This window comes from the organism of the source record quoted next, unplaced genomic scaffold (assembly GCF_019419815.1).
Source record: "Pyrus x bretschneideri cultivar Hongxiangsu unplaced genomic scaffold, Pyrus_bretschneideri_v1 Contig30, whole genome shotgun sequence".
Taxonomy (NCBI): domain Eukaryota; kingdom Viridiplantae; phylum Streptophyta; class Magnoliopsida; order Rosales; family Rosaceae; genus Pyrus; species Pyrus x bretschneideri.
Genome location: NW_025999613.1, coordinates 2439279 through 2511367, shown reverse-complemented (window position 1 = coordinate 2511367; position 72089 = coordinate 2439279). Strand labels below are relative to the sequence as shown.

General features: G+C 35.8%; 3 protein-coding genes and 2 pseudogenes across 3 annotated transcripts; 1 reads left to right on the top strand and 4 right to left on the bottom strand.

Annotated features, from left to right (window-relative positions):
* Positions 1-15384: 15384 nt before the first annotated feature.
* Positions 15385-20846, bottom strand: LOC125479940. The gene is made up of 6 exons (XM_048590102.1): positions 20640-20846; positions 20436-20507; positions 18327-18433; positions 16616-17764; positions 16130-16546; positions 15385-16038 (listed from the first exon to the last, which is right to left on the bottom strand). The coding sequence occupies exons 1-6, from the start codon at positions 20844-20846 to the stop codon at positions 15438-15440; spliced, it is 2553 nt and encodes an 850-aa protein (XP_048446059.1). The 3' UTR covers positions 15385-15437.
* A 10741-nt stretch (positions 20847-31587) lies between these two features.
* LOC103964574 lies at positions 31588-46081 on the bottom strand (annotated as a pseudogene).
* On the top strand, positions 39174-39284 carry LOC125479998 (annotated as a pseudogene).
* Positions 46082-48764: 2683 nt separating the features above from the next.
* On the bottom strand, positions 48765-50623 carry LOC103964567 (LIM domain-containing protein WLIM2b-like). The gene is made up of 5 exons (XM_048590174.1): positions 50312-50623; positions 49810-49909; positions 49675-49697; positions 49483-49572; positions 48765-49361 (listed from the first exon to the last, which is right to left on the bottom strand). The coding sequence occupies exons 1-5, from the start codon at positions 50444-50446 to the stop codon at positions 49041-49043; spliced, it is 669 nt and encodes a 222-aa protein (XP_048446131.1). The 5' UTR covers positions 50447-50623; the 3' UTR covers positions 48765-49040.
* An 8377-nt stretch (positions 50624-59000) lies between these two features.
* LOC103964575 (remorin 1.4-like) lies at positions 59001-62746 on the bottom strand. The gene is made up of 5 exons (XM_009377523.3): positions 62153-62746; positions 61010-61033; positions 60810-60879; positions 60569-60650; positions 59001-59272 (listed from the first exon to the last, which is right to left on the bottom strand). Exons 1-5 carry the CDS (start codon positions 62211-62213, stop codon positions 59072-59074), a joined length of 438 nt encoding a protein of 145 aa, XP_009375798.2. The 5' UTR covers positions 62214-62746; the 3' UTR covers positions 59001-59071.
* Positions 62747-72089: the final 9343 nt, after the last annotated feature.

Sequence of the window (72089 nt, the reverse complement as noted above, 5' to 3'; positions counted from 1 at the left end):
ACGATAATTGAGCTATATGAATGGCCGTTTCAAATTTGTTTGAACCATGGGAATGTGTAGATTAAATTTTGGTTGTAATTTGATATGATCAATTGTTGTAAAAGAGCATAAGCTCTTCTTTACTTTAAAGTAATTTGATTTGATCAATTGTTGTAAAAGAGCATAAGCTCTTATTTACTTTGAAGTACTCCTTTCTTGTTTTATTCGATATACATGAAATTGGAGTAGTTGGGTCCAACGCCCAATAATACAACACTCCTTAATGTGATTAAACGCGTAACTAAAATCAATCACCATCCCTAGACCGAGATTCAACACAAGGCTCGTGTTGGATCTAATCAAAGGTTCATAGTCATCCTAAGGCCCTAAGGCAACTATATAGTCCATCAATGAATGCAAATCTTATGTTAGTAGTACCATATAGTCTTGCTTTAAAAACCGTTTTAAAAGCATAGTGGGAGTATTATATACTACTAAATCAATCATATGGACCAATAGTTGTAATAGGACCAAAATGTTTTAATTGGATTAAAATGTATGTTTATATGTGATGAGACCTAAAAACCCTCAACCAAATCAATATTAAGTTGATAAGTGAGAGATGCTTTGAATATCTCTTCGTGGCCTTCCACCGTGGTAGGCTCCAATCGTTTGTGACTTGTACACCGGCTTCACCCTATCATGGGGGAGTACAAAGTGCATGCTTACACTCAGGATGAATCTATACGCATATGATGAGGTGAGTGTAGACAATGAGGATGGCCAATATCATATCATTGTGAGGCTATTCTTGAACCCCTTCATGAACTAAGCATGGTGGGAATAACTTAACTAAGTGCAATGGCGCCGATATCATATCATTGTGAGGCAACATTCTCTAGAGGCCAAATAAGATGGGTACTTGCAAGAGATGCAAATGAGTAAGCGTACTCTCTCATTATTATTAATGCTAGCCGATATCGTATCATCGTGAGGTGGGCTTGGTAATAGTGAGCCTCCCATACCCTACTAAGAGTTTCCTCCAAAACTCTCGAATTCCGATGAGGGATATGGAATTTGCCAAAAATAGTGGGTGGTGCTATTTTGATTTAAAGACCCGGATCAAATAGCTTAAAATCAATCAATTTATATTCGTTATGTATTTGTTTACCAATATATTTGCAAACGCTATCCAAAACTTGACAAAGAAAAACCGAACGCTTTGTTTTCCGAACTTGGTACCACAATCCCATAGATTGTCTTGAATGGATTGTAAAAGTACCTAAGTAGTCTCATCCTCACAATCTTCCTATTGATAATGTATCAATGGAAGAACATGTTAGATAAGTCTACCATGAAGAGGACAATGCAAACTCTAGTGCTTGTCTCTTTGTTACACGAACAAGGAACTTGAGAAGTAAGCACAAGGGCATGGACACTTTATGTGCCATGATTCTTCACTTACAAATTGTTGTATGAAGAAATGAGAGTTGCCTTGAACAACTCTTGAAAGTTTGTTATTATGTTTAGAACATAATGGTTGGTTGACAAAAATAGTCCATTTATATGGACTTATGATGATTTTGAATCATTGAGTGTTGAAGTGTTAAACCACTTAACGAGACGGAAACTAGGCAAGGACTTCACCTTTGTGTCCCTATCCTAATGGTTCACTAAGTTTATTGTAAACTATATAGTGAACAATAACTGCACGCTCTCCAAATCGTTTGATGTGTATAACACATTTGAAATAAGTTTCAAGAGAGATAGTGGGAGTTTAGGGACCATGACTATTGTAATCAAAAGGGAAGTCAAATGAAGAAGGCAAAATAACTCCAAGGGAACAAACTTTCTTTATGAAAGGATGGACATTGGAAGGGGTATTTGCAAGAAATGTCTTGCAAGTGTCAAGAACACACCTTTCGAAGGTGTTGAAAAATGTTCTTGAATAATTCAAAACAGTTGGTTCTTCTACTTGAATACATGATTCTGTATTAGCAACTATGTTTTACAATTGTTGTAAAAGTGTGCTAATAAGAAGTAGAAGATTAATGAGAAAAGAGAAAGTACTTCACATTCCAAACGTGAATCGAATATAGATCTCTGCGAAAGTGGATTGTACTTACTTCCTCATATGAACTACCAAAGAAATTGGAAAAACCAAAGATTGTCTTTACGTCCCAATTTTAAAGGAACATAATTCCGTCACAGTTGTAGAGATGGATAAATGTTTTGTTTGACAAAACATTGTTCTTTATGATTAGATTATGGTAATCTAATTAATTGTCTCTGTAGTAGAGATGATGTGGTAGTGTTAACTGTTTAAGAATATAACGATGCTTAAAACCCAAAAGGTTGCAAGGTAGTGACTAATCCCAACTGAGTTGTGATACCTCTAAAACATAAGTTACGAGTTGGTCATAGATAGATGCTTTGGATCGTTAGATCCGGATCCAATACCTTCTTGTTAAAATTGTATAGAGGCGAAATGTTCGAATCTTTATTCTTTTGGAAAGAAGAAAGAATCACAAAGTTGTTGAGGTTAATTCACTTAGATGTTAGTGGCACTTGTCCACAACATAATACTACTCATGTTGTATGACATTCACCGAAGATCACTCTTGGTTGGACTATAGTTTATTTTGAATAAACACAAGTCCGAATACTTTGCAAAAGGTTTCAAAGAATTCAAGAAATGTAAGTAGATGAGTAAGACGTCTAAAGTATTTACCTCCTTAGATTTGATCTAAGGAAAAAGTAACACTTTAGATTAATTTCCTTGAAAAATATCAAGGAAAGTAGCATCGTAAGATAATGAATTTCTCAATTAGGAGAAGAATGAACATAAATAAGATTTAGTTCGTTGGACATTATCAATTACCCATATATATATGATATATACTTCTAAGACATGTTAGTTGTAGAGATCCATCCATCATGGATCTTAGCAAGCTAGTGGGAGCTATAAGCGTCTTATGAGAAAAGATCAATTGTTTGATTTCTCATAAAGATGTAAATGAATCTTTTGTTTACTAGGTTTACAAAAGATTAGTGGGAGTTGATCATATTCCTAAATTTGAATATATATACATGATATATATTAATTTTGAAAATGAAAGGAATTCTTCATCATTAAAGTTATGACTTTAAACATTCTATAATGATAGAATGTATATGGGAGACATAGTCTATATACATGGGATGGAAATCTATAATGATAGATTTCAAGATATAATTGGATTATATCAATCCCTAAAATAGACAATGAGATGCTAGGCAGTTTCTCATATGATGATAAACTTCAATTAGAATGACAATTCTAGTGAGACTAGGAAGTTGTTCTTCTCAACGGGAATGTACCCTTTGACTCCCAAAGAAATAATGCGTAAATAGAATCCTTTATGCATACGCAGAAAGGTGATTTATGTATTACATATTGTATGAAAACATTGATATAAGTTGTACCTAGAACGGTACAAGATGATATCAGTGCAAGCCCAGGATCAGAACCATGGCAACTGTCAAGTGAATCCTTAGGTATTTAAGAAATACTAAGGATGGATTCCTCAAGAATGAGGAAGAATTAGAGTAACGTAATGGAAGCGTAAATGTATTAGATTATGAATCTAATCCATCATAGAATATCTCTTCATTATGAATGAAGTGATAATGAGATATCTCTTTATTATGACTAAAGAGATATTTGGGTGGAAACGTTAAAAGTAAATGACTTTAATGTGTTCCATCATGTATGCAAAATATATTGCCATATAGAAGCTTATAACATTGTTGTTTGGATGGGAAAGTTCATTCATGAACTCTCCATTCGGTTCCAACCAGAAAGTGTATGACACTAATGGAGCGATAGCTCAAGCCAGGGAATCAAGGTCTCATCAAAGTCCGAACTCAAATGAGAGACTGAACCACATGATTGAGAATCATGTATAATGGTGACATCGTTATTCTCAAGGTTGCTTCTATGGATAACATATAGATATCCATTGTTTAGGCCTACTACTCAGCCATTTATGAAATGAATTACAGAAGAGGTATCATCAATGATGACTAAGCTGATTGGCTCTAGTGCAAGTGGGAGATTGTTGGAAATGTGCCCTAAAACCAATCATATGATGATACTTTACGGACATTTCAAACTAATGTAGTTTAAATGTAAAGGGCAAAGATTATTGTTTGAGCCGTCTCATATAAATGTTATATGCTTAAACGATAAGTCCAAGGAATATGTGATTGGAAGAATGCGATCTAAAGAAGTTAGATTCATGAGACCATTCTTTCGTTGACACATCCTAAACGTTCCTGATCATAGGATTGTCAATTGGGCGTTGACAGTCCGTTAAGATCAGTACGTGCTATGTCTTCTCTCAGGGAGAGTGACTAGTCTCGAGTCATTGGTGTGTGTGACATCAAGACAAGTACGTAGGTGCTCAATAGAGAATGAGTTCACTGAACACAATCAACGAAGAGTTCTCATATTCATGTCACATGAGAACTCATGGTTGGGATAATGCAAATTAGTCTTTTGACCTGAGGCATCACAGTTGTCTTGTGGTTAGGTCCTTAATCTTTGATTATGTCAAAGTCACTCCATCAGGAGGGTGTCCATGGCATCGTTGGTGTTAAGCCACTTAACCATGGAGGCAAGTGAATGCGCAACAAGGGATCTCTAACCTTCAAACTGTTTGAGGGAGAATACTCTATGATATGATTAAGAATCTTTGGCCAAAGTATGAATGAGATTTAGGAATGTGTTCCAAATCACATTCAAGGTAATCATATAAGCACAAGACTCACATTGGATAGTAGACATGAATAAACTATCAAACCAAACAATGTGGTCAAGAGTATTGTATTAGAGAAAGACCGTATTGCATTTGTAATCCTAAAACTGAATAGGTTCTCCACCTCTTCTGATTAGCTTGGGTAACCATGACATGCTGCTAGGCGTCAACCATGGTTTGTGGAAGCCCTAAAAGTGTATTATCACTAAGGGGAGAATTGAAAGTAAGTTTCAATTCACAATCGATTTGAAAGAGTTTGAATCGCCCACTGCCTCGATAAAAGGAACCTAATGGATCGTACACCGTGTAAGGTAGAGATTGAAGATTCAACGGAGATGAGTAAGAATAATTAAATGGTTTAATTATTTATGGCAAGGATTAATTAATATGATTATTAATCAAACGAATAAGTTCGTTGAAGACCTCGGGATAGTTTTGGACCTTAAGGCCCAATGGGCTTCGAACGTCAAGTCCATTGACTTAAGTTGTATGACAACTTAATGAATAATGATTCACAAAGGCCCAAATAGCCCAATGAATACCCTAAGGCCAGCCATTTAGAGAAAGAGTGGGTTTTGGACTTATTTACAAGTTTGCCACTCAAATGAATTAAGGTATAAGTGTGACTTAATAGCCAAAATTCATTAAGGGTTGTTTTTGGGGAAATTGGAGAAACACAAACTCTCCTTTCTCTCTAGAAATGGCCGGCCACCTTGAGGAAAACATCTAGCAATCTTACTTCCTCAAGGTCACTCATTTCTTCTACAATATGCCTTGGTGTGGAGACTTAGAGGTTCTCAATTTTGGGAACTTGGAGAAACCTTTTCATCCATCCAAATCCATGGATCTAAGATGCAAGGAATGAAGGCCCTCTCTTTGGGTGATTAGCCTTTGCTTATGCGAAGAGGAATCTACAAAGGTATTGATTTCTCAACTCACTTTGTTTTGAGTTGAGTCTTGGTTCACCTATCTACTAGGCTTTGAAGTTCATGGGTTAAGTTTTGTTTTTGAGTGCATATAAACATGATTCCGCCTTTTAATTGTTAATTGCATGTTGTTGATGTTGCTCAAATGAACTTGTTTTTCACAAATCTTCCTTCAGTCTTTACAACGGACCTATCCATTTTGATTGTTTTCCAGATCTCACAATAAGTCTTTCAGATCCACATGTTTTAAAAGCTCTTACTCTTAATATCAAAACCTCCGGGTACCAAGTCCTGGAAGGAACACAACCTTTGGCACTTATTTTTAGAATTTATTACAAAGTCACTGGCACAAACATGAATTTTCAAGCTTTGAACAAAAGTCCTCATGACCACACTCTTTTGATCCAAACAACCCAAGAAGGCGCAAACATAAGAGTACCAAGAACCATTAGGTGGTCAGACATCAGTTTCCCTTCAGATTCGTGTTTAATTAATGAAAGTAAGCCGGTTTCGGTCCAAAACAGTCTTGTTAATCTTGACAACATTGAACAATATTTTGACGGCACTGTAAAAATCAATTTTGATAGACCAGCAAGAAAATCTTGTGAATCAGTACATTCACATAAATCTTTTACTCCAAGTAGACAGTCTTTTTTTGGATCCACGTCAACCGATAGACTGGGTCGAGATCAAGATTTAATCAAATCTTTAGTGAACAAAAAGTTAAAAGAGCAGGAAGCTGCACAACAAGTTTTAATCAATGATTTGCTCAAATTAAAGTCTGTCGACACTTCTTCACAAGTTGCACATCCTGTTTATCATCCTCCAAACCAAGAAGAACCCACTTCTCCAACTGCTTCTGATTTTGAAACAACATCGGTGAATCACCAATTACTTGTTTTAAACAAACCACATAAAATCCGATGGAGGAAGCTTAAAGCTGACATCGCTTCTGAGGAAAACATCCCCAGAAGAAATATTTTTCGAAAAAAGTATTGTGATGAAGAAAAGCTAGCCATTTATGCTGAATGGAAAGCTTTTGTAGAACAATACCAATTTGAAATATCTTTCTTTGATTTTATTGAAAAACATTATGAAACCAAAAATAAAGTTACGGTTGTTACCAAAGAAAATTGGGTTAAGGAAGACAAAACTTTGGTTTCCTCTAGTCATCCTCCCAAAGAAACTATTTTAATTTCCACTGGTAATACCAACATTCCCGCAACCCCTTTCAAAATTCCAAAAGAGGATTCTGGTTTTAAACCTGTCATCGAGCAGAATAATTTTACAAACCAAAGTCTTCACACTATTGGAAAACAGTTAGATAAAATTGAAACAAAAATTGACAAATTGTCTCAACCAAAATCTTCTCAAAAAGAAAAACCTTTAGTAAATTTTACTGATACTTCTTCAAGTTCCACTGCTTTAAAATCTATGTCTACTTTACAAAAAATTGATCATATGCTCACTGAGCTCAAAAAAGAGAAAGTTGTCACTGTTTTGCAAAACAATGATGTTTCTGTTGAAGAAGAAAACACATATGGCCCAGATTCTTCTCAGGACACGGAAACTAGTTCTGCTATCCAAAATATTGAAAATGCTTTTCAAAACATTGATCTTCAGCCAACTTTTGATTTAAAACGCATTCATACTCATCCTGTCAACCCTACTTCTCTTACAAAAAACTGGTATCCCAGGTCAACTCCCCCTGATCTTCAGTTTGAAGAAAGAAATATCCAAAATCAATTTTCAGTCTCTGTTGACAAACTCTATGAATGGAATATAGATGGATTGTCAGAACAAGAACTTTTGAACAAACTTCAACACATGTCCATGGTTGCTAATAGCTACATTTCAAATCACAATTTTACACAAACACAAATCGTTGATCTTCTCGTCACTGGTTTCACTGGAATGCTTCATTCTTGGTGGGAGAAGCACTTAACTTCTCAGTCCAGAGATGAAATATGTTTTGCGGTAAAAAAAGATGAGGAAGGACTTCCCATCTTTGATGAAACGATAGGACAAGGAATACCCGACGGAGTAAATACTTTACTTTATACGATTATAGAACACTTCATAGGAACACCCAGCAACGTCACTACTCGTATTCACGACCAACTGAGTAATTTAAGGTGTCCAACCTTAAGTGATTTCAGATGGTATAAAGATGTTTTCATATCTAGAGTTATGCTTAGAGAAGATAGTAATCAACCCTTTTGGAAAGAAAAATTTATCAATGGTTTACCAAATCCTTTTGCTCACAAAATCCGAAATGTTTTAGTAAATGAAGAAGGTGTCATACCTTATCATACCCTTACTTATGGTAACATAGTTAATATTATACAAAAGGAAGGATTGAAAATGTGTATTGACATGAAGATTTCAAAACAAGTTAATAAGGATAAATCTATTGCTAAATACGAACTTGGAACATTTTGTGAACAATATGGTTTACCTCCGATTGCTCCTTCGAATAAAAAGAAAAGAGCCCAACAAACCAGCAGATTTTCTAAATATCAATCCAGATTTTATAAAAACAAAAATTTTTCCAACAAACCTTTTCAAACAAATAAATTTTATGAAAAACCATCTCCAAACAAAAAACCTTTTCGAAAGCCTAAAAAGGATTTTCAAAATAAAAAGGGAAAATGCTACAAATGTGGCAAATTTGGTCATTATGCAAATGAATGTAGAGTTAAAAAGGTTATTAACCAACTAAAAATCTCTGAAGAGGAGAAGGTTCAACTTATTCAGGCTTTAGAAATTAGAAATACCGACTCTAGTCAATCTGATAAAAATCCCGATTTTTCCGTTTCTGACTCTAGCAATTCTAGCGAAGTCTCCTCGCCAAACATTAAGTTTGGATGCATGGACATTTGTTGTAATAAAATTTCAGTGCTTAATAAGCAAGAAGAACTGAGGACCGACGATTAAGAAATGCAGATAGAATATAAGGATGTATGAATCAGAAATAGATCAAATAAATGCTAATGTTCTCTGTTTTTATATGCTTTACTTCCGCACTCTGAATTCTATGGACGGCTTTGCCGCCTGCTGCTGTTAGTTCCGCCCCATTTGGTATCAGAGCCAAGTGGTTGGTAATTGCATTAGCATTTATTTGATCTATTTCTGATTCATACATCCTTATATTCTATCTGCATTTCTTAATCGTTGGTCCTCAATTCTATATATATATATATATAGATATAGATATAGATATAAATATATAGATGAACCCTTCTTTACAAGTATCTAGTTTTACTATAGCAAATAAGTCTCTATATATATATATATATTATAAACTGATGAACAAAACCCTATTAACAATAAAAGAAACAAGAACATTGAATACTTATTGTAGCTTTGCTAGTGATGGCAATGGGCGGAAGTGCTGAGCGCCATGCCATTAAATATTAAATCAGAGATTCCCCATCCCAAGTCCCAACCCCCAATTGGGAGCGGAGAACGGGAGCCCGTTTCCCACTCCCGCCCCATTACAAAAAGTTGAAATTAAAACATTTTCTTCAACTAGAGTAATTAGAAAAAACAATACATATCAAAAGAATCATAATAGTAAAACCTAATAGTAAATCCAAAGATAAAAAGTTCGCTAATATTTGAAGTCCACAAAATAGAGGAAATATAACATATTCCAATTAAAAAAAAAAAAAGATAAACGATTTAAATTAGGTAAAGTAACAACACATGTCACCAGTATATGGTTATAAAATTTCTATGACAAGAATCATTGTCGTCATGTAAAAAAAAAAAATTAATGTACACTCCGAGGCGAGTTTGGGTCGAAACCGTCCCCATCCCCTTTTTTTATCCTTGATTAGCATATGGACACACGCAAAATGTGTATGCAATTGTTTTATTTCTATTTTTAAAATGGAAGGAGATAGGAAGGGAGTGAGAGACAGTGAGGGAGACAAGAGAGAAGGGAGAGAGCTTTATATTTTTATCTTTTAATTAGAGATATGTTGTCACTCAGTACTACGGTCTGGTGGTATTCCTCTTCACTTGAAAGTGAGAGGTCTTAGGTTCAAATCTCGTGGATGGCGAATTCGATACCAAATTAGGCTGTCCATTGGGCTTAGCCGAACTCTCCCTCTCCTTAGTGTAAAAATATTGATGTACTAAAAAAAAAAATAGAGATATGTTAAAATCACATGCATGTGAGGTTTTGAAAAAAAAAAAAAAAAAAAAGAAACAAAATTTTGGCTATGTGAAATTACGTTACTACCCATATTTCTTATTTAGATTCCTTTTTAAGTAAAGGGTAATTTAAGTGTTTTAAATTCAAAACATTTCCAAAATAAATAAAAAATTAGAATAAGTTTGTACCCATTAGCTTTTTAAAAAATGTTTTCAATTTTTTAATCCTATATGTTCTCATTCATGTAATTTTCCAAATTTTTAATCTTAAAATGTACCCATTCTTAAATATACCCATTTTATTTTATGTAAAATATATCATTTTTTATATAAAATCTATTCAATTTTTTTCTAATCCATTTTTAAACTTATATGGGTACATTCTTGTTCTTTGTTTTGAAAATGTATCCATGTCAAGTTTTATTAAAGAAACTTACTAATGTTATTAAGCCTAATATCTATTATTTTTTATGTGTGGTTTTGAAGAATGTACCCATGTTTTGGTACAATAATTTTTTTTGTTAATCTTGATGAATGTACCCATGTGTATATATATAGGAAACCTTTAGCAGAAGGGATCCCCTTTTTTTTTATAAAAATGGGGATTAGTTGTGGGGTCCATACCATATTGAACTTTAACGATATGAGACGTCTATTTTTCAAGTTGTAACTCATAGATCATTCTTGCAAAATATTAGCTAAATCAGAAATATTTAAGACATCTAATTGTGTTCAAAGAAATGAACGAATATACTTTGTTATATAAGAAACAATGAAATTTGATCTTGATAATTAAATAGGCAAATGGTTTCGAATTGAATTGACTTTTTGCTAGAATGATCTATGAATGGAGACTAACAAAATAGACGATTCGGATCGTTGAAATTCAATGTGGAGTGGACCCCACACCTAATCTCCATTATTTTCATAAAATGGGGATCCCTTTGCATAAAGGGCTTGATACACACACACACACACACACACACACACACTAGTATAATTTATATTTTAATATTTTTAACCCACAAATTATGAATTTTATTTAAAATCTCATTAATATAAACAACTTTAAGTTTCAATTTTTAATTTAAAAATATATAGTAACATAAATAGAAATAAATTATCACATTAATTTCAAGAACTTCGATCAAAAGTTGAAAACCAACGAGATAATAGTTAAAGAATATTATAATAGATAAGGACTGCATTCAAAGTCTCCTTAGAAAGAGCGGCAACACCTTGATCTCGATGCGCAGGAGTAGAGAGGGTTAGAGAAAAACGAACGCTCGACTAACTTATACCAGCGTATAAGAGAGGATAACTAAGCGGGTGTAGGGTGTATTAAAATTGTGGTGCCGGATTGTATTATCTGATGGCTATTTTACACATTATGCACCAAACAACTAGATTCATATTATTAATTATATCCGGTCACTTATATAAGCTGCCAAACAAGACCATAGTCACAGTTATAAAATTTCTATGACAAGAATTATTGTCATCATGTAAAAAAAATAATTAATGTACACTCCGAGGCGAGTTTCGGTCGAAAGTTAAAGTAACATCCCCATTCCACCAGTATATGGTTATAAAAATTTCTATGACAAGAATCATTGTCGTCATGTAAAAAAATAATGAATGTACACTCCGAGGCGAGTTTGGGTCGAAATCTTTTCAATTCTTTTCTAATCCATTTTTAAATTTATATGAGTACATTCTTTTTCTTTGATTTAAGAATGTATCCATGTCAAGTTTTATCAAAGAAATTTACTAATGTTATTAAGCCTAATGTCTATTATTTTTTATGTGTGGTTTTGAAGAATGCACCCATGTTGTGGTACAATAATTTTTTTGTTAATTTTGATGAATTGTTTATATATACACACACAATAGTAACATAAATATCAGTTAAAGAATATTAATAGATAAACAACTATAAGTTTCAATTTTTAATTTTAAAAAATATAATAACATAAATAGAAATAAATTATTACATAATTTCAAGAACTTCGATCAAAAATTGAAAACCAATAAAATATCAGTTAAAGAATATTAATAGATAAGAATCACATCCAAAGTCTCGAAAAATTGTAATCCTTACGCTTTGCTCAAAGAGCTAGGTTCAATGAACCTAGCCAAGATATACATCAATTGACGTTACTTATCTATTTAAATCGTGTCACTCAAATAGTTGGTGTAGTTGCCGTTGCCGGGTGTGAGTCAGCGAGACCCCTTGACATGCACTAATCTTGCATTGCCTGAAACTGACAATTCCATCTAAGACCGTCTTCCCTCTTTTTAAATGCAGTTCTTGCCCTTCATATGACCAAACAACTTAGAGAAAGAGAGAGTGAGTTAGAGTTTTCGAGAGAGAAAACAGTTTGTATGGGGAGCGTTATTTGTTTATAATATTATTTGAATGTTAACTAAGAACAAAAACCGATCGATGTCATTTGACTAGAATTTGTAGAAATGGTCGGTATATGCGTAAACGAAAGTCGGAGCAACTGAGCTATGAGGATGAGCAGCTGGTTCAAGAAACAGCATCTCACAAACTGCGTATCTCGACTTAACTTCCTCCGTCTTCACGTCGGGTAAGCTATGGGTTTGTAATGGTCTAACAGCTTTTTCATAATATATATTAAATTGGGTTTTTTTCTCAAAGAATGATATATATATATATATATATATGTATATACACATTTTTTTTTTTTTGAGATAATAGAATTCATCACTCCTATCTCATAGTTTTTTCACTAAACATTTATTCTTTATTTTATTTTATTTTTAACAACGATATATTTTTTCAAACTTTGATTAAAATTTTGACACAGTAATTAATTTTTTATTTATTTAATTTACATTATTTATGCCTTTTTCTAGGGGTATTAATTATTACCGGTTTATTTTAGAGAGAAGCACAATTCCATTACCCTATCCTTGAAAAGGATGGAGGAGTATGGCTCCACTTGCAATTGGACGACATGGACTTTATGCAACTTTGGATTCTCCGGTTCACGTTTTCATGAGGTGAGTAGAACAGCATTCTCTCTCTCTCTCTCTCTCTCTCTCTCTCTAGGTTTATTTTTGAATCAGATACATTTCGGGTTGATTTTATGAATAATGCAGTAGATTTGATCAAGAGTTAAAAAAGTTCCTGTGAAATATCAGCCCTAAATGCTCCAGAATATACTATGTCCTTACGTGTAACGTATGACATACATTAGGGCTTTGAGTAAAACTTATTTTAATAGCTCGTTTGGATGTGTTTTTAAAATGACTGAAAGCGTTTTTGAAACCAATCATTAGTAAAAATGCAAGTAAATTTTAGAAAAGTATTTAAAGTGCTTCATGGAAGAAGCACATAACTGATGTTTATTACAGAAATCACCTGAAGTTCTTTTAAAACCAAAAACATTTTTTTTAAAAGCGCTTTTAGTCATTTTAAAAACATATCCAAACGAGCCAATCGTTAGCGAACTTAATGTGCTTTTTAAAAGTCATCAATATCTGGTTGAGCATTCATCTGCAGCTCAAGTACAATCCCCTTCGCATTTTTTGCCTGTTTAGCATGGTAAACCATTAGGTTAAGAGTTACTACGTCATCATTCATTTGTCATTCTTATTTATTATTTCAGCAATTTCAAACTCTAGAAACTCACTTGCAATATTGAAGACGCATATCCATTTTGAAGTGCTCATGAAGACTGGAACTAATCTTTATACTTTACGCCCGTAGGACTAGGATCTGCATACAATATTTTCTTCTTAAATTAGAAAAATTTCCTAGTCTAGTATCAGGTAAACGGAAACAACACATTTTTCTACTAAACCCCACTTTGTATGTAAAGTTGTCTTCTTTTGTCCAAGAAGTAAAAACATTGAACTCATCTTTGTAGTTGTAGGCGTCTTCGTTAACTCAAACTAGCTAACTACGTTCCCTGTCCATGTACCTCTTAATTCTAAACTAATTTGAATCTGAGTTATTTGTGACCTTAAATTTTCAGGTTTTGATGTATGTTTCTTTGGTTTGTAGATCCTGGAATGCAGCTTGCTGCAATCCAATCCATTGGAAAAAGCTTGACCTGACTCTGCTCAAGTTTAACTTCTTTAATGCTCCTCGAAGATTAACCATTTGGTTGCATGATGAATCGAGCAAAAGACTGAGAGGAATATTGAAGAGTGCTTTACGTTTCAGTTGTGGAAATTTATCTTCCTTGGTTTTCCATTTCGCTTTATTCATAAACGATGACCACTTGATAACGCCGAGAACCCCGGGCCTCAAACAACTTGTTCTACCAACCTGGAAGATGGGCAGGACTTGAGTCGTTGGCTGCTGCATGTCTTGATTTTCCTTTTCCAATCATGAAGCTGGTTGGAAACTACTTCAACAACATGCCTCAGCTTAAAGTTATATGCTCCTTTTTTAAGTTTAACGCAGTATGCGCAAGGGGCATTGTTGCCTACACCCCAAGGCTTAAGGAGCGCATCAAAGCTTTGATCTGTATATTGAGCGAAATGTAATATTTGGAAGTTGTAAATGTATCTCACTGCACCTTTCTAGAGGATTATGAGTATTCCGGCTACTCTTATATATGCGAACAACTTGGCGAGTCAATCATTGTGCAAGCCTCACAGCTCAAGGAGTTTCTTGTGTGTGCGGGGCAGCTGTGTGATAAGTGCAAGGGTAGAAATGGAATAGCCGCTGATAGATGCAAATTTGATTGCCTTTTGACGGACCAGTTGACAGAGAGAGTAAATGTCTGAGCTCTCTGCATCTGAGGGATAGAAAAATCATTTGCACATAGCCAGATTGTTGACTAGTCTGAATATTTTCTGTATGGCAGCGTTTTACCTATTGAACGTTCGATTCATAGGCTCTTCTCGTGTGCTATTCGTTGTTTCCTACTCTTCCCTATTCAGTTCTCCACCATTTTTGTGCTGTGTAGTGTTCTCACTTTCACTTCCATAAGTTTACCATCTCCAACTCTCCTGCTAGCATCTGCACACCATTCGGCATCTGCTGTGTCACAAGGTTTTCTAAATCAAGGATAATTAACAACCCATCACAGGAATTAATTTGATTTACATATTTCTATGAGGGCGATCTGCGATTATATTTATGATTACCAATTTTTGCTGCAGCAATTATTACTAATCTGAAGTAGCATCACTAAATTGAACATTCAAGCCATGTCGATCACTCAATTTGCTAATATTCGTTCATTAAATCTTGAATGTAGTGAGGTATTTGTTCCAATCTATGATGCATGGACACGGACACGGATACGGGGATACGACACGATACAACACGGCGATACGTGAAATTTCTAAAAATGAGGACACGATACGTCAAGGATACGGCAATTAAAAAAATAAATAAAAAATATATATATATATATACACACACACACATATCTAAAACATTATAAAATAAGCATGCAAATTTATTTCAATAAACTCTAAACATTTAGAAAGATAGTTCATCCAATAAGCAATTAGTCTTAATTAAAACTTGAAAAAGTAAAAAGATCATCCAAACGAAATTAAAATAAAAAATAAAAAAAAAGTCTCATTCAACTTCCACGTTCAGTATGTCTCCTCCAGTAATCAAAGTAGTCTCCAATGACGGTTCATCAAGTGAAAGGTTAGCAATATCAAGCATCCCGACACTTTCTTCACCCAAGTTTTCAAAGTCATCTCCTACAACATCCCACAATTGAGTAATACCTTCTTTGTAGGTTGAGCTATTCCTTGATAAAAGACGAAGATTATTATGCACAAATACCAAATCCTCCGCTCTTTGTGGTGTAATCTTGTTCCCTCTTAGAGAGTGAATAAAACTATAAGTGCTCCAATTTCTTTCACAACAAGAGGAGGAACAAGGTTGTCCAAGTAGCTTCAACGCTATGGATTGGAGACTAGGTGTAGAAGCTCCATGGACAATCCACCACATCACTGGTTCCAAATGAAACCTATCATTCATAGAATCAATAGCTCCAAAGTCATTCAAGCACATAGAGAAAGAGGCATACTCCACATGGATACTTCTTCTAATTTCCTCATTGGAAAAGTATCTCTCAAAGCACTTTTTCCTTTCAGTTGTAGGCTCAACATCTCGGTGTGGAGCAACCCGACTAGGTTCTTCTTGGAGCCATTCTGAACTATAATACCTAAAATAAAAGAAATAGCACTTTAAAAATATAATCATAAAGCTAAAGATTAATTTATAAGAGTTTATAAGGATATTAGCAAAATCATTACCTTGGATTTAATGAATGCGCCAAACAATGAAGTGGTGTGCTACTTTTAGTCCATCGCTCCAATAAAATGCGATACACCGCATCAAAAAAGCTGCTTTTTTCATGTAATGTCTTGCGCTCATTCCTGTAGATAGCAGCTTTCACCTTTTCAATCATAGTATCCCACCACTCATACACCAAGTGAAGACAAGGTTTATCTGTATCAGCCATTCTAATAACCTCATATATTGGAGCTGTAAAGAAAAGAATATAATCAATCTTCTCCCAAAAGTACTCATCCAATATTTTTTGCTTCACCAACACTGCTTTAACCAAATCATCTTCTTTGTACAAAGCCCAATTCGGGCTAATCACCATTTGTTGTAAACCTTCCTTTACTTCCTTAAATCTTCTAAGCATCACAAGTGTGGAAGCAAATCTGAAAAATTTTAAAATTAGGATAGCTCATAATTGAATAAGAAAAAAAAAAAAAGTGGAGAAAACAAACCTTGTTTCGGCAATGGAGAGCAACTTTAGTTTGCAATGTTCATTAAACATGGACAATCTCATGCTATGGTTCATAATAAAATTTTTTATGGACCAAACATCACTAGCAATAGTTGAAATCCAATTGCAGTCATCGTACGAAACATCTGTTTGTTTCGGAGAGCATATACTCTTCAAAGCAAGATTAAGAGTGTGAACAACACAGGGTGTCCAAAAGATATGGGGATAGTGAGCCTCAATAAGTAACCCAGCAGCTCTACAGACAGGAGCATTGTCAGTGATCACTTGAACAACATTTTCATGACCAATTTCTTTGATAGCTTCTGTGAGAAAGTTGGCAATACAATGCTTGTCTTTATATTCACCTTCACAATTAATTGCCCTCAAGAACATAGGCCCGCTTTCACAAGTTGCCATAATATTAATTAGTGGTCTCCTTTGTGCATCTGTCCACCCATCACTGCACAAACTTACACCTTTAGTGCTCCATGTGCGTTTGATTGGTTGGAGGCATTGTTCAATGTGACTCTTCTCTTGTTGCAGAAGAGTGGTTCTTAGTGCATTGTAACCTGGTGGAACATACCCTGGAAGTGTAGAAGCACGAACATATGAGTTTCGATAGTGCGGATTTCTTGCAAGGTTAAATGATAAGCCACCTGTATAAAACATCCTTGCAACCTCGGCATCACATTGATCTCGAGCTTCCTTGTTAAAAGCTTTACTGAGAGGCCCACTTGTTCCTTTTCTCTTCTTTGGATCAAGATTCACTTCAGGTAGATCATAACAGAAAGAACCAGTATTGGGCAAAGACACATTCTTAAGAGCAGAACTCTTCAGCTTATATTCACACTCTCGAATTAACTTTTTCATTTCTGCAAGATTTTCATTAGTAACCTTGCCGCAAGGCGCGATCCCGTTTCCAGCCATTTTTAACAAATGATACTTGACCCTAGGGTAGGATCCTTTATAAGTTTTCTGACAATAATTGCATTTAAATTCAGTATTTCCTCCTCCTTTATTTCCCACTTTTTCGAGCTTTTTGACATACTTCCACAACGGAATGTGATAATTTTCAACAATCTCATCCGGATTAGCATTATCATCCAGATTAGTATTATCATTCGCATGATTATCAGGATGATTCATTTTCCTAAATCAACAAACATATAAAGTTATAAACAGTAAGAGTTAATCCATCATAAAAGCATATACATAAAAAAACACATCATGAAAGCATATACATAAAATTATTATAATCTAAATATTCATACCACTACACAATAATATATTATAATATGCAAAATACAAGAATATTATAATAATACAAAAAGTTAAAAACAGAAAAGCAACAAGCTTCATCAGAAAAATATTATAATAATACAAAAATTTAAAAACAGAAAAGTAAACAGAAAAGCAACAAGCTTCATCAGAAGAATATTATAATAATACAAAAAGTTAAAAACAAAAAAGCAAACAGAAAAGCAACAAGCTTCATCAGAAGAATATTATAATAATACAAAAAATTACAAACAGAAAAGCAAAAAGCTTCATCAGATTCGAAGGGTAGCGGTATAGGTATTATAATATATTATTGTGGGTAGTGGTATTATAATATATTATTGTTTGGAAAAGCAAACGGCTTTACGTTTTATAATCAGTTAAAGCCTTAAAGGCTTAAAGCTTTTTGTTTCTTTCAAACTTTCAGTACTCACCTGGAGTTGCAGACAGAGAAGGAGACGACGGAGCACTTGTAGACGGAGCAGATGGAGACGACGGCGCAGTTGCAGATTAAGACGATGGAACGGTTGCAGATGACGGTCTGATTCGTGAAAGTCTCCCAACAAGAGTGATTTATGTTATGAGGTTTGAGAGGTAAATCTGAGTTTTATTTTATTTTTTCTAATTATCCTCCGATTTTAGAGTGATTTCAGTTAGCTAGCTTCGATCAATCACGATTCTACGCGGATTTATTGTGATTTTTTTTTTTTTCTGATTATCCTCCTATTTTAGTTTCAAACGTATCCGAAACGTAGGATACGGGTATCTGGACGATACGATACGCGTATCTTATCAGTCCTAAACGTATCTCTTCATTCCGATACGTATCGGGGCGCGTATCCACGCGTATCCTTTGCGTATCCGTATCCTCAGCGTGTCAGATACTGGATACGATGGATTTCTCCCGTGTCCATGCATCGTAGGTTCCAATCCTATACAGCAAACGAAGCTAGGAAACCGGACTGGCACTCTAGTAAAACAAAGGGAAGAATCACTTCTTCTTTTTCTCAATAGAAAACAGATATTTGTTGTGATTAATCCACTAAGAATCATATAAACAAGGAAACACTTGAAAAGGGCCTATCCACTTGCTGCTGCTTGAACTAGCTAGAATATTATCAGTTCTGTAGTTGAAAGTAATTTCCCTGGAAGAAGCTGCATAGCATGGTTTCATGACTCTACTTTCATCTCCACTAAAGAAACTAGCTAGTGCAAACACGAAATTTTTGCAATGAATAACACAAGAACACGTGTACAAAGTAAATTTGTATTAATAAATAGGGTAAATCTCAGTTTACTATTTTCAAATTTCATGGTTTTCAACATTTGGTACATAAAGTTTTTTTTTATTCCAAAGTCATACCTAAAATATTAATTTTGGGACAGTCTCATACATCAGTTAGTCTGGCTGTTAAGTCTTCCGTCAACTGATGACATGGCATTGACGTGAACAATGACTAGGCGCCATGTGTCAATAAGGGTCCCACGTGGATATTAAAAAAAAAATAAAAAATTACAAAATTACAAAATAAATAAATAAACCGTCCTCTTCCTCAAAACCCTGACCCTCCCTCCCTTCTCTCCAAGAGCACCCACCCAACCTCTGCACATCCATCCTTATTTTATTTTTTTTGTGATTAAAATTAATCGTCTAGGTGTTTGCAATCGAAGGTGGAGATGTTCAAAGAAGTGCACAACATAGTATGAGGGAGACCCAAAAACCGGTAGAAAAATCAGATCTAGAGAAAATCAAAGAGGAAGAGATTAAACTGATGACTAGGGATGGGCAACGGTTATGGCAGGCGGGTAATTGCGATTATTTACCTATAACCATTTTATGTTCATACCCACATAATCGTTTACTCGTTAGGTAATTGCATAAACGATTATACCCATAACCATAACCGTTTATAAACGGTAATCCATACCCATAACCGTGTACCCATTTAACCATAACCATAACCATTTACCTGTTTATCATTTTTTTACCTATTCACCCTTTTTTTCACCCGTCTACATGTTTTTTTTTTAACAACTTGAAAATTACAAAAGGAAAATTTGTCATAATTTTCGTTTTCTGACAATTAACACTGTTATAGGTACATTTTAGCATGCATTTCCCTATTTTAATCATTTAAGTCCTCATACAATTCCAATAATTGAAATAATAGTTTACGAACAATATTTTTCTGCTACACCCAAGCAAGTCTTTAATTATAATCCATATGATTACAAAGTAAAGCTTCTAAAAACAAAAAGTAGTCATTATCTTGAATACTAGATGATTCAAAGCTCCAAAATATTCCGAAACCAAATACTTTCGAACACGCTCAATCACAAAGTATCATCGACTCGTTGTCACCAAAAGAGGTCTACAAAAGAAATGTATAAATTGAATTAGTATCCCATTTAGGAACACCGACACCAATTAGTATGAACAGAAGGTTTACATTCCATGATTTTTCACACTCCCATATGCATAAATTGAATTAGTATCTCCAATAACTCCAAAGTAAAAACTAAAAATAAAGATTAGTTTTTACCACATTCACATCAGTACCATCCCCTAATCTCCTCACAATTCTCCCGAAACTCGAATTCTCATTCGAAAACGACTGTACGGATTCACAGTTCGAATCAAAATCCGAGTCATGGAAGAACTATCATTTCTCCGAAACCACCCTCGACTCTGGGCCCAGTAGTTCCTACTCCCAACATAATTTGCCACCCATATTACTCAAATTTACAGTCTCACTGCTTCCCGCCAAATCACGACCTTTCGATATTAGCTTCCTCAGGTCCAGCGGTGGCGCCGTAATCAATCTCGTCCGTCCGTCCGGTCGAACAGACCGGGATGGTTCAACAATCGGCCAGTCCTTTTCGTTCCACAAATCTTCCGCGCCTTCCTTCATGAACCGATCGGCTAGTGCTTTCATGTGCTGGTTGTGGTTCATCGGGTTGTGCTCGGATTCCAAATTTGAAAACAGGTCAGGCTTTCCAGCGACTTTGGTTCGAATTTGGGAGTGGAGGTGGGCCTCGTAAAGCTGTTTCTATTGATCTAAGAGGCATTTCTCTTTCTCTTTGGCTTGCTTTTCGTGCATGTGCTTCCATTTCCACTTGTTGACACCGCCCGAGAAGGTCCTAGCCGCGGCCCCTCCGTGCTCATGGGTCGGGTCAGCATGAGCCTGCAGAGATGCTTGGAGAATTGTATCGGACGCTCCATAAGCATCGAGGGGGCCATGGTTTGCAGTCGGTAGGGTCAGATCTAGGAATGGGAAATGGGGTGGTTGATGATTCAGTGAGTGTGATCGAAGAGGGGAACGGAGGGGTTTTAAAGCAGTTCCAACCCTATCACAAATGCGCTAGCACCTAACACATTTATCCATGATACTCCAATAAATAGTAATAGGTCAAATACATCTCCACCTCTAAAAAAATACGTTGGCACAAACGATCTTCACCCCTACAAAATGCACTAGCACCCAGCCTATTTAAAATTTTTTATAAAAGAATAAATAAATAAAATAGTTTTAATTTCGATTAAAAATTTTAACCAATCTTGTCACGCCATGTGTTATTTTCTGAACGTACTATTTTGTGAATAGATTTTCCACTTAGATTTGCAATCAATCCCAACACGCCACGTGTCACTATCTGTTTACAATAATTTAGCTAAGATTACGATAAGATTTTCAACCAATCTTATTACGCCACATGTCATTATTTGAACGTACTATTTTATGGATAGATTTCCAATAAGATTTTTAACCAATCCCGACGCACCATGTGTCACTTCCTATTTGCAATAATTTAGCTAAGATTTCGATAAGATTTTCAACCAATCACGTAGTGCCACGTGGCATTGTCTAGAACCTCATCCTTTATTTTTTTGTCCATATAAACCCTACATCTCTACATCCATCCTCACACCAAACTCAATCCTTCTTTTTAGCTCATAATCCTTCTTCATCGTTTTCAAATCTTGAGTGTTTTTTTACAATGTGTACTTCAAGGAGAGTGCATAAGCAATTTAAGGAGAAACAGAAAAGATTGTTGGCACAACAGGAAGAATTGATCAATCTCGAGGAAGGTGGAGGTAGAGATGAGGCTTTTGCAATGGAGGAGAATGAGGATAATGACCATAGAAGGAAGAGGGCCTCACATTCCCGCCGTGTCATGGAAGCTTTGGATCAGTTAGCTAAACTCAGACGTGCCGCAAACTTCGATAGAAAAAGGGAAATACTTGGTAAAGATCTCTTGGAAGATTATTTTATTTCCAACGGCGTGTTCCCTAATCATGTTTTTAGACATCATTTTATAATGCAATGAAGTTTATTCGACAAAATCATGAGTGCTATTTGCAACCATGATCCATACTTTGTGCAAAAAGAAGATGCTTTTCGTGTTCTAGGTCTTCTTCTTGAGCAAAAAATTACGACTGCCTTGCGAATGCTTGCATATGGAGCATCTGCACATCAAGTGGATGAGATCGCGAGGATGGAAAAAACAATTATTCTGAAGTCCCTAATGCGGTTTTGCTTTGCAATTGAAGCCCTGTACACCAATGAGTACCTCTGGACACCCACACCAAGGGATATGCGAAGGCTTATGAGGAAGGGTGAGATGCAAGGCTTCCCTGGCATGATTGGAAGCATCAATTACATGCACTGGAATTGAAAAAACTGTTAAAGTGCGTAGCAAGGAGCTTATGGCGATAGAAAATGAGCCAAAAGTATCATTTTGGAAGAGTGGCTTCATTTGATACATGGATTTGGCATGCTTTTTTTGGTGTTCTAGGAGCTTAGAATGACATAAATGTCTTTGCCCAATCTCCAGTGTTCGACGAACTGCTGCAAGGAAAATCGCCGAGATGCACATATTTGGTTAATGGCCATAAATATGACAGACCATACTACCTTACAGACGGCATTTACCCAAGGTGGTCAATGTTTGTCAAAACAGTGCCACATCCACGGAGTGAAAAAGAAAAACACTTCGCAAAATGTCAAGAGGGGTGTAGGAAGGATGTGGAGCGTTGTTTTGGTATCCTGCAAGCTTGTTGGGCGATTGTCAGGTCTGCTGTTAGAATGTTTGATGTCGAGGCTCTTCGATCCATCATGATGACATGTATTATTGTCCACAATATGATTGTGGAAGATAAGTATGATTATGATGTCGTCGATGAATACGAGCCAAATCTAATGAACAATTCAAGAACACGTATCTACTGTGCTCATGACCGAACCGAAGATCCCGTGCAACACGAGCCATTGGAACAGAATGAACGTTACAATGAATTGATCGTTCAGCGGTACACTGATGTGCAAGAGCCATACTGGCACGTAACCCGCCCGAATGACTTGATTGAGCACTAGTGGGGATTGCAAGAAGGTGAAGATAATTAAAATGAGCTTGTGGTTGAAGAATAAAGTGTATTTTTTTAAGTTTATGTAATTTTATTTGGTGTGTTCTTTTCTTTTTTTTTTTTTTTTTTTTTGGTTTAGGTTTATTTGGTGAGGTTATGTAATCTTATTTGATGTGTTTGAATAAAGTACAAAAAATAAATTTGAAATTGCATAAAGTTCTAAAAATAAATAAGAAATTACATAAAGTTCTAATAATAAATAAGAAATTACACAAAGTACAAATAAGAAATTACATCTATAAATAAAAATAAATAAGAAATTACATAAAGTGCTAAAAATAAAAACGAAATTACATAAGAAATTAAATAAAGTACTACAAATAAATACGAAATTATATAAAGTCTTAGAAGCTATGATCTTCGTTGCTAGGATTTGTGTAGCTATAACCCCCTCGACTTGATAGCCTAGCCCCCTTCCCCAAACAACCCGACACCCAGCTAAAACCCTCCAACCCAGCCTCCCAGCCTAATAGGCTGGCATCCAACCAGGCCATAGGCCGGCCCAGAATCGACAGACCAAAGAGCCGAGCCATTTGACATCAGGCTTGCGTCAGCCTGACGTTAAAGTCCACTGGTATTGTTTTTGTGTCAAGCGCATGTGATACACCCTCGAGTGGGGGCGCATCCCCAACAGAAAAAAGGATGCGGGGCCTGCTGGTATAGCGCACCAATTCAATCATAATAGCTAGTTGATGTGGCGATTTCTGGGCCATTCGATTTGAGATCAACGGTCGGCGTTTTTCGTTCCAAAAATAAAATAAAAAATAAAAAAAGGTAAAAAATATGACCGTTGGTCCACGTGTCAACATCTGGGCTGTTGGATTTCAATCAACGATCCAGATTAATTAAGTTAATTAAAATTAATAAAAAATATTAATTTTTTTTTAAAAATACATAAATTTTTTTTATATATATATATATATTTTTTTTCTATAAATACCTAACTATCATCTTCCACCTTACACCACATTTCAATATTTTCAACACTTTCAACCAAAGCTTTCATATATTTTTTTTGTGGAAAAAAAAATGACTACGTGGAAGCTCATCGAAGATGTTACGTTATGTGAATGATGGGTTCAAACTACTCGTGACCCGTTTACGGGTAATGAGATGGATAAGTGAGAAATGTGGAGTAAAATTATGAAAGCGTTTGCGATGTATGAAAAAGGCGCCAAAAGTAGTCAAGGTCTTCAAGGTCGTTGGAAAAAACTCAATGCATCCTTTACTTGTTGGAAAAACGCTATCTCTCATGTTTCCGGTAATCTGCGTAGTAAGACAAGTTTAGCGGATCAGGTGACAATATTTTTATTTATTTATATGTATTCCACCTGGATCAATATTTTAATATATTTATCTGTGTTACACCCACATTTTATAATACTATCTTATACCACATTTATAGACACTACAAGCACAAGCATCCTACAATGGCAATCGATCCAAAAGTTGTCATGCACGGCATGGGTTTACATAGTTCGCCAAAAGCAGACATGGCTAAACAAGAAGGTGGCACATTTGAAGAGACGGAAGGGACACCAGAAGAAGTGCTGGAGACCTAGCCGACTCGTTAGTCCCTCAGGTCTCAAGGTAAAAAGGTGTCAAAGAAAAAAGGGAGTTCTTCCAAAAATGACTACACAAAATATATGGACGAACTTGCTCACCAAGGTGAACTGAACATGGCGCAGGAAGCGGCTAGAGATGAGGAAAAAGCATCCGTTATGGTAGCAATATTAGCAGCTACTGAGAGGCGTGATGCGGTGGCTAAGAGGCAAAGAAATAGTTAATCGAGAAAACGAGAAAATGAAAGGAATAGAGAAGCACTTACTCGAGAAAATGAGATGCTTATAGAAGAAATGATGGCTCAAGCAAATCGTGACACTATGAAAAAGCCTCTAGTAGGACTGTCTCCGAATTCAAAATATTTTTGGACATCGGAAAAAAGAGACATGGTGCGAAGGAGGCGTGGAAGCGACATGGAAACAAGTTCAAGGGGTTCTAGCCACACAAATCCTAACAACGAAGATCCTAGCACCACATATCCTAGATCCACAGACTTTGTATAATTTCTTATTTATTTTTAGTTCTTATATGTAATTTCTTATTTATTTTTAGTACTTTATGTAATTTCTTAAAAAATTTAAACTATTTTTTATTTATTATTTTATAAAAAAAAAAATAATAATATTTTAAATGGGTTGGATGCCAACGCATTTTGTAGGGGTGGAGATCATTTGTGCCAGCGCATTTTTTAGACTTTGTGCCAGCGCATGTTTTAGGGGTGGAGATGCCTCTAGCCTATTACTGTTCATTGGGGTCTATCACTATTCACTGAGTGGATTAAATAGACTAGGTGATGGCGCATTTTTTTAGGGGTGGACTTGCTCTTAGGGTTTAAGGAGAACGAGAGGGGCATGCTTTAATGATCAATAATTGATCAAGTACATCTCCACCTCCAAGAGCAACTTCACCCCTCTCTTAATTAATTGGGCACCAACCTATTTTCCCTCCTAGCCCCTCAAAAACCCACTCCACCCTATCCAAATAGCTGGCCCAAAGTGGAAGCCAGCTTCTAGCCTAGCACAAAATGGACTGACCCATAAATTGGGCCACATGATGTTAGCCATGTGAACTAATTTTTTTCAGCTGGCGCGTGAGATCACACCGGCGTGGGTGCACGTTCCGAACTAAAAAAAAGATAGAAAATGTCAAAAATTGGTAATGTTGGCCATGTGTCCACTTTTGGACTGTTGGATTTCAATCGTTTTGAAATCCAACGATCCAAATTAATTAACTTAATAAAAATTTATAAAAAAGTTATGAAAATACAAAAAAAATAAAACAATTTTTTTTATATATATAAATACCTAACCATCTTCCACAAAAATTGTACTTTCGGATAATGACATATGACATGACAAGATTGGTTAAAAATCCTATCCGAAATTAAAATAAAATTATTTTATAAAAAAATAATATTTTAATACGAATTGACTAGGCTATTCAGTTTATGAATGAAGATGCACTTGGACAATTACTATTCATTACAGTCAATTACTATTCATTTTGGGTGGATTGAATAGACTCTTGACTAAGGGGTTTTTAGGAGTGCAGTTACTCCAAGAGCAACTCTACTGTGGGAGATTGCCATGGGGATGGGCAACAAATCCAATCCAATTGCCCCCCAAAGTCACGCCAGCCTAGTAGGGCAATTAGGCTGAGGGGGAGCCCGTGGGAGAGGTCAGGCTGAAGTTCAAGACCCGAGTGCTTGAGAGGGAAATGACATCAGGTTGACATCAGCCACGTTCTAAAAAAAAATTTACGTTAGGCGCGTGGGCAACACGCACGCGTAGGGGCGCATCTCCGGCATATTTTCAGACGATGGGGCCCATGTGTTAGCCCCACTCAGTCACATTGAATCTGGACCGTTTGATTTCCAAATCAATGGTCCAGTTTTTTCGGCTTTAAAATTAGAAAAATTACGGTAGGCCACATGTCACAATCTAGACTGTTGGATTTCAAATTAATTAAGTTAATAAAAATTAAAAAAATAATTAAAATTTTGAAGGAAAAAAATATCAAATTTTAAAAAAAAATTGTAATCTTCTTTTTTTTTTTTTTTTTTTTTTCTATAAATACCTTACCATTTTCTCCCACCTTACACCAAATTTCAATATTTTCAACAATTCTAAATAGGTAAGGACACATCGTGCAACGGTATTGGTTAAAAATCTTATCGAAATCTATCTACAAAAATTGTACTTTTGGATAATGACATTGACAAGTGACATGAGGAGATTAGTTAAAAATCCTATCTGAAATTAAAAATAAAATTATTTTTGAGAATTGTTATTAGCACTCCAAAAATCTTATTTGGCACTCCAAACTTTTTATTATTAGAAAGAAAAATACACTTGTGAGGAGTGTAGAATGTGATTTTTGAAGTACTAATAACAGTTCCCTTATTTTTTATTATTTTATAAAATAAAAAAAAAATACTATTATTTTAATACGAATTGTCTGGGCTATTCAGTATAGAGGTCGAGATGCAATAGACAATTATTGTTCATTAAATGCAGTTACTATTCACTTGCGAGGATTGTATTGCCTATTGCCAAAGGAGCCTTTACACACTAGAAGTGCTCTAAACTGAATAGCCCAGGCCATTGTTATTAAAATATTATTATTTTCTTTTATAAATAATAAAATGTAATTTTATTTTTAAATTCGGATAAAAGATTGGTTGAAAGTATTTGAAACTATTAAAATGTCGTGTAAGATGGAAGAACATGGTTAGGTTTTTAAAAATAATAAATTATAATTTTTTTTTGTATTTTTGATTAATTTTTATATTTTTAATTCATTTTTATAATTTTATACTTTTGTATTTTTATAATTTTTATTAATTATATTTTTTAATAGTGGCTAACATCACATAACCTAGAGGTTAGGCTAGGCTAGGCAATTTTGGCCTAGGGGTCTAACTAGGCTCCCCCATGGGCCAGTGGTCTTAGAGGGCTGGGGGAGATATACATCACGCTGGAAGTGTTTTGAACCTTTTAGATGAAGTTGGGTGTTGTTGGGCCCAAATTGGGCTATTGGGTCGTGCGCATGAGCCTGTTTGATCAAAGCTAAGTACGAGTTGTTCGATATGATATTCGAAACCGAAAACAGGATCTTAAATCCCGAACTAACCCTTTTCGAGATGGGAATTTGAATACCAATCCGGAATTGAAATTTTGGAGTTTTCAGAATTCAGGAACCTGAAATGTTTCGATATTTCAAGATAGATCGGAATTGGATTTTAAGCTAAAATTTGAGATTTTGGGCTTTTTAACTGAAATTTGGGCTGTTGGTCTGAAATTTTGTCATCCCAATTTCATACCAATTGAAAATATAAGAAATTCATAAAGAGAATTATAACACATGGCCAAGGATTAGAGACTACATAGTTGTTGAGAAAAATAAAGGATGGCAAGCCAACAACAATAATATATGAACAGATGTAGAGATTGGGTAATTGGACTTAACTTGGAAAAGTCCAAGATAAAGGGATAAATTACAAGTCAAAACTCCATGAATAAGCCACACACACACAAAACACATTGTGGATGTAAATTTCTTCCTCCTTGATCTTGGACAAAATTGCACCTACAAAACAAATAACACCTTAGATTAAGGCCAAGAGCCTCATGCGCCCACGATGAATTTGGGGGGGGGGCGCTTTGGCCGAAGAACCTCCGATGCCAAAGTTAAAATTTAGAGAGAAAAGTGTTTGAGAGTTTTGGAGAATTTTAGCAAGAGTGTTGAAAACTAGGTTTTTTGGTGAGAATGGGAGCCAATATATAGGGCACGGCTGGTCCTCTCTAGAGAAAGAGTGGCCAGCCCTTTATGTATATTTTGGGTGTTATTTGGTGATTTAATTAGCAATTAATATATTGATTAGGAATAAATATATTAATTGGCTAATTAACATAATCAAAGGAATGTTTTTGGGAGTTTATGGTATAATTAGCTAATCAATTAAAATAATGGCTTAATTGATCAACTAATAATGTCACAAAAAAGGAAAGATATGGTGGAAAAATGAAGGAAATGGCCGGTTCCCTTGGGAGAGAGGGTAACCGTCCTTTACACTATGTTTGGATGAAGAAATTTAAGATTACTAAGGAATTTAAAAATAACAGAAATTGAAATGACGAGATTTTATTTTTTAGAATTTGTAAATTTTCTTGTTTGGTTAACCTAAAAGAACAACGGAATTGAATACGGAATTTGTTATTTTTAAACTCTCAATCATAGAAATTGAGAAATGACACCTATTTACATGGAATTTGAACTTGGGATTTGGGGGTCCCAAATTCCAAGTTTTTTTTCCACGCGGAAATTCTAAATTTCTATGTTTATGAATCCAAACAAGAGAATTGATGCTTGTCAATTTATAAATTCTGACTTTTACCAAAATTCCATGTTTATTTCCCTCATCCAAACATAGTGTTAGTGTATTTTTTGGGCATAATGGATAGTTTAATTGACAATTAATGGATCAATTAAGTAATAATCTCATTAATTAGCTAATTAACTTAATTTATGTGGGATATTTTCTAGGTTATAGAATGATAGCTAATTGATTAGCTAAAAGAGGGAAAGTGAGGTAAAAAGTATATGAAATGAAATAGGTTTTGAATTGTTATCTATTATGGGCACTTTCAACTTTGTTGAGGGATGATTGTCCGCTGCTCATACGTAGGAATCCCGTTATGCCTCAAGGGTATTTTTATCCTCTTTTATCTAAAAATCCATGTGTCGCTTTGTAAATATTTTTGGCTCCACACAGAGAACACAGAACACACACAAAAAAGGCACACACATTGCATAGATAAACATAGATCCAAACTCGCACCAACATTGGCCACTTTTCATAAATATCAAGACTGGGTCCAACCAGAACTGACCTTAACCAACAACCCATACTTTATGCACTATATGGTACACAAACACATACAAAGACATGCATATGCAGGTTGGCAATACAAGGAAGGAAGAAACAAAGGTGTCTATATATCGACATCTTCCTCCCACATGCCATGTTTCATGTTTCCAACAAACAAATCATTCATAAGAATATTTTCATCAACAACTACATCAGACGTCAGACCTCTGTACCCCTCTCTCTCTCTCTCTCTCTCTCTCTCTCTCTCTCTGTGAAGAGAAAAACAACAAGAAGAAAAATAGAAAAAAAGATCCTCTGTCTGTTACTAATATCGTTCCTTGAGATATATATATATATATATATATATATGTTTTGTTTCGGTGGAAAACGATATTCAATTAAGATACATACATACATACATTACATACATGCATGCATATATGATGAAAGATTAATTTTAACTATAATATATATATATATATATATATATATAAAAAAATAGGCAATACAAAATCCTGTACCGACTGGTTCGGGATTGGTTTGGTATGACATCCCAAAAACGTGTTCTGAAATTGAGAATATGTGTGTAATGAAATATAAAATAAATAAGACACAATAGTTATGAAGTTCGGCAAGTGTGCCTACGTTCTCAGGATAGTAGCAGTAATCTCTCTCATTACCATACTGAAATTATAAAGCAATAGAAACAATAGATTGTGTATTTTCTCCTTTGTAATATTTTAATTAACAGGACTTCATATAAGAAAACATATAGTTCCCTGCTAAGGCCAAAAAATGTGAAAGTAGCACATGCTACATGAAACTATCAGCACACCTTCAACACTTGTTAGTAAGAAGCGGTGGGACACTGTCTATTTCTTCACGTGGGTCATCCACGTTTATAACAAATGATTATTTTTTGATAATTAGTAGAAAAAAGATTGTGCACATTTTATTTTATTTCAAAAAAAAAAAAAATTATTTTTACTATTTTCGTAAAAAAAGTTGTTAGCACTTTAAGTAAGTCATCATGTAGATATGTATAAGCTATTCTTTGAATTTTTACTAAGGATGAACTACCAATTTAGTCTCTGACTTATCACCTGAGTAAAAATTAGATCCATAAATTATTTTTTTAGAAAAATCAATCACTGAATCATAAAAATCTGCCAATTACATCCCTAATATTATAGTTGAAGCTACTATATTCAATTTTCCATCAATTTAAATCATGTTACTTGCATGTGATAGACAATAGAGGATAGATTGGTGATTTTAAACAAAAAATAGTGTATAGAGTTAACTTTGGAGGGTAGATTAGACGTTAAATTCACTTAACTTTGGAGGGTAAATTACATTATATCGCAACCTATATGAAATGTTAAGGCCTTATAGGCGAGAAAATAACGATATTACACTCTAAAGTATGTCAAGTGACTTAAGTTGACGAAAAATTGGATAAAATAGCTTTCAATATAATAGTAAGGATGAAATTAGCAATTTTTAATGAATTTAGGGACTTATTTTACCGAAAAAATAATTCAAGAACCTAATTCAGGGACATAAGTTCAATAACTTATTTTAAGTGTCGAGAACAATTGCGCTTCTCAAAAGCAAAATCATACAAACAAATGCATATAGAAAAACAATTTTCGCACTTAGTTTTCTGTTCTGCCAACATAATTTATTTTGTCCTTTTGATTGTCTTTTGATTTATTTAATTCAAATGCAAAAAGTAGACAAAAATGTTGATGAAAGGAAGTATACCAAAATGGTAAATGCCAATTCTAGGAGCACCAAGTTTGGATTTGATCCAAAATAAAAAGAGATACAAAAGAAAGGGAAAAGAAGGAAGCTTTCTGCATTCATAAACTAACAATCCTTAATTAAATAGATATACTTGTGTCTGTGTCCTTTTTCATTAAGCTTGGAGTATTTACAGATCCCTATCTCTACAAAGTGAACAAACAATTTCCATCCTCCCCGCCATGGAAACGAATTCCCTTTTCTACCTATACAAAATTTCTAACGATACCAATGAACAAAACGGCACTCGCTCTACCCAAATAGCAAGAAAGAACAGAACTAGCCTACTTTGCTTGTACATGTTAGAATCACAGATTTCATCTCTTCTTTGTCCAATGATGTTTGAACTATTCCCTGCAAAAAATAATGCGATCAGTAATCGATCGACTTTAACATAAGTCAATCAAGTGTCTGCTTCTAAGAAGTGCTTCTAATGTCTTAAAAGCAGAGATAATTTGATTTGGTTAAGCAAATTATCTTGCTTTTCAAAGAGAAATAAAGGAAAACAGATAGTAATTGAAGCCTTGAAGGTAAACTGCTGTCACTTTCATAAATCACCTCCTGTACTTTATTTTCTGATCGAGCGAGCAACTTGTACTGATTCTCAAACATTGATGCCATATAAACCTGCATTAAAAAGATAAGATCCACAGCAGATACTTGAGTTTGGAAAGAAAAGTTTAAACTATTTTGGACTAGTGGAAACAGATTTAGACAAATACTAAGATGCACTAGTTTTTCTAACGAAAACATGACACCAAGAAGTCCAGGTCAAAAGAAGACGCATTTTCCAGCTTAGTACTTCAAATATGGCATTAAAAAGGGAGAGACTCTCAATAGAATGAGATTCCTTGAACAATAATGTATTGGTTAACACTAATGGTTGAGCATTTGTGCAATCTGTTAAAAAAACTCACCAACCATGCAACATCGACATGTTACATTAGCCTTTCAAACGAGGAACTTAAATCTTTGTGATAAGTCACATTTTGCATGCATTTATATCTTCCTTATTTGGCGTCTTTGTGATTGTTTTGGATTAAACTAGTTGCATTTTACATTATTTGGTGTTAGTGTGCAGCCAAGGGTGAATTTGGATCAATGGGAAGGCAAATGAAGTAAAAACATTTCAGAAAAGATGTGAAGTGTTAAGAAATGCAATTCGGCCATATTGGGTGATTCTAAACAAGGCAAAATCATTGAAGTCAGCTATGTGTGTTCCAACACCAAAACATGCATTCACATGCATGTCACAACCTTGGCCGTGTGTTCCCATATCATCCCATCATTTTATGCACTTCTAGCACCAAATCAGATTCCTCACAATCTAGCCGTGCATTCCACTACTTGTCCATCTCCCTTTTGCGCCAAAAACACCCATTTCCATCACTTAATCCACTCAGCCACATTTTCACCATGATCACAACCTAGCTGTGCAGATTCCATGTTCTAACACCAAAACATCATTCACATGCATGACTCACAATCTGACCTTGCATTCCATTACCTTTCTCCACTTCATCTTTGCAGAAATTCACATGCATTTTGATTAAACAAACCACATACCTGCAGCTCATGTCCACTCCTTGCAGCCATCATTTCAGAAATCCATTTCATCCCATCATCCCATGTGATTCCAGCCCCCTTTGTCCATGCCGTGTGCCTTATTCCCCTTTCCAGATTTGTACAAACAATTTCTGGTGGTCCAATTCACCTTTGCAGGTTCCACTCACTTGTTGCAGCAAGGGCACATGCTTCTTTGAATACATTAACACATACTTGCAGATTTTGTCCATGCCATGCGTCCACTACCTCAGAAACCCATCAATTCCAGCTCATTTGATGCTATTCCATCTGACTTGTGCATGAGATCCAATCTGAATTGGAGCCACATTCCCTTCTATAAAACAAAGCTCACTTCACACAACAAGGGTTCCGCATTTTGCTTCTTCATTCAGTCCATTACACACACATAACCTCTCCCATTTCACTCCATTCTCTGTTCATTTCTGTCCCAAGGGCAGAAACCATTCAAACATAACCATTCTACCTTCATCCGCACCACATTTGGAGAAGCAACACCGAGGCACTCTTCAAGGACTTCAACATCAGTTTTGCTTCAAGGATTTCCCCTTCTTAATCTTATGTTCACTCATGTTATTTATTTTTATGTTAAACCTTTGTAAACATGAAGTGTAACTAATCTTCCTCTAGGGATTCGATGTAACCTTGCAAAGTTTGCCATGTAATTAAGTTAGAATGCTCAGTTTGTCCATCTATTTCTTGTTTCATTCTCTGATTTAATGGTGACTTAGTGTGTTGATTTTAATGTTTGATCATCATTTGAATTAATCACAAAGTTGTGTAGCCAAGATTAGAACACACATCATGCATAATCTTGGTAGATATGTGAATGAATGAAGAGAATGTTTAGCACACATCCTGCCGAGTTAATCCCTTTAGTTTTATGAAAGTTTCTTGTGCATTACATACTCTTGATTATGAACCAAAGTTGCACATCACAATTAGGTTCATGATTAGAGACATTTGATCAAATCCACACATCATATGGTTGATCATGTCCAAGTGAAACAAACTCAAGAAATAGGTAGATGAATGAGTACAAACTAACTTAACAAACATGGACTTAGTTGAGCAATGGTGAAATCGAATCCCTAGCTTCATTTCCATTGGAACTATCTCACAAACCTTCCATCCTACACCCCCAAACCTAACCTAAGCATTGTCCTCGATGCTTAAAATTGTATGCAAAGTAAATAGGCAAAGAATATGGAATGGAAATAACATAAACACAAAATAAGGAAAGAACACAAACCACACTAGGTTGCCTCCTAGCAAGCGCTTTATTTAATGTCTAGGCAAGACATGGTAGCTTGTTCATGGTGTTGTAAAGTCAAGAAAATCTACAACTTGATACACTGGCTCCTCCTCTACTTTCTCCAAATATAGTTTCAATCGCTGCCCATTGACTTTAAAAGAGGTGCCATTCTTCATGTTCTCTATCTCCACAGCTCCATGGGGAAATGTTTGCAGTACTTTGAATGGTCCCACCCACCTAGACTTCAGTTTTCCTGGAAAAAGTCTCAAACATGAGTCATACAAAAGTACTTTCATACCTTGGTGAAACTCCTTCCTTAGGATGGCCTTGTCATGATAGAGCTTAGTCCGTTCCTTGTAGATTTTGGCATTCTCATATGCCTCATTTCTAAGTTCTTCCAACTCATTAAGTTGGAGCTTCCTTGCTATTCCAGCATCCTTGTAATCAAAGTTGAACTTCTTGATGGCCCAATATGCACGGTGTTCAAGCTCCATTGGCAAATGACAAGCTTTCCCAAACACAAGGCGATAAGGACTCATGCCAATGGGGGTCTTGTATGCTGTTCTATATGCCCATAGTGCATCATTCAACCTCAATGACCAATCCTTCCTTGTAGGACTCACAGTCTTCATCAGAATGTTCTTGATCTCCCTGTTGCTAATCTCCACTTGTCCTGAGGTTTGAAGATGGTATGGGGTTGCCACTTTGTGGTTGATGTTGTACTTCTTCATCAAGGATTCAAAAGGTTTGTTGCAGAAATGGCTGCCACCATCACTAATAATAGCTCTTGGGGTTCCAAACCTAAAAAAAATCACATCTTTAAGAAAATTCAACACAACCTTATGATCATTAGTTCTTGTAGCAATGGCTTCAACCCATTTGGATACGTAATCCACTGCCACTAATATGTATAAGTAGCCAAACGAGGATGGAAATGGTCCCATAAAATCTATTCCCCAAACATCAAAGAGCTCCACCACCAAAATGTTGTTCAATGGCATTTCATTTCTTCGACTAATGTTCCCCATTTTCTGGCACCTATCACACTTAGAACAAAAGTCAAAAGCATCTTTGAATAAAATGGGCCCAAAGAAACCAGATTGTAAAACCTTTAGAGATGTCTTTTTGGCACCAAAATGTCCTCCACATGCCAATGTATGGCTAAATGTTAGAATGCTTTGTTGCTCACTCTCTGGGACACATCTCCTAATGATTTGATCAGGGCAATATTTAAACAAATATGGTTCGTCCCAAACGTAGTGTTTTACCATGGCCAGGAACTTCTTTCTTTCCTGAAAAGAAATGTCATTTCTCATTACACCACAAGCCAGATAATTAACAAAATCAGCATACCATGGCTCTTGTTCTTGAACAACAAGAAGTTGTTCATCTGGAAATGATTCATTTAGGGGCAAGGGTTGCCCCACTCCATGGTTTTCATTAAGCCTGGACAAATGGTCAGCCACAACATTATCACTGCCCTTCTTATCTCGAATTTCTAAGTCAAACTCTTGTAGTAAGAGTATCCATCTAATCAAGCGTGGTTTAGCATCCTTCTTTATCATCAAATACCTAAGGGCTGCATGATCAGAAAACACAATAACTTTAGATCCCACAAGATATGACCTAAACTTTTCTAAGGCAAAAACAACAGCAAGCAACTCCTTTTCAGTTGTGGAATAGTTAAGTTGAGCATCATGCAGAGTCCGGCTTGCATAGTAGATCACATGTGGAAGTTTGTTCACCTTTTGTCCTAAAACTGCACCAACAGCATAGTCAGAGGCATCACACATTAATTCAAAAGATAACGACCAATCTGGTGCCATAATAATAGGGGCCGAGGTTAGTTCATTTTTCAAAGTATTGAATGCATCCATACAAGCCTTATCAAAATGAAATACAACATCTTTAGCTAACAGATTGCATAATAGACGAGTGATCATTGAAAAGTTCTTAATGAAACGACGATAAAACCCCGCATGGCCCAAAAAACTTCTTACTCCCTTCACAGTGATGGGGGCTATCATATTGGTGATGACGTCAATTTTGGCTTTGTCCACCTCCATTCCTTTGCTAGAGATTACATGTCCCAACACAATTCCTTGTTTCACCATAAATTGGCACTTTTCCCAGTTGAGAACCAAATTTGTTTCCTGACATCTTTGAAGTACTAAAGATAGATGGTTAAGACATTCATCAAAAGAGGAACCAAACACTGAGAAATCATCCATAAATACCTCAATGAATCTTTCTACCATGTCAGAAAAGATGGCCAACATGCATCTTTGGAATGTTGCTGGAGCATTGCAAAGTCCAAAAGGCATTCTCCTATATGCAAATGTGCCAAAGGGGCAAGTAAAGGTTGTTTTCTCTTGATCCTCCGGAGCGATTGCAATTTGATTGTAACCTGAGTATCCATCCAGAAAACAATAATGTGAGTACCCTGCCAATCTCTCAAGCATTTGATCTATGAAAGGCATAGGAAAATAATCTTTTCTAGTGCTAGAATTCAACTTCCTGTAATCGGTGCAAACACGCCAACTAGCAGTGGGCTTTGTGGGCACAAGCTCATTGTTGTCATTCTTCATCACTGTGATTCCCACCTTCTTAGGTACCACTTGAATAGCACTCACCCATTTGCTATCAGAAATGGGATATATGATCCCCGCATCTAACAATTTCAACACCTCATTCCTAACAACTTCCTTCATGTGTGGGTTGAGCCTTCTTTGTGGTTCACGGGTTGACTTTGCCCCTTCCTCCAAGAGAATCCTATGCATGCACATGGTAGGGCTTATTCCCTTGATATCTGCAATAGACCAACCAAAAACTGATTTGAACTCTTTTAACACCCTAATTAGTTTATCTTCTTCATTTGGGGTGAGATCAGAAGCTATGATAATTGGAAGAGTTTCAAATTCAGCTAGATATGCATATTTAAGATGTGGTGGAAGTGGTTTAAGTTCAAGTTTTGGTGCCTTAACAGTGGAAGGAGTTAGGTGTGACATTAATGATTCTAAATACTCTAAAAGAGGTGAAACATTCAAAGGATACAATGCTAATGCATCCAAGGCAGCTACTTCTTCCATGAGTGCATCTTCTTCATCAAACTCTTCTTGAGATTGACTCAAAACAGTTTGTAATGGTTCATTCGATTGTGCCTGCAAGAACTTAGAGAATACAAGTGAATCAAGCACATCAATGGCATAGCAATCAAGAGATGAAGAAGGATGAGAAAGAGATTCAAACACTTTGAATTGAACTGTCTCTCCTAACACTGTCATAGTGAGGAGTCCATTTTGCACATCAATGATGGTCTTGGCGGTGGCCATGAAAGGTCTCCCAAGCAATATAGGCAACTCTCTGTCATGTATAGGGGCTTCTTCCATGTCCAACACTACAAAATCTGCAGGCAAGATTAGTTTATCAACTTGAACCAGAATATCTTCTATATACCTCTTGGATATTTCACGGATCTGTCTGCAAGTTGTAATGAAACGGTGGTGGCTTTCAAATCTCCCAAACCTAGTTGAAGGTACACTGAATAAGGCATTAAGTTGATGCTAGCACCCAAATCGAGCATTACCTTCTCTACTTTCTTGTCCCCTATGGTGATGTTGATAGAGAAACTTCCTGGATCCTTGAGCTTTGGTGGAAGTTTTCTTTGCAAAACTGCACTCACATTCTCAGACACCACTACCTTCTCATGTGGTCCATACTTTCTTTTGTAGCTGTTTAACTCCTTGAAGAACTTCCCATATGCTGGCATGTTCCTAATGACATCAAGCAAAGGTAAGTTAACATTCACTTTGCTTAGTATATCAAAAATCTCCTTAAATGACTTATCCTGCTTGCTCTTGGCAAGTCTTCCAGGGAATGGTATTGGTGGAGTGTATGGTTTCTCGGCTTTGTGAAGATTTGGTGCTTCAAATGAGGAAGTAGCATGGCTTGGTTCCTCATTTGGTTTCTCATTGTCTCCTTGAGTAACACCTGCATTCACATGATCATATTCATCAGTAACTTCATTGCCAACTCTATTATCAATAACCTTACCACTTCTAAGTGTAGTGATTGCTTTGGCTTGCTCTTGGTTCCTTTGGAGTATCACGGGTTGGCTTGGAAATTTTCCTTCTCTTTGGTTCAAGGCATCTGCAATCTGCCCCAATTGTGTTTCCATTTTGGTTAGGGCTGCTGAATGTTGTTGGAGAGTGCTATTGGTGGAATGTTGGAATTGCAAGGTGTTTTGGGCTAACAATTTAACCGTGTCCTCAAGGGTAGTGGCAGGTTTTGGTTGGAAGTTTTGGAATTGATTGTTGTTCTTCCATGAAAGGTTGGGATGATCTCTCCAACTTGAGTTATATGTATTTGAATACACATCATTCCTTGGCCTTTGGTTGTAAGAATTCATGAGGTTCACTTGTTCTTGAACATACTCGGGGTAAGCCTCCCTAGATGGACATTAGTGAGTAGGATGGCTTGGTATGTTGCAAATGGCACACACTTCATTAGCTTTTGGCACCATGTTGAGCACGGATTCAACCTTCCTTTCTAGGTTAGCTACCTGCAACAAAAGCTCATGGTTAGAACTTGTTTCATAGACTCCAACTTTCTTACCCCTTAAATCTTTGTGTTGAGCATTAGACCCCAACATCTCATAAATGTTATATGACTCTTGAGCATTCTTTTTCTTCAATGCTCCACCTGCTGCATTATCAACAGTTGATTGACAATTTTGGGTTAGTCCATCATAGAAAATTTGCATTTGTAAGTGAAAAGGTAACCCATGATGTGGACATTGCAACAAGAGGCCCTTAAAACGCTCCCAACACTCATTGAAAGGTTCACCATCATCTTGTTTGAAGTTGAAGATTTGTCCCCTTAATGTGGCTGTCTTTTGAGTGGAGAAGAACTTCTCCAAGAACTTCTTAGCCACGGCATCCCATGTAGTGAAGGAACCTGGTGTTAGAGTCATCAACCAACTCTTGGCCTTATCTTTCAAGGTGTAAGGAAACACTCTTATCCTCAAATTTGCCTCACTTACTCCCTGCAAAGGTAAACCACTCACAACATTGTAAAACTCTTTAATATGAGCTAAAGGGTCTTCATTAGGTAAGCCATAAAATGAGGGAAACATATGGAAATGTGAAGATTTGAGATCATAGTTTCTAGCTTCTGTGGGCAGCAAGATGCATGAAGGTGAATTTGGTATGATTTGTTGAGCAAAGTCCTCCAACGCTCGAAGTTCATCTTGGTTGCCCGCCATCTCTTCCTCTCTTTCCCAATTAATTTGCTCAGATCCTTTACTTGTTGAACTAGGTGAAATCCTTTCCTCTTCCTCACGGATAAAGGATGAACTTGATGGCACAAAGTTGTCCAAAGTGTGACCCTTTAACCTTTCAATTCTTTGGCCTAACTCAACAAGTCTATTTGACATATACTATCTGAAACAAAGTAACACAAGTTTGAATGAAAATCACGAATCTACCTAAAATGAAAAGAGCAAAGTTTAACTAGCACACAACAATGAAAAACACAAAGTTTAAATAGCAAACAAGCAATTACAAGGGACTGAAATCAGTCCCCGGTAACGGCGCCATTTTTGTTGATGTATATTTCCTTCCTAATGCTTGAATATATTTAGTATAATGGCACAAGCAAGGGTGTCGAATCCACAGGGACTAATTAGACCTATGTAATTACTTGTTTTGCAAGAACTCTATGAAATGAATCAAACTAGTCTAAATAGGCAGATTTGGAAATGAATCAAACTAGTCTAAATAGGCAGATTTATTGTTGTAACTTGAAAGTATAAGAAAATGAAGTAAACACAAATAAATGAATCAACAACTAATACAATGAGATAGTTCCAATGGAAATGAAGCTAGGGATTTGATTTCACCATTGCTCAACTAAGTCCATGTTTGTTAAGTTAGTTTGTACTCATTCATCTACCTATTTCTTGAGTTTGTTTCACTTGGACATGATCAACCATATGATGTGTGGATTTGATCAAATGTCTCTAATCATGAACCTAATTGTGATGTGCAACTTTGGTTCATAATCAAGAGTATGTAATGCACAAGAAACTTTCATAAAACTAAAGGGATTAACTCGGCAGGATGTGTGCTAAACATTCCCTTCATTCATTCACATATCTACCAAGATTATGCATGATGTGTGTTCTAATATTGGCTACACAACTTTATGATTAATTCAAATGATGATCAAACATTAAAATCAACACACTAAGTCACCATTAAATCAGAGAATGAAACAAGAAATAGATGGACAAACTGAGCATTCTAACTTAATTACATGGCAAACTTTGCAAGGTTACATCGAATCCCTAGCTTCATTTCCATTGGAACTATCTTATTGTATTAGTTGTTGATTCATTTATTTGTGTTTACTTCATTTTCTTATACTTTCAAGTTACAACAATAAATCTGCCTATTTAGACTAGTTTGATTCATTTCCAAATCTGCCTATTTAGACTAGTTTGATTCATTTCATAGAGTTCTTGCAAAACAAGTAATTACATAGGTCCAATTAGTCCCTGTGGATTCGACACCCTTGCTTGTGCCATTATACTAAATATATTCAAGCATTAGGAAGGAAATATACATCACTTTGTTATTCTGTAAATCCCTAAATAGGCTCCCACATGCAAATCTGGATTACTACACTGTACATAATAGTATCCAGCTTTCTACCAACCTTAACTTTTTTGTCCACTGATCTGAAATCAAGAAATGTTAGGTGTTCGTACCTGAAATGTTGGAGCTAACCCTGGGCTCAAGAAATAGCGACCTTGTGATACAGACTGGATTCCTTTGGTTTGTTGCAGCTCTTTGATAAGAGATTTTACATCAGCCCACTGTCAAAGATATTGAACCAGATGGGGTTGATAAGCAAAAGAAACATTGCGATGGAATCTGTTCATGTAGATACCAGATAGTTTACATATGTATCATAAGGAAGCCTTTAAGGGAAGGAATCCCCATTTTTTTATAAAAATGGGGATTAGTTGTGGGGTCCACATCCGAACCGTCTATTTTTCAAGTTGTACCTCATATAGATCATCCTTGCAAAATATTAGCCAAATCGGAAATATTTAAGACATCTAATTGGGTTCAAAGAAATGAACGAATACTTTGTTATATAAGAAACAATGAAATTTGATCTTGATAATCCAATAGCCAAATGGTTTTAGATTGAACTGAATTTTTGCAAAGATGATCTATAAATCGAGACTTACAAAATAGATGGTTCAGATTGTTGAAATTCGATGTGGAGTGGGCCCCACACCTAATCCCCATTTTTTTTTTTCAAAAAATGGCGATCCCTTTGCATAAATGGCCTGTGTATCATAATATCATTGAGGTTATATCTTCTATGTCAATCCATCGAAGAGATAAACAAGTCCATCCATTGTATAACAATAAAGACGCTCTTTCACTGTATGCATTTGTTTTCTATTATTTATTATTTTACTTTTGGTAAAAGCGTTTGGTTTCTTATACTCTTAATGTCACAAGTATGCGCTATGCAGTTCACAACTATGACGATGCAATTAGACTAATATATCCCACAGAAGGTGGGTCGGTTGGGGGAAGAAAAAAACCTCAGTATCTGCTTGTGCTGCTTCTAATCTCCCATCCAGGCTATCATGATTTCCAGCTACGGACTCCAAGGTCTCCATCAATGGATCTGGCTGCAATAAATACGAACGGATCTTTCTTTGTAATTGCATATCTCATCAAACAAATTAGACATGTGTATCCAAGAAATCCATAAGATATACATTACCATAATCTCCTTTAATGATAAGAAGATGCGTTCAAGTGCAAAATCCAGTTGGTAAACTTTTGCCTCCACAATCTGAGATCAGAAAGAGTTTCTTTGTGTGTTAACAAGATGTAGAGAGAAAAATGGCAGAACAATACATAAAATAAACACCGAAACTCTAAAAAATGCTAACAAACTAAGTACAAATCACAAACTTCAGTGGCATAGACCGAATATTAAACAGTATCTCCTACAATTAGATCATTAACCAAATTACCTGACCAACTTTAAAGTAGGAAAAAGGATCCACTGTGGCATCCCAAGATATTTCTATCTGATGGATTAATGCAGGCACTCCTTCAACCTACATTAATTTAAAGAGGTTCATTTTTGTGAGGAAAAGTAGGTATCCCAGCCTTGGCTCCATTTTCAGGACCCTAAAGTAATGAAAATATAGCACAAAGCATTGTGCCAAAACCAGATAGTAGCAAGGCCAATCCATCAATAGATTGTTTTGAATAACTTATAAATACAAAAAATTATCATCTGTGGTACAAAAACTGTGATATCCAAACACTCGAGTAAAGGTTTTTTTCACTTCCAAGACAATGAGTGGCAAACCCTTCAGTTACCTCAACAAAAAACACCAAAATAAGTAATTTTCTTGATGCAGCATTTCACATCTCCAACTTGAAGTTTTTCCTGCCATAAGAATTACCATAAGAGATTGAGACAACGTAGAGCATACTCGGAATTGCACAATAAGCTTTTGAGAGAACATGGACTTCAGAGACTCAATACATTAGGGATAAGATTGCTTCTCAGTTATTTGAGAACCACCCATGTAAAAGAGATTTTTCAGATCAACTTATACATATATTAGGATGAAATAATAAATCCCAATTTTAGGAGTAAGGGATAGGAATTCATATAGGAGAATTATAACATATAGCATACACCAGAAATCATTTTAATTAAACTCCAAAGACCAACTCAAAATGATACTACAAAACACTGATTTCTTACAATCAGCTTTGGCAAGTTTTTTATATTTATTAATATATTTCTGGTTTGCAGTTGTGACACTCATCCACCACCCTGAACAATCAAATATTGTAGTCTTCGACTCTTGAAATTGAGGCTACCAAATACTGTAGCTTAAAAAGAATAATCAAAACGAAAGGAATAACAAACAGCACCATTCAAGATACATCACTAATGAAAGTGGCCTCTCACCATGAGACTTCTTTTTCTCTCAACCGACTCTTCCTTCTCTTTTGGCCTCACTGAAAATACAAGCTTCCCAAACTTTCTGTTGGCCAACACCACTTGTACTCTGATTTTCTACAAAATTCAGTTTCTAAAAATTAATTAAAAGGAATAAAAGATGAATAAAGTTTCCAAATGCAGCAGTCAATCTTCTCATTCATGTTCTTCAAACCTGGCCAACAAATAATGATAAGAATTTGATTTTCTCTTGGTCATAAATTCTAAGAAGAACATCCAATCTCATATCTGGTGAAACTATTGTCTCGTTTTTTGTGTCTGCATCAGGATCTTCTAGGCTTGAATTAGGAAGAGTATTCGCATCCACAATATCGCAACTTCCAATAATTCCTAGATTTCGCCTTATAATGACGGGTCTAAGCCCTTCTGTCTGAACCATGACTCAAAAGCTAAGAACTTCCACTTGGAAGAAAGATTACGGTATGGCAGAAATCCAATTAACGAGCGGAAAGATACCTGTCATAAAGGTAAAATCAAACTCAGAAAGCTCACATGGAAAGTAAATATAGTTAACCAAAAACACTAAAGAACAAATGAAAGCCTATGAAATGGCTGTCCAAAGTGTACTTACAACAAAACCTCAGGGGCTAGCACTTATCAGTTCTACATCTCCCCTATCTCCTTTTTTAACCAGATTTTCAGCCATAACCCAATCAGCATCTTTGTACCCCTATAGATATATAGAGAACGATTTGTAACAGAAAAAAAAAAAAATATATTCAACTGAGTTAAATGAAAGAAATATATACTGAACTGCATGAGTGATCCAGAACGCAAATTCTCAGAGCCAACAATAATACTCTTTTCTTCTTTAACAGGTTTGTTTAATCTATAAGAAAACAACCTGCTAATCAGGCAAAATATAAACTTAGGGTGGAGACAAACACACATGAAAACCCATTTCATTTACCCTTTTGGTTTTCCTTGTATTGCAGTGTCTATCGACAAGTCAACGTCAGAAACAGGTAAGTTTGTATCAGACAGTTCACTCGAAGCAGATACCTCCTCACTGGACTCCATAGTGCTCTGCTCATATGGCTGCAATCCTCAAAATTTCAAGCACAATATTAATTTGACAATCCTAGCTGAAGAAATTCTGTAACGCAACATAAAGTAGTACCTATAAGGGAATCATCCTTTTGACCAAGACCATCTTTGGATTCTTCAAGATTGCTACGTATTGTGTTAGTTGCCGTAAATTCGGACAAATCCTTGGAGCTATCATTATCTTCAACAGTATCAGCCATACTAGATTCACCATTCTCAGAGTGCTCACTATCGTCTTCACTCTTTGTTTTGACGCCAGTTGCTTTGGGTTTTTCTAATAGTGTAAAACCATCAACTTTATCATTTTCTTCTTCACTCCACTTCTCCATTTCTGCATTACCTATGATATTCTTATCTGCATCACTAGATTGTTCTTGTTTATTTTCGCTACTTTCATCAACACTCACCGGTTGGGGCTTTCTCAACAACGTCATATCACTAAACTTCTCTTTTGGTTGCTCAACCCTCATCTTCAACGACACATTTGGTTTAATTCTCAACCTCAACAGCACATCTTCAATGTCATCCTCATTAAACAAACTCAGCTTTCTCAAAATAACATTAGGAACACTACCTTTAGTAGGTTCCACAGGCTTGGAAACTGGGAGTCTCAGGTTCTTAATCTGCGACACTCTTGGCTTATCATCCACTTCCAATTTGACTCCTTTCTTTGGCACCGGTCGAACCAAGTTCAAACCATCCAATGACCTAGATGACTGAACTTCCTTGGGCCCATCAAAAGGTACCTCCTTTTCTTCGATGGTCCGAACTTCCTTGCCCCCATCAAAAGGTACTCAATATCCATATAACTAGCTTCTAGGTTTGCTTTTCTACCCAATATCTACAATACAAAACAATAACATTCTCAAATAAAACTATATTCCAATAGAACCACTAAGCATTCACAATACACACACACACACACACACACATATATACATTACATATAAACAGAGAACTAGCTTCCGGATTTGCCTTTTCTACTCAAAATCTATAATTTAAAAACAATAACATCTTAAAGAAACTAAAAAGTTTATCTACCAATTCTGACAAGTTCATATGCAACTTTTATCGAACTACTGGTGTGCAATAACAAGCACAACACACACATACCTCGGCAGTCGTAAGTTTGGGGTCCTCCCCTATCAAGCGGCCGAACTTGAGCTCCATTTGGTCCAAAGGGTCAAGCTTCGGCTCTTCCCTGGAACTGTAAACAACGCATTTCTTGTTCCTAGGAGGGAAAATCTGGGTTGTGGAAGAAAGTGAAGGAAGAAGACGAGTGTGAGTAAGAAAGAAAGGGGTGGTGTTGGCAGCCGAGCTCATCAGAATTCAGAAATCGGTCATGGATGCCATTTCAGATAATAGTAAGATTATTGGGTGAAAGGCTTTGAGCTCAGAGAGAAAGAGAGTGACAGAGTAAGGTTTTGGAGAGTTTTGGGGAACGAACAAGTTTTATCATCCGCCGGAGAGCGCGACGTGTGTAATTTTACAATTTTCCATGGGAAGTCAAGTGACATTGCCGCAGGCCCGCAAGTGGCTGTCAGTGGTAGAGAGGAGTCATTCTTGCACTATGACCAGAATTTGAATCTTATTAGCTCTCTAATCTAATATTTAGTTTAACAAACCTATTGTTTGACCAAAAAAAGTGACATTTGTATATGTAAATTGAGAAAATTAGAATTAGATGCCTCATTTTAGACTTTTTAGATTAAACATTTATGTTTTTTGAGTTTTTTGATTAAGCTTTGAAACATTTGATTAAAATACTCAGACTTCAACTACTTCAAATTAATTTACATTTAAATATTTGCAATATATTTTAAATAATTTCAACTATATTTAAGTCTAAAAATTTAAACTTTTCAAATCTAAATATACACCCACGCCAAAAGGAAATGTACCAAGGTTAAACGAAAACGTACCAACGTCAAACGAAAACGTATCAATTCCAAAAAAAAAGTACTCAATTATAAACTATATTAAAATGAATATTCATCTTTTCGGAATGTTTAAAAATATGTTTGATTCATACACAATGCTCTAGATAATCTTGTTTTTCTGTAGATAAGTCCCTGGAACAACTTTTAGTTGATCGGATTATTGTAGATAATGCTAAATAATAACGATAAATCATATAATTTTGAATTAACAAAAAGATTATTATCCGTTGATTAATGAGTCTTTCTAGAAAAAGAAAAAAATTAATTAAAGTAATTTAAACTTTTACATTGTTAACAACTATATCTATAAAAAAATAATTAATTAAGGTAATTCCTCATTATTAGAACATAAAGTAATAAAACTTATGTTTTAAAAACAAAACGTACCAAAAATTCAAATGTATCAAAAATTCAAATGTACCAAGAAGCCAAATGGACCAAAAATTCAAATGTATCAAGTAACTAAATGTACCATTATAATCAAACGTACCTAACAACGAGTTTTGTTACATTCTATTTAATTTACTAAAATAAATTTTTTAATAAAAATTAAAAAAATCTTAAATCATCATAATAAGAAATGCATAAAAATAGGGAAAAAAAAGGGAATGCTAACGTAAATAGACTTCTAATGAAATAAAATTAAAGTACCAAAATTGTAGAGAAAATATTTAATCAAATTTGCAAAAGGAATAGATGTTTAGACAATAACATTTAAAAACGAGGCATCTAATTCAAAACGTCCCATGTAAATTTCCGTCGTCTATTCCTTTAACGAAAATGCACCTGCAAACTAATAAAACCTAAGCTTAAAGCCAAAAGCCTCACGCGCCCACGATGAATGGGGGTTTCGGCTGAAGAATCTTCGATGTCAAAGTTAGAATTCTGAAAAGAATGTATTTAAGAGTTTGTGGATAGCAAAGGACTTAGCATTTTAGTGGGATAAGTGAGGTATATATAGGAGGTTGGTCAGCCCCTTTGGGTGAAGAGTGGTCGGCCATATTGGGTGATAATGTGTGAATAATTGCAAGATATTAGGTGAAATAATAGCTTGCAATTAACATGAAAATTATTCCTAATTTAAATAGGAAGTTTTAGGAGTTATCTTTTGAATAAAAATAACAAGGAGTTACCTTTTGAATAAAATCAATAAGGGATTGATGAGTAGTGATGAGAGGAATATGAAATAAATTCCATATTGGAGAAAATTTTCATTGTGACTAGAACAAGGGTAATATACCATATGTTTTTATATAAGTGGTGAATAATTTTATTTTTTGAGTTATTTACTTTTAGCACACATGTCCCACCATTTGTATAATGACAAGTGGTATACCAACCCGGAGCTAGTCGGTCATGGACCGGTCACACTGAAAAATCTCTCTTCATATTGATCACCTTTGACTCTTCCTTGATTGAGCCGTTATTGTCCGCTACATGCGTGCAGAAATCCTAATGTGCAGCGAGAGTAATTTCATTTTTTTAACCTAAAAATTCATGCGTCGCTTTCATAATTTTTTAAATTATTTTTAGCTTCACAACATTGCCGTCAAAAACTTTGTGAGATATTTAGAGAAATTGCCGTTAAAGAAAAAGGTAATGCTTCGGTAAATTTCAGTGTAATATCAATTGTAAAAGAAGGTTATCTACCACGGACTTAATGAGCCCCCTTAAAAATATAAATTTACCCGGACATAGTAATTACATGGTAAATAACAATTTTTGATCGCATATAAATCTTGGGTCGTGGTCAATTAGTGATCCACAATGGCTTTAGTGCGTGATGTTATTTTCAATCTACCACAGGCTGTGAACGTGGTTACGTAGAATTTGACCGTGAACATCACCTGGTGGCAGAAATTGAGACCTTTTACCGCGTCTAAATACACCACTAGCCCTTGCAATCTGCCCGTTGTAGATGAACTGCTAGTCAATATTATTTTGTAACATATATTTTTGCTGATATCGATATACCTATTAGTAATTAACATCCCATAAGTTTAAGAGAGACGATTTTTGTACACCATTTATTTCCATTTGCACACTCTATTTGCTTTTGTTTATTGATTTTCTTTACTGTATTTTATCTAACGGTCATGGGGCGTGCATGTGGAGAAAAATAATGTGTTCACATCAGTTCCAAAACAATTGAACGTGTCCTTGACTTCCTATCAGAGACATTTGGAATACTTCATGTACATGCAGTAAAATGTAGCTATACTGGTTCAATCAAAACGCATGTACCCTAACAATCAGAAAACACATGTACTCACCATGTCTAGTTCAAGTTTTGATCACTCACTCATACTTGATGATGAATACCCACAAAGAATCACATGATGGAACAATTTTTTGTCGCATTTGCCGGAGGAAATTAAGTTTGACTCACTTCAATATATTGAAATTCACAGTTCAACATGCCTTTCAATTTCACAAGACTTCAATTCAAATGCTTTACAAAGAAAATGTTTCCCTCCATCTGGCATTTGGTGGAAGTGACACAATTATAGAAGCCCCTTGGACCTGCTTCTAAAAATCCCAACACCACACACAAACTTAATGCAACATGGTTGGTGCAAATTATCATAATTGCTCTTGTGGGGCTGAATCTTGTGTCTCTTGGGCTGCTTCTGCTTCTGCTACTGGTTTTGCTTCTTCTGTTACTTCTGCCTGTTTTGCTTGTGATCCATTAGGTTTCGGTTCTGGCATTGGAGCTCCATTTTTCTTTAGTGAAGCAGTCTGGGTGAGGTGGTTGTAGCTACCCTTCTCCTTGAACAGTTGGGCAAAGTGGTGTTTGCAGTAAAGAATGCCATCCAAAGCAGCACAGTTTGATGGTGAGAGGAAGCAACCCCCATGGTTACACCTAAAGCATGACTTGTGATAGAACGCTCCCTCCATGGTAACCTGTCGCAAATTATGGCAAAAATGTTATTTACACTCCCAGTTTGTTTTTCTGCACTCTTTGTGTGAGTTTCTAAAATAATAAAATATTAATTTTGAATTGGAATTTTAGGGGGATTCAAACCTTCTCTAGTGGATACACAGTTTTGGTGCATACAGCACATTTGTCTACGGTCCCAGAGAACATAGAGGACAGTTTGCTAGGGGTCCTAGTCTGTACATACAAAGAGAAAAGAATGTGTAAGTTTTACCACATGTCTATATAAAAATAAAAACATTAGACACATAATAATGTATTGAAGGGATACGATGTTACCAATTCAGTTTGTGACTTTCCAGCTGCATCAGACAAGGTTGAACAGAAGAAATTTAGCTAATCAATACTACAAAAGGAAAAGGAAGAAGATTTTTATACAGACCAGGAAAATTGCAATGGGAAAAGGAATCTTACATGTCTGAAATTTCTTAGAAAAGCTGTCAGTCTCCTTGAAGAGTTGCTCGAAATGAGGCTTGCAATATAGAACTTCGTCCATGGATGAGTAGCTACTCATCTGTAAAAACAAACAAACAACTACATCATTCTCCATCCAAATCTCGTCGATTTCTTTATTAATATCCTTCAAAGGCCAATTTTTATTCAAAGGCAACATCTTATTTGGTAGCTATTGGTGTAAGGAATTTTCTTTTTATTTTTTTTTATTTCTAATATTGAAAGATGTCTCAAGTTCGAATTTTCTCATCCCACATTGATAAGAAACAACCTAGTCCTTAATTAAGTTCCTAAATTTTTCTAAGAGGCAAATTCAAATTTAACAGGAAGACGATTGTAACCGTTAATTTTTATTTTTTTATACAAGCGATACTTGAGCAAAGGAAAGTCGAACTAAGACCTCAGATACAAGGATGAAGAAAGATGACAACAGTACATAAATTGTCATGCATATAGGACCTACCGAAAGTTGTCCATTGCAGTGACTACATTTGAAGCAGGTCTTATGGTAGGCAATACCATCAGCAGATAACTGGTCAATGAAATGAACAGTCTTATCACAAGCCTTGCACTTCTGTTGGGTCCCGCTGAACGACATTTTTTCCTGTTTATCACAAATATACCAATCAACAGAAAAAAGATGGTTTAATCGCTAGGACAAAGGATATTGCAACAAGATGTAATGAGCGTTCAGCAAGAAACCGTGGAAGTTCAATCTCTAAATTGCTTGGAATTTTGACAGAGATTGAACTAACTCGGATATTTTTCCACGACCTCTCAGCTTTTCTTGTAGTTGGCAAAAGTAGAGATTACAGGTCCATAATCAAATGGGTTAATGAGTGGAGAATGTGAATTGCATGGTATATGGAGGACACGTGAAGAAAGTTCCATTACTTTTTGGACGATAAACAGAAAATTACTCTCCTAATTATGGGATTAAATTCAATATGCCAGATTGCTTGACTGAGTCTTTTACAAATAGGGACCAGATAAGTTTTAGCTTTTTCAATCTGGATAATTACCATATTTAGATCATAGAGTATGAGCCAATTGATAAATAAAGAATTAAAAGTGCAAGTATATAAACTACGAGAATAGAAGTTTAACTCAAATGGCTATGTTGGTGTCAAAATTTGGACATAGTCTAGACTGGGTTGAACACGTATTTGCCTCGAGTGTGGCTTTCAGTCTCAATGCCACTGGATAACTCAACAGAAAGAGAGAACAAGTGCGCCACTGTTGGAGGCTACCAACTGACAATGTTTAGGTTTGAGTGTGTGTGGAAGTTCACGTAAATCTGGCTTTCTTAACCAAATGAAGTGAGAAGTTGGTTCGGTTAAGTGCTTTTATGTGCCTCGAGTGAATGAGGACTTAAAATTCAATGTAACTTTGTGTGCTTTTGCCTAAAACGTAAATGAAATAGAAATGAAAACAAAAACAAGAAATAGAATGCAATGATTTCATGATGAAGCCGAGATTACAAACGTTTATAAAAGTAAAATCTAAGCCAATAGGCCAAGCTACAGGACTTAAAATGTAAATTGACTAGAAAAGTAAAAAAAAAATTGTAAACCTCTAGAAAGATTTAGGCGGTGAAAGGGGTGATAATGCTAGAGAAGTCCACCGAGATCATTGGTATCAGACTAGACTTAGAAAAAACATGTGCCTCAGAGAGGAAATCAGGGTGGTTGGAATTACATGTCAATTGAATCATACTACGGGGTGGTAGAGCTGTAAAAGTTTTAGATCTTTGGGATTGTAGGCAATGTTTGCTTCGAAAGAAGGCTTTGAGGTTGTAGTTGAAGAGCTAGAAGTTTTGTATCTCATTATGAAGAAGATTGGTTTAGATAAGGGGATAGCTGAAACCTAGTGCAACAATGAATCTTTAAGGCTAAGGATTTTGAGATGAATGTGGTTTGTTAAAGAGCTTGGTTTAGAGTCCTATTGGAGTTAGGATTGGCCGAGGCCTAATCAGATTAGGTTGAGGAGTACTAATCTAAGTACAAGTCTAGTTCAGCTAGGAAAAGGTTTGCTACTATAAATAGAGGAGGGAGTGCATCATTTAGTGCCCCCTCAAATCCAACACACAAATTGCCCTGCGCAAAGCTTCTCAACAACCTTTAAGATTTTATCCTCCTCCCCTTTCTTCCCGTCAACACATTTTCAGTTGGGATAAATAGCATTGTGAAGGCAATCGACAACATCTTCAGTTTGGATAAATAACATTGTAGTCGTAGAATCAGCCGACCGAGGAGCACCTTTAGTTTGGATAAATAACACTGATTCAAGACTGACTGATTACCTATCCAAGTCTCGGTCGATAGGCATTTTCGAGTCCTTGTTGGTAGAGGTCATCTTATTAGCCTTCTCGTCAAAGTGAGGTGTTACAGGTTATTAGGCTTGGCACATTGAAAGCCGAGTTGTTTTATGATTGGATACTCGTAAGTAAGTTTTAGAGTTCGGCATTCTGACGGCCGAACCATATTTACCATCAAAACATACATCTCTTTTGAGTATTTGTGTCCATATAGTCTAGTGCCAGTTCAGAATGCTTATACTCTCGCAAATATAATCACCGTGACCAAACATGGCACCGATGATTTGTGATCTTCACAAAACTAGCAGCCTTGTCTTCAGGCTCTAGAACCTGAAGGCTGAGACGTGTTCCTTCCTCGACCGCAGTCGCAAGATCAAGAAGTCAGCAGCGTGCTCAACGTGAAATCAACATATTTTACTCCTCGGTCAAGCTTGGCTATCGAGTTGGCATGCCCCTTACATAACCGAATGACATAGTTAGCTCATTAGTTACTCAGCCTGCATGCCACGTAGATTTGGTAGTTTTTAGGGTTAACAGCAGTGCATAATCAAAAGTACGATTACGCGATTATTACAAACTAGATAAAATTGCAGTAAAGGAATCATCACCAAATCCAAAGGTGAAATCATCACTGCCAAGTCCACTCGTCACTCCCAGGGTTATCTTTTTGTTCTTGCTATGTCCTAAGGGGTTGAAAAACAAAGGGTGAGTGGATCAAGTTTATCTAGTTAAAATCATTTGGAAATAATATACATGTAGTACTACCATAATTGTAACCTGATTCATATCACAACTTCGTCATATCAAAGAAAATAATATCAATCACGTAATCAAAGTAAATCAAGTTGTATAGCAAGCAGGTGAAATTGCATCTACCTGATCGATGCCTAGCCTCTATTAGTGAATCAAACCTCTACTAGAAATATCAGTACCTGCAATAAACCTACAGCCGTAGCTAGCTATATAACATGTATGATAACCATGTGATGAAAATAAATCACCAATAGTCTCAAGATATCATTTAAACTAATCATACTTAAGACTCGTCAAAGACTAACACTACTACAAAACGACCTTATTGTATTGGTGGGTGGTGTCACTTTTATACAACATAGTGGCAGATAAGACATTCTGACACCTACATAATATGGTGTCGGAGTTACTGTCTGTTATAACCGACATAAACTGTTAATGTCACTTATAACCGACATTAATTTTAATATTTTTAATACTAGTGTCACATTAAAAAAAAAACTGTGTCGCTTTTAACCGACATAACGTTAGCGTTGGTTAAAAGACAATTGGTGTCGCTTCTAGGCGACACTAATGATAATTTTTAAATATTTTCAAAGACAATGTCGATTGTAGTTGACATAGGTTTTAATTTTTATTAAAATTTTTGAAACCTGGTGTCGGTTGTCACCGACATAATGTTAGCGTCGGTTTAAAGAAATATTTTCAAAGTTGGTCTCGGTTGTAGCCAACATAGGTTTTAATTTTTTAAAATATTTTGAAAACAGTGTCAATTTTAGGCGATGAGTGGTGGATACCCTCCTTGTGTTTTCTCTTCCTCATTTGAGGCATCTGTTGATTAGACACAATCTTGATGTTATGCATATTGAGAAGAATGTATGTGACAATGTGGTGGGAACATTGTTAGATATAGAAAAGTCTACAAATGGATTGGCTGCACTAGGCCTGGCAATTCCTGACACAACTTGATAACCCTTACACGATATGACACAAAATTAATAGGTGTTCGGGTCTGCAAGATAACGAATCGGGTAACCCAATAAGCACCTGTTAAGATAACGGGTTGGTTCAGGTATACACGTAGGTAACATGATGCACGATAAGCAAAATATTAATTTAATAATTTTATAACCCTAAAAAAAATACTATAATAATTATATAATTATATATATTAATTTAACAATTTTATACCCCTAAAAACTATAATAATTATATATATATATATATAATTATAGCTACACTCCTTGACTCTATATGAATACAATGAACGAATTCGATCTTTAGTTTAAAATATTTACACTAGTAGATACCACAAAATCTTATGGTATACTTAATGAAAGTATAAATAAACTTTAAGTGTTAGTGAATCTATCGTTTTGATGGGATATGCATCCTACGAAACTAATTTCAATGATCCAACTGTCAAACTTGTTTGTATATACTTTGAGATTGCATACGCCAAAAATTGCAAAAAAACAAACATTCAGAGATAAGGTAACGGGATAAAACTTTTCGACGGTTATAAAACGAAAAATCACGATTTTACTGTTACTTTAACTCCGATTTTGATTATTTTTTATAGCTACACTCCTTGACCCTATATGAATACAATAAATGAATTCGATCTTTAATTTAAAATATTTATACTAGTGGATACTACAAAATCGATATTTTATAATAAAATTATATTTATGAATGAATTTGATCTTCAATTTAAAACCGATATTAATTATTTTATATATTTTAGGTATTAATTAGACTATGTTTCAATTAGTATGTGATGGTAAATTATAATAAAATTATATTTATGGTTTTTATTACATATTTTAATCAAGCTAAATTTTGTTTATTAAAATCTTAAAATGTTGTATGACATAATTTGAAATGGATGGATAAACATCAGGCGGGAAATGGATGGATAATTTGAAATATTAGGTGGGAAGTTTCCCGCTTGTTTTGTAGAGGAAATGTATTCTCAGACTTAGTGTCGGTTTTAATCGACGTTATCATCTTTTAATTCGACATAAGTTTCATTAAACCGACGCTACATGAATTCCAAAAAGTGTGTCAGAAGGTGGTGTCGGTTAAGATCGACACCAACATTAATTTAAACCGTCACTGTATTTTCAATAAAGAGTGTCAGAAAGTTGATTGGTTCATTTGACTCGGCATGAATATCAGTAAAGAGTGTCACGTTGGCGTCAATTAAAACCGACGTCATTTACATTTAATTCGACATCAGTCAATCAATGCCGATTTAAGCCGACACCAACTAAGTACCCATGTTTAAACCCCTATTTTTCCCATTTCATCCGTGCTTTCATTTCTCCCCCAATTTTAGTCTTTCTTCTTCTTCTTCTTCCTTATTTCATCCGTGTGTCCCCTTCTTCCTCCTTTTCTGTTTTTCCTCTTCTCCTTCCCAATTTTCTATGGATCACCATTTTGAAGATCAACATTCTGAGGAACTCCAATTCGAAGAGGAAAAGCTCGAAGGTGGTTCATTTGTAAATTATTATGATTATTAATTTTAGTTTCTATTTTGTATTCTAACTAGTTTTATGCTTAAATTGAAAATTTATTTTTGTTTCTTGGTTTTTAATTATTTTTTTTTGTATTTATAAGGATCAAGTCAACGGAGATGTGGACCCTCAATTCCAAATTGGAAAGAACAGCCTTGTTGGTTTGATTCATCTGGAAAATGCATTAGTGATAATTCTAGTGCGTTTTAGAAACATGTAGCGGTAGAGATTAGAGACTACAGAAATATTCCGATGGTGGCATACTGGAATAAAGAAAAAAACAAAGGTAAACATTTCATGATTTATTTTATTATACCTTGAAATTTGTCTAATAAATTCTTTTATTTTTCAGGAGATTGCCGAAAAAAATAAGCATAATTGGCAGTTGAAAACTATGAACCACACAACCGGTTCAAAATCTTTTGCAAGAGTTCGAGAAGAATTTGTATGGGTTGTACATTTTTAGGAATTGTAGTTAATTTTAAATTTAATATATAGTTGGTAGAAATTTTATTTTTAACATGAAGTTTGCTTAAAATTGTTTGTTTTTTCATTGACATATGGTGTGATTTATTTTTATATATTTTTTTAATTATTATTAATTAAAAATGGAAAAAGATTTATTTAAATATTATTAATATATTTGGTGTCGCTTATGAACGACAACATAATAATTATTTTATGTATCCATATGTTATGTAATGTCGGTTAAAACCGACAGTAGTTTGAGTATTTTATTTGTTTAACTTTTATGTGATGTCGGTTAGGACCGATAGTAGGTTTGATATTTTAATTCTTTAATTGTTGCTTGACGTCGCTTAGAACCACCATCATGTCAGACATTAACGTCGCTTCTAACCGACGTAATGTTGGATGTCGCTTTTAAGCGACGCTGTTGTTCTTTTCTATTTTATATTACTTTGCTTCTTGGTGGCGAATTAAATGGACTAACTGACGTCAATACCCTTTTGGTGACGGTGGCAATGGTGTCGCTTCACCTAGCCGACATTGCACGACTTTATGTTGGATTTTTACCAAAAATCCAACAGTAATTGGGTTTTATTGTTGGTTTTTACACCGTCAGTGATAACCTCTTTTGTAGTAGTGTAACAATAATATTAATATGCATCAACATTAATAATAGTTTATTTAAAAACATTTATTTTCAAATGGGTCACTCACAGGTAAGCAGAGCGTCTTTCCTTATTAAGCTCCTTGCCTGGTTCCTTTTTAATCTACACAAAACCTGTGAATTTGACATATAGCTTAAAATGAGCTTTAATAGTCAATTTATGAAAATTAATCCATAGCTTCCATTTAGGCTTTGAATTTGCACAAATGGAGGGCACCACATGACTCAGAACACAAAAAAAACCCTAAAGTCTCGGGTCGTGCACATGCCACCACACACCGTTGTGCTCCGGCCACGCGCCACCATGAGCCATCGTTGGCGAACGTGCCGTTTCTGTTTGGCGAGTATGCGTCACACACGTCGTTGTTGGTGCCACGCGCCGGTCGTCGGAGAATATTATAAGGGTTAACAAAATATACCTTTAGTTGATTCTGTTAACTCTAATAGAATAGCAGTCTGCGTCGTCAATTCTAACGGTGGCCGACGCCTTTCACCGCCGTCCATTGCCGTTCAGCACCGTTCGTCGCCGGAAACTGCTATTAAATTCTAGAAATCGATTAAGACCTCCACGAGCTCGAATTCAACGTATTTCTTAACCAAAATTCATCAATATAAGTCCAAAGAAGCTCAGAAACTTACCTAATGCTATTTTAGGAAAAGGAGAGGTCCAATCCACCTGGGATTCGACGGGTTTGGCTTTAAGTAGTTCGCCGGATTTTGGAAAAAGGAAACACAGTGCATGCACAGGTAGGGTCTTCGATCTCAACTTGAAAGCACCTACATTTCATCCTCAAGGCCACACGAATTAAGACACAGAGAATGTCACCCCAGGTGGCTTCGAACTCAACGGTTTTTCACCGAAGTTCATCTTCGGTGCAGGGATGCATGCACAAAGGAATAATAGATGTTTAAACCCTCGCATTCACCACCAAAATCACATCACATCACATACATGAAAATAACTCAGGGATTCGAAGATAAGATAGAGAACCTTACCTGGGTTCAAGTTTAAGTGCTTGGGCTATCGCCTTCAATGGCAGAGCACTCTATGATGCCCCGTTGATGCATGCATGACCATATTCGAACTCCCTAGGTCTCAAGGATTCCAAATATACAGTATTGGGGTTGAGTTTTGGTCGGAATCGTGAGTGGTGAGGGTTTTCTCTTGGTGCTAGAGAGTGTAAGTTGCAGAGAGGGAGATAGTTTAGATAGAGAGAGCAACATGAAGTGAGGGAAGAGAGGCCGAGAGTGGGTATAACCCACTTTAAAATATATAAAGTGAAATTACAAATTTGTCCTTTCATAGTTGTAAATTTACAAATTGACCCTCATGTTGATTTAAATTTTACTTTCTATCTCACATTCGAATGACATGAATATTTACGAAGACTAAGAAAGTATAAGAAATTAAAGTTCGAGTCAAGGCTTGAAAATTTCTCAAGACACCCATCCAAGGGCAATTTGGTCAATTCACATGGTTCGAGAATAAAATACAATATTTGAAGGTACAGGGTGTAACATGTAACTGTTATGCCTAATACTATATCATTGTCACATGTTCTATGCTAAAATAAACTAGTATTAGAGCATCTTCAAGCATTGATGATGATTCACTTGTCCCCTTGTCCATAGGGACCTAGTGGCATACAACGGAAACGACTCCGGATAGATAGCAAGGGTAAGGGCTTAAAACATGCCCTTTAATTCAAAAACCACCTCCGCGGGCCAAATTGAAGAGGGCAAGTGGTGCAACAAATGTGGAAGAAGATTCATGCACAATTTGTCGAGCAGATTCAAAGCAAATCCTAGACCAAGCAATCCTTATCGAATAGGTACAAGCATCCATATTATAAAGAGTTGAAATCTTGGCAAGAAGCCCTCACAAAGGCAGAAGCAATTTATCAAAGTGACAATAATCTAGCCAATAAGGTTACAACATTTTACTCTTAATGAATTTCAAATATAATTAACATGTTCTTATTTGGACCTTTCGGTGATTAAAAAGTAATCATTTGATTAATTAAATTATTATGTTGTTTCACAATTCTTTTTTCAGTAACTACAAGCACAAATGTGGTTCAATCTTCATAACCAAAACAAATGATTCACTAAGCACGAATGTTGGAACGTTCTGGAGCATACTCCGAAATACAAATTTATACTATACATTGGAGCCCTAGCACCATGCCTTGGATGCCCTAGGTTGTAGGCAATTGAGAATAATATTATTTTAATATCGTACTATGTTGTAATGCTATGCTTTGCTCTTCATTTGAAATTGGAGTTAAATATGGAGTTTATTTTCAAAGAAAAAACTTACAAAGTTCACACTTAAACACATTTACAAGGCATAAAACAAATAATTTGTGAATAGTAATCGCCATTACCTTTGCCTTTGCTCAATGGGTGGAGTTGCATAGATGCAAGCAAGAGCAATTCACATGCTCTAGCCCTTGCCCTCTTAAAACGGGTGGAACTGCTCTTAGGAAACTAAAAATTGATTCAATAGTTAAAACATGGTAGGATTTTCTTTGGTACAAGCCCTACCTCACGGAAATCATCAGCCTTCTTGTCCACCTTATTACGTTCTATCCTTTTCCCCTCTACAACCATCGCCCTCTTCTCTTCTGCTGTCTTATGGATTTCAGCTAGTTTGTTTTGCATCTTTTCAATGTACAAAGCCTTCTTCTTTTCTAGCTTTTGCTGTCAAACATTAGACATATTTAGAAAGCAACGGTAATCAGCAGCCTTCGTAGTTAATATATATACTACTGAGATATAATGAAGCATATATAAAACCTCAAAACTCAAAAGAAGACTTAATTATGGACTTAAAAACAAACTAATTTTCTATTTTGAATATCTCGAGTTCCAACTGATGTGGCATTAAATTTCATTTGTTATGTTATGTATTCATATCTGATGTGGCTTAGGGTTTATTAGCAGAGGATGCTTTTCAGATTGCGAAAACTCTACACCCTGCTAAGTTTCTACACGTCTCTAGAACATGTAATGGAATAGCTCATAGATTGGCTCAGTTTGCTACTTCAATTTGCAATGTGATAGTTTGGTTCGAGGATCTCCTGATCTTATTCAGAATCTCCTCATTCAAGATATGATGTAACCTTCAGTTTCAAGCCAATAATTTATCGTCTTCCTTTAAAAAAAATGAAATATTCTCATAAGTTAGATCATTTGGTGACTAACAAGCTTTTAAATATGTGTTCAATCCAAAAGTAGGGTTGGGCAGTTGGTACCCGATATTAGAGACTTTTGGTGCGGGCGGCCGCACAATGGGTTGTGTCCGGTCAAGATTCATTGGGTGAGGTCAAAAGAGAAGTGAGTGGGGTCATAATGCAACGGGTGTGCCTGAGTGCGTTTTTGTTCACTAATCTAAACTGTTAGTGAATACCACCACTATATTGATTATCGTTAATAAGTATGCTTATTTACTATGTAAATCTCGAAATTTAAACTCATCTAATGATAGTTAATATGATAGTGAGCATCACCACCACTTAAGTTAGATAAGATTTATATGTATGGGTCATAGGAATGAGATGGTCTATCCAAGAAGACCTTATAATTTCGTCACCCGGTGGGCAAATACTACTATAACTACCGTTGCATCTCTAACACCGTACGGGTAACCACAATGCCGTGCAATCCTAATTCAAGAGAAGTGATTTTTGCACACAATTTTCTCCTTCTATATGTGCCTGTTTATTTCTGTCCATTAAATTTACTTTATTTGATCCAAAGACCAAAAATAAATATATATTTTTTGAACGAACGATATTATCTACACTAAGGGAAGGGGGAGGGGGTAGACTTAGCCTCATAATAGGCTAGTAATAATATGGTTCAAACTTGCCTTCGGAGAGAATTGAACCTAAGACCTCTTACTTACAAGTGAAGAGACAAAAAATAAATATGAATGTGCACGATAAAGAAAATGGTATGGGAAATTTCTCTAATTCAAAATAGTCTATCAATTACCTCATATTTCTTTTGACGTGCATCAATGGTTGCTTGCTTGCTTAGCTCCCAAGCCACAACATTAGAAAACTTTTTCTTTGCTCTGTTCAACAATTTGAACAAGTTAAACAATGGATTTTAAAAGTTTACCTGTTAATGAATGGATAATAATCTATATTAATTACGTTGTATAAATGTGCCATGTTTCTCCTATCAATTTAGCAAATGTGCTAAAAAGCTGAAATGGTTTTGAATGTATTACTTGTTATCTACTTTTGTTTTCTCGCTTTCTTCCCATGCTTTGATTAAACCCAATGACTTGATTGACAAAACTGTTGTGCAAGCACAAGAAATGATATAAGTACGAAGTTGAGGGAATAAACTGTTTGTTAATTAAATAATCAAATCACCACGTAATGCAGGCATAAAATAAGAAACTTCAAAGTGTGCCCGACCAATTACCTTTTCTAATTAAACCTGCATCCTCTGCGTAAACAGAAAAAGAGAATCCATAATTAGAAGTTGTGTTCATGATACATGAGGACCTAGCTACCAACTAAATGAAGTAAGTTCCACTATAAAATTAATTGACAATGTAGGGAGCAGTTCAATTATTTATGGGCACATGCAAGGTCATTTCTTTCTTCGATGTGGAATAATATACTCTCAAGACGCCCCCTATTTGTGACAAATTTTCAAGCATATCATGTGAACAACACGAATTAGATGATGTGAAGCACGTGTCCCATTGAGCTTTACATGCCGAATAACCTGCTCTGATATTATGAAGGTAGTTGAGTTTCACCATAAAACCAATTGACAAGATATGAAATATAAATCAATTACTTATATAAACATATACAAGGTTCCTTCTTTCTCAAGGTAGGATGGATACTCTCAACAACTTCTTAATGTAATGCTATCATATACCAACTTACATGTATATGAACCACCCAACTCGTGACGGATCATAAAAAAAGAAAAAGAAGAATAAAGTGAGAAAAAAAATTGTAGAAATGAAAAGAAAAAAAAAGCTACACACATAGTTTAACGTTTTATTCCTAAATTTTATTACCACTTTTATCATTCTTGATCTATTTCCCTTGTTTATCATATAGACTCACTCTTAATTACAATAAAAAACTAAAACGGGCAAAAGAAAAGATAGAAATGTTTCGAAACTACCTATATAACAAATGGTTTTGCATTGCATCACAGGAGCTTTAAAATTTTATAGAAACTTGTAACTCTAGGTTTGCACTTAAATTTGAGGTATAGGGACATAACACAGTGGCATATTAAGAATTTCTCCTCAGATGGCCAATATACAATGTTTTATTTTTATATTTATTTTTTTTATTTGACAAATGACATTATAAAGTTCATACATAAATTAGGAAATATAATAAGAAAAATCTCTAAGAAAGTAGGAGCATAAGGAAAAACTAATTTCAATGCTACGTGGCATTAAGTGATACGGTAAATGAATGATTGAAATTAAAAATAAATTATTCAAACTGTTATGAAAATCAAATATAACCGCTAAAACACCTTAAGCATTGAATATGAGAGAGAGAGAGAGAGAGAGAGAGAGAGAGAGATTACTTTCAACTTTTGCAGGAACAGCCTTTTCTTTTTCAGGTGTTGTTGGCGCTGGGCTCGCCATGGAGATTTTGGCCAAGGCAACCAGATTATGGGTCGTCTTCTAAAGAGTGTGCTATAAACTTAAAAGTTAAATGCACCCCAATGTGTGTTACCCACCTTTGTAGTAAATTAATTTAGATCAGAGAAACAATGAAGAGAAACCTGACGGCCTAAGAAAATAATTTCTCAGGCGCTTCATCATTAGCTCTGCTTTCATTCTCTTCTTCTTTTGTTATGGGTGATCTGAGAGAAGATAATAAGAAAACAATTTAGAATATTTAGTTTGAAATTAAGAGACCTAAAATTAATCTGAACCACCAACTTCTTCTGGAGGTAAATGCAAACTCCAAAAATTGCGTTTTCCTAAATTTTGGACTCTTGGTAGATGGAATTATTTAGCATTCTTTGCGCATTTCCAATAGGTGGAATTAAATGTAGAAAGTCTCTAAACATAAGTAGATGGATTCCGCACACGCATGAGCAAGAGCACAGTATTCCGATTCGGGCCTGGAACGAGAAACCGTAAGTTGTTTAGATGAGCTCCAAGATATAAGATTGAGACCCGTTGAAATGCAAAGCTGAGAGTAAGAATCATCTTTGTATGTTGAAAAGAGTATGAAAAATATTACAAGCTATTTGTAAGAGAAGTAAGGGAAACGGCAGACCTTGAAACCTTACAAGATAAAGAGTGAAAACAACAGTATTTATATACATGGCTGCATTTGAAACCCTAGAAGAATATTCTTCTTGCTCATCCTTATCTATGCACAGCTGTCCAAGCCTTGCTGTCAATGTACCGTTGAGATGGTTCTAGGTGAGTGTTGGGTGTGTTGATCAATTGGACAGGTGTCTTGGCAAGGTGTAGCACCATGGGCTCTGTTCACTGGACTATGGTTAATATCCCCCCTCAAGCTAAGCTGCGGGGATTGAGCAGTTAGCTTGGAACTAAGCAGCTTGAAACGAGCTTTGGGCAAGCTTTTAGTGAATATATCAGCAAGCTGATTGTGAGAGGTTACATATGATACAACAGCTAACTTGTTTATGACCAATTCACGAATGTAATGATAGTCGATCTCGATATGCTTCGTTCTTGCATGAAAACTAGGATTGGCAGCAAGAGCAAGAGCACTTTGATTGTCACATAAGAGCAGCAGGGGATTATGGAGATAGAAGCAAAGGTCATGGAGAAGGTAGCAAATCCATGATACTTCAGCAGCTGTTTGGGCTAGAGAACGATACTCACTTTCCGTGGAAGACCGAGTGACGGTTGGTTGCTTTTTGGCATTCCATGAAATGAGATTGTTGCCAAAGAATATGCAGAAGCCAAATGTAGAATGTTGGCCCAATCAGTGTTCGAAAAAGCAGTAATATTTGTAGAGCCTTTGGTGAGAAGAAGTCCATGATCTGGTGTCCCTTTGAGATAACGGAGAATCCACTTCATAGTTGTGAAATGAGTTGTTCTAGGATTCTGAAGATGTTGACAAACTTGATTAACAGAAAAGGCAATGTCAGGCCTTGTCCATGTAAGGTATTGCAAAGCACCAACCAATGATCTGTACATGGTAGGATCTTGAAGCAATGCACTATTGTAGGAAGCAAGTTTGGAAGCAGATGAAGGTGATGCACATGGTTTCGAATCAAGCATGTTGGATTTTGTTAGGAGGTCCTGATCATACTTGGTTTGACACAAGAAGAGCGTGTCAACTGTTTGATGAGCTTGAATACCAAGAAAAAAATGCAGTAGGCCAAGATTTTTCATAGCAAACTGAGTACTGAGCTTGTTGATCAAAGATTCACAATGAGAAGAAGAGTTTCCTATGTTCAGAATATCATCAACATAAACAAGTATAAAAGTGAGTGAGTGATTAGCCTTGACAAAGAGAAAAGGATCTGCTATAGAGGAGCGGAATCCAAGAACTAGAAGACAACGATAGAGCTCCTCGTACCTAGCTCGTAGAGCTTGTTTGAGACCATATAGAGACTTGTTAAGTTTGCACACAAAATGAGGTTTATGAGGGTCAATAAAACCTTGAGGTTGTGCCATGTACACATCTTTATGAAGCATACCATGAAGGAAGGCATTGGAGACATCCAATTGAGTAATCTCCCAATTGAACTGGACATCAAGTGATAATGAGTCTAATAGTTGTTGGTTTAGCTATCGGACTGAATGTTTCATGGTAGTCAATACCATGTTGTTGAAGAAACCCTTTAGCAACAAGGCATGCTTTATATCGATCCAAGCCTTGTATTTGATTCAATACACCCATTTAGATCCAATAATGTTGTGAGAATGAGGTGGTGGGACAAGCGTCCAGGTGCTTGCAGACTTGAGCGCTTCGATTTCTGCAACCATTGTTGCTTGCCAATGAGGATCCGAAGAAGCTTGTTTGAAGGTGGTGGAAGTAGGTATTTAGAGAGTAGTGGATAAGGCACTAGAAAAGGGATGGCAAATAGATAGAATTTTGGGCTTATATATACTAGACTTGGAACGGGTTTGCATGGGATGAATGTTGGTAGTGGTTGGTGGAAGAGTGAGAGGTGGTGGGTCAGGTGAAATATGAAGTGGTAAGGAAAGGTTTTGATTAGTGGAATGGGTAGTGGGTCCGGAAGGAGATTGAGGAGATGTGGAGCCATGGGTTGTATTTTGTGGTGATGTGGGTGAAGAGAAAAGTGAAAAGGTTATATTTGGCATGTGAGTGAGTGATGTTTGGTTGGGATTTGTGATAAAGGGGCTATGAGGAGGTGAATATGATATTGGTGGGGACGACTGTGAAGGTAATAAGGTTGTGGTTGATGGCATGTGAGGTGGAGGGTGGGGAGGATTACGTAAAAAAGAAGGCAATTGTTGTCTGTGGGATTCTTGAACAGGTGGTGAAGAGGAATGTAATTATTGAAATGGAAAGGTTTCTTCATCAAAATCAAATGGTACATTTCGGGAAATGCAGACATTACCTGTGACAAGATCCAAGCATCTATATCCTTTGTTTTGAAGTCCATATCCAATAAATACACATTATTTACTTCGAAAAAGCAAACTTGTGTTTGGAGTAGGGTCTTAGCCATGGATAACAAGTGCAACCATACACCTTTAAGAATGAATAGTCAGGTGGGCAATGAAATAGTTTTTGAAGTGGTGCTACAAATTTAAGAGTAGAAGATGGTGTTCTATTGATAAGATACACCGAAGTTTGTAGCACTTCTACCCAATATTGGAGAGGAAGATTTGATTGAGCAAATAGAGTTCTAGTAAGCTCAATAATATGTCTATGCTTCCTCTCCACTAAACCGTTTTGCTTAGGTGTGTGTGGGCAACAAAATTGTTATGTTATTCCATGAGATGTGAAAAAGGACTTAAAAGCATTGCTTGTATATTCCCCCCCCTTCCCCCATTACCACATTGAATAGCTTTGATCTTTTGATCAAATTGATTTTCAACTTGTAGTTTAAAATTCTGAAAAGCTTTAAAGGCCTCAGATTTTAATTTTAAAGGATATAGCCAACAAAATCGAGACCAATCATCAATAAAAATAATGTAATACTTGAAACCAGAAACCAAAGATAGATGAGCTGGGCCCCAAATATCAGTGTGGATTAATTGTAGAGGAGAAGTTGAATTACATTGAGCTCTTGAAAAAGGTAACCTAGACTTCTTGCATAAGGGACAACTATTACAAAAGTGAATGAGGTAAGTGCAATTTCTGAAATTCAATCTCAATTGGCTAATCTCACTGTTCTTATGTCACAGGTTGTTGATGGATCCAAAGTGCAAAAAGCAAGTGTATATGGCGTGTGCACCATGCAAGGACACCCTTCTGAGCAATGTCCTCAATTGATAGAGAATGGAGGATGGGAGAGTGCCTATGCTGTGGGATTTTGAAGGCCAAAATCAGCCCAAATATGATCCATACATAAACACTTACAATCCCGGATGGAGAGATCATCCAAACATGAAGTGGAGGGCGCCTCAACAACCTTAATTAACAACAAGGAGGATTTCATCCACCACACCCTGGGATTTTTCAAAGGCCATATGCACCAATGCAACCTCAACCATCTCTGGTTCAACCAAACTCACATACATCTTTGGATAATGATAAAGTTATTCATTTACTCACATCTTTGACGCAAGGAGTACAAAATCAAGCTAAAAATGTGGATGAATTGGAGAAGCAAATGGGGCAAATGGCAGAATTCATGGGGCAGTTTAGAGAACAAGGAAAACTGCCTAGTTCAACCATTGTGAATCCAAGATGAGGATTTGAAACCACCAATGCTATCATGTTAAGAAGTGGCAAGCAAGTTGGAACCACCCCACAACCACCCAATTAAAGCCAAAAGGAGGATGAAAAGTTGCTGCAAGAGGAGGAGGACAAAGGCAAAGCCACAGCAAGGGTGGAGCAACCCTTGCTGTAGCCACTTAAATCTCCTATGACGTCCAACAAAGGTAAGTTAGGTCCAAATTCAATTGTTTCTAATGTTATTCCATCAAATGTGCCTTTCCCTCACAGATTTTTGCAATCAAAGAAAGAAGAGAGTGACAAGGACATTCTTGAGACATTTAGGAAGGTACAAGTCAATATCCCTCTCCTTGATGCAATCAAACAAGTTCCAAAGTATGCCAAATTCTTGAAAGAACTTTGCACAACAAGGAAAAGGATTTTGAACAAGGAAGTGGTACATGTAAGTGAAAATGTCTCTGCAATGTTGCAAAGGAAATTGCCTTCTAAATGCAAAGATCCAGGTAGTTTCACCCCTTGTGTAATTGGTAATACAGGATTTGAACATGCTATGTTAGACTTAGGTGCATCCATTAATGTCATGCCTTACTCTACTTATGCATCTATGAACTTAGGAGAGCTTAAAAATGATGGAGTTATTATTCAATTAGCCGATCGTTCTAATGCATATCCAAAAGGAGTTTTGGAAGATGTTTTGGTACAGGTTGATCATTTAATCTTTCCGGCTGATTTTTATGTGCTTGAAATGGAAGATTCGGCTTATTCTCCACCATTGCCACTCCTACTTGGAAGACCATTCATGAAAACAGCCCAAACCAAAATTGATGTGGCCAAGGGAGCATTAACAATGGAGTTTGGTGGTGATATAATTAAATTCAATGTTTCTGAATCTATTAAGAATCCTAATGATGTTCACCCTTGTTTTGTCATTGATGTGAATAAAGATGTAGGGCAGGAACGATCAACACCTATCAAGAAGGATGCATCTATAACCACCATAGAAAAGGGAATTGGAGTGGCTGCCCTAAAAACACCCAATCTGGCCGAGAGCACCACTAGTGATTTTGTCGACAGTGCTGCCACTTTATAGCCTCCATCACAATATGTTTGTAAGTCTCCAATCCCAATTCCAATTCCCATTTCAACTAATAGGTTGTTACCTTCTTTGATACAGGTTCCCAATCGAAATCAAGGTGGTGAGAAAGTTCACTTTGAATTTAGGAAACTCAACACCACAATCAGGGAGGATCATTATCCCCTTCCATTCATTGAGCCTTATTATGAGTATTTTGACGAGCATGTCGTGGAGGATGTACCCCTCCATGCTGTGAGCACTAATGGAGCTTAAAAGAAGGTATCGTCCAGCTGGAAGACGTCAAAGTAAACGCTTCTTGGGAGGCAACTCATGCATTCAAATAAAGAAGACCTAGGAATCTTTAACAATCCACAACCAGATTTGCGTTCCTAAACCCTACTCTTTATTGCTTTTACTTTGCCATGATAGTTGTGTTGTTTTGATGACTTTTGTGTGAGTCTTTGTTTGAAACATTGAGGACAATGTTTGGTTTAAGTGTTGGGGGGGGGGGGGTAAACAAGCTATTTTTAAGCTATTTTTGCATGATTTTCGTGGGATTTATTCACCTATCACTTCTAATGTTGTTACTCATTGTTTTAATGTTTTTAGGGTGTTTTGAAGTGTTTTAATGTGTTTTAAACAGAAATTATGAAAATTTAAAAAAAAAATTCAAAAACAGTTTTGAAAAACCCAAAAAGAGTTGTTTTTGTTTGTTTGTTTGTGTCTTAGGGTACCTTCCAACACAATGATGAGGATTTGGTTTTTAATTGCATGACTGTTAAAGAAAGTTACAAACAAGGATGGAAGTTTGAGTTCTTTGAGGTTTATGCTTAGTTGTAGTTGTCGTTTACGAATTCACATGTAATCACAAAAGGAAAAAAAAAAATCAGTTTTTGTAACATGCTTGAAGGAAGGAACTCAAACTATTGCTACAACCCTGAGAGACTTGAGCCTAAACGTTATTTAGAGAGTTATTAATCTATGATTTCTTGTTTTCTAAAGTCGTTGCATGATCTCATTATTTCTTTGCTTGGTTGCTACTTAGAATGCGTTTCATCATTATAGTTCCAAATACTAGAACTCATACCTCTTTCATTCAAAGCATGATATTGAGTGTATAACATACAATAAGATGAAGTTGTTTAGTTAAACCAGAGCCAAAAAGCCTTAACCTTTGCATATGTATTGTAGGTTTAACCCTTTTGAGCCTTACTTAGCCTATTTTCTTTGTTAGCCACATTATCCTTACCTAACCTAGAATAGAACTATCCATACCCTTGTTCTTAAAGGATAGTGAAGCATGACTTAGAGGGAATTCCCTTTGATCTTTAATTTGTAGAAAAACAAGTGTGGGGGAATTTAAAAGAGCATGGGAAAAGAAGGAAAAAAAAATGAGAAGAAAAAGTTGTGAAAAGAAAGAAAAAGAGTTAAGAAATAAGTGAGAATGAACTCACAAGTATTGGTTGTTGAAGAAAGGGTCCAAAAGTTTGAATTTGACCCTAAGTGTTGTATGAATCTCCCATAGGTGTTAAAAGTTGATTTCTGCATTCAAAAGTGAATTCTAAGTGTTTATTTCATTACTTTGCTTACTATTGCTTTAAGAACCTTTGTTTATCCTTCCTTTCTTTGTTAGCCAATACCTTAGCCCCTTTACAACCCTTAGACTTCTATCTTGATTGTTATGTGTTTCAATATGTGGAGCTTGAAATTGGTATAAACATATGGAATCCCTGGTTCTCGATTCTAAGTAGTAGCATTCCGTTCATGATATCATATACATGTCATATTAATAATTCCATAAAATGCTTTCTTTGTTATAACATATGTGAGTGCTAGTCTACATGTTTGCATCAATCTTCTCACATAGACTTAGTATAGGGAGTGTAGTCAGAAAATCTGTGTGAAAATAGAGAGTATATCTAGTGAGGAATTGAGGGAATTCTCTAAGGTATGTTACTACTTTCAAATTGTTGTTTTAATTGATTAAATGCGAGCTAGTGAGTGGTGACTACGGTTAAGTGTTTGCTCAAGTGTAAAGAGAGCTAAAATCTATGGGAGTAGTGATTTTTAATATGTCATGTTCATTGGAAATCCCTGAGGCAAATGTTGGAAGGTTTAGATTGTGTTTTGTTTGTTTTGCTTTGCTCGAGGGCTAGCAAAAGCTAAGTGTGGGGGAATTTGATAGGAGCATATTTATGTGATTAGTTAACTTGTATTCTTGCATTTATGTTGTTAGTTCCTAGTTATTTTAGTATTTTAAGCTATTTTCGTGTGTTTGTAGGTCCAAAGGGCTAAAGAGGCAAGAAAGTGCATTTTGGTGCATTTTGGAGCAGTTTTGGGCTTGGAATGGATAGCACATGCAGGGAGCAAGGTGGATGGATGAAATTGAAGTTCAAGAAGGGCTAGGAATCTGCTAAAGAGTTGAAGAAATTAATTCAAGACTTGGAAGAGAAGGAATTAGCTACAAAGAAGGAAACATGAGTCAAACGTCCTTATTTTGACTTAGTCAATCCTAATATTTTCCTACTTATGTTCCAGCCGCAAAGGGGGTTCCTAATTAATTTAGGACACTTAAATATAAGTTCTAGAAGCCCTAATCCCAGTCAAGGAGGGATGCCGTATCAAATCTGCAAGGAAGTCACATTCCCCTTTCTTTCTAGGCTTGCCGCATATCACTTAGCCTTTTTCTCTTGGGATTCTGATTTGTTACCCTTTTCTTGGAGGATCTGGAGTCTTAAATCTTTCCTAAAATATTTAATAAAAGCCATGATCATTTCCCTAAATTATATACAATCTGCCGCACAAAAGAGACATCCATCATTTAGCCATCGTTCACCCCTTCCACACCCACATCCGTACCATACCATTCATCCATTACAACCCAATTTCATACCCAAACACCCTTGTGCTGCAATTTTGCAAGGAGAGAGGATAGCTTGGAGCCATGCCTGCCATTCAAGTTGGATTATTGGAACGTTTCTAGGTGTATTCAATCTTTGTTTTCAATGTTTAATTTAAGTTATCTTTGTTTTGCGAACATGAGGAGCTAAACTTGTTTTAGCTAGAGGAGACTTTGAAACCATGATTATATTTGCAATATGAATTGATTACTTCTAGTTATGATTTCATAAATCGTGAATTCAATTTACTTAACTGTTAGATTAAGAACTTATACTTGTATGTCGATTAAGAAGGCCTACTTAGTTTGCATGCATGAATTTGATGCTAGAATATAAGGGAGTTTCACATAATCGTTATGAACTTATGTTCATAAGTAGTGGAGGTCACTGGTCACGATCGTGTTAAGTTAAATTCCTGGCAGGAGTATCATGCTGTTCATAGTTACGAATGCCTTGTCAATGCTTATGATTTTCACAAAGTTTAATGATCTTTGATTGTATCTCTATTATGTTGTTCATGTAAGGAACTATTGAAGAATAATTTGGTTGTCGATGTGTATTCCATCCAATTCAATAACTTAAGGAAAATATGAGGGTTAATTAGTCTAGTTCACGGTTAATCTGGGGCGTTGAGGTTCATGGTTTATTGGAAAAGCAACTGGAAATTGATTTGTATGCAAGCGTGCCATGTGTGAAGAAGAACCCTCTCGCTAGCTTATCACCCATTAATTCACCCAATTTCGTATTAAACTTAGTTTGTTTCTGCAATTACTTGTTTTTACTTTAAATTCGTTAAAACCCAATCCCCTTTACTTTGTTGTGTCAAATTAATTAGAATCTGTCCAATTTGTGTTTTTAAGTGTTTTGAGTCAAGTTAAAGTTAGAATTCGTCCAACTCACCCTTTAGTATCTAGTTTGAATCTTTTTGATTGTTTTGAGATGTTTTGAGTCTTTTTAGTTTGTTTTGAGTTCTTTGAGTCTAGTTTTATGTTTTTGAGTCAGTTTTAAGTAGATTAGCAATCCCTCCTAATCCACGGCCTAGAACGATCCCTACTTGCATCTTTACGACAATTGTCAACAAGAGGGTTTAATTTGAGTGCTAGTTTATATCACATCAAGTTTTTGGATCTTTAATGCTGCCAACAAGAGCAATATCTGAGGAGGAGACAATCCGTTGAAAAACTTGAAGGTTAGGGTGCCCGAGGCGCTTGTGCCAAAGATTTGGTGTTGCCTTGATGCTGAAACAAGTAGGAGATGAAGACATTTTCGTGAAAGGAATTTCATAGAGGCAATCGTCAATAGGGCCTTGAAAAAGGGTTTTCCATGTGACCATGTCCTTAATGATGCAAGAAAATGGGTGAGTATCAAACAACAATTATTGTCATTGGTAAATTGATAAATGGACAACAAATTATGAGTAGCTTGGGGTGTGTGAAGGATATTGTTAAAAAGAAATTAGGAAGAATGAGTGTAGAAGTAGGATTTACCAGAGTGCTCAATGTCAAGAGACTAACCATTTGCTACATTAACTTTGTCTGTTCCTGTGTAGTCTGAGTGAATCGACAGATTTGAAAGGTTATTGGTAATATGATTTGTGGCCCCAGAGTCAGCATACCAGGTAAATGTGGAGGGAGAAACTTGATTCATGGAGAAGTAGGACACAGATGGAGAAAATGATTGAG

Excerpts from the sequence above, each read along its gene's own strand:
- LOC125479940 (XM_048590102.1), bottom strand. The coding sequence starts at position 20,846 with ATGAACCACAACCAGCACATGAAAGCACTAGCCGATCGGTTCATGAAG. Across the intron at positions 18,434-20,435 it reads ATGGTACTGATGTGAATGTG|ACCGTCATCTGCAACCGTTC; the intron begins GTAAAAACTAAT and ends TTCACGAATCAG. Across the intron at positions 16,039-16,129 it reads GCGCATTCATTAAATCCAAG|GTATTATAGTTCAGAATGGC; the intron begins GTAATGATTTTG and ends CTTTTATTTTAG.
- LOC103964567 (XM_048590174.1), bottom strand. The coding sequence starts at position 50,446 with ATGTCGTTCAGCGGGACCCAACAGAAGTGCAAGGCTTGTGATAAGACT. Across the intron at positions 49,573-49,674 it reads GAAAGTCACAAACTGAATTG|ACTAGGACCCCTAGCAAACT; the intron begins GTAACATCGTAT and ends TTGTATGTACAG. Across the intron at positions 49,362-49,482 it reads CTGTGTATCCACTAGAGAAG|GTTACCATGGAGGGAGCGTT; the intron begins GTTTGAATCCCC and ends AATTTGCGACAG.
- LOC103964575 (XM_009377523.3), bottom strand. The coding sequence starts at position 62,213 with ATGGCGAGCCCAGCGCCAACAACACCTGAAAAAGAAAAGGCTGTTCCT. Across the intron at positions 60,880-61,009 it reads TGCAGGTTTAATTAGAAAAG|TTTTGTCAATCAAGTCATTG; the intron begins GTAATTGGTCGG and ends CTTGCACAACAG. Across the intron at positions 59,273-60,568 it reads CACGTCAAAAGAAATATGAG|CAAAAGCTAGAAAAGAAGAA; the intron begins GTAATTGATAGA and ends AATGTTTGACAG.